The following is a 70,973-nucleotide window of genomic DNA, read 5'->3' as shown; positions in this document are numbered from 1 at the left end:
TGTCTAGATCAGCCTGATTCATCTCCAATACTAACACATTTCATTGCTGTTCACTGTTAACTTCTTGTGTTGCACCTCCTTTTCACAGTCATGCCCTAGTTTTGTGCAGACCATTTTTATTTTGTATGAAAGTGTCTGCATGCCCTCTGTGTTCACAGTGGGCCTGTGGTATTTCACCATCTCATTCACTTGCAGACTGAGTCATTCCCTGATTTCCTCCAGATGTGCAGTAGTTTACGTTTCCTGACTGCCTAGGATTGTGACATTTCTGTCCTTGCACTGCAGTTATTTTGCTGACAAATATGAATTCAGACTTGTGTGCCTTAATGTTATTCTGTGTGGTGATAATAGTGGGTGTCCTATAAAGCTGTGGATTTACTTGCCATCTTTCATAATTTTGTTGGTTGTTAAAATGTAATCCTTTAACTTAAATCTGCTCTGAACAGCTGACATTTCACCATTTTTATTAGTCTTTCCAGGACTCTGACACCACTGTAGTTCCCACACAACTGTTTATATGTAGGATTATGTCTTGTTTGTTTCCACCTTTTGAAGAGTTTAAAAGAAATCAGATGGAAACCAAACATATGCCTGTAGTCTTAACTGCACCACTGCATGAAACTCAGCTTTTTATTGCTTTACAGCTGTACAGTAGTTGTAGTGATGTAGATACGGCTCTGGTGTTCATAGAGAAGCTGTTGGCACAAAGTTAGAATACACTCACTGACCCAAACGTCAGCATCTGTTATCTCATCCTGAACAGCTATCATTTCCTTTATGAATAAAACAAATTACACCCTTTACTGATTTAATGATAAACAATAACACCAGACCAGAATGGGTGATTAAATGTCCGTCTGGGCTTTACTTTAGACAAGAACACTCACAATTAGTACTATTACACAGCTGGATTCAGGTTTGTGTCCTTTACACACCTGTCTAGACCCTGATTCTAAATCATCATAATGGTAAGCATTGTTTTGGTGAATGAGCCTGAAGATAACTGATCTTTCTGAAGGCTCAAACTTCCGTTTGTAATTGCTTAGCTGGACATCACGAGATCCTCTGCTTCGCTAGCGTAAGATTAACTGCAGGTAATTGCTCAACCTTTGCCCACTTCCAACCTTTGCTCTATCCTCCGGTACTCACAGCCTCTTTACACAACCTATTCAGCCAGTGTAGCCTCTGGAGCTGGTCCTAAAGGTATGTCCAACTCATAGCTGGTGTTGTATAGCTCTGTGGAACAGGTCTCCTGTATGTGTTTGTATGTGTATACAGTGGCGGAAAAAATTATTAGACCATCAAAAGTCATCAGAAATAATGGATATGCAATCAAGTACTAACTCCTGTGTGCATCATGTGACTAAAACAGACAGAAAAGAAACACGGAATGCCTAAAAGCATTGTTTTGGGCAGTACAATGCCATAGCTATTGATGTAAGAACTTAAATGATTTTGGTTATTATCAAGAAAACCATGGGAAATGGCTAAATATCAGCTCTTAAATTAAACTCTTAAGAGCTATTTTTGTTGTTATCATTATATTTGTCCAAACAAATGTACCTTTAGTTGTACCAGGCATTAAAATGAACAAGAAATTGAAGAAAACAAGAGGTGGTCTACTAATTTTTTCCACAACTGCATGTATCATAATTATTGAATGATGTTTTATTTGTTACAACCTGTCACTGATGTGGTGCCATCTATTCTCTATTGTTGCATCATGTTCAGTTGTCTGCATTTTTATTTTTTACTGGTTCTTTCCTCTTCAGTGATGCTCTTTACATTGACAGAGATTGTGATGATGTACAACCTAGCTCAGGTCTCAGATTTAGCATAATTGGTGGTCACATGATATGACAGAGTTACATAATAGTTTCTTCTCGCTTGCATGGACAGATATGTTCCACATCGATTTATATAAAAAGTCTCCATAAAATGTAGATTTAATGGCAAGAGAATAATGCATTTGTTGAAAAGTTAGCATATTTAGGATAAGTCCTTCCTAAATGTTTTGAAGACCCTGTCATGTGTGAAACGGGGTTAAAGTGTGTGTTTCTGTGCTCTGTGAGGACACAGGATTTTATGAGTCATATGGATTCCTGTGCTTCTCTGAAGTGTGTTTCTGAGGTTGTAAATGTTTACTGTGGACTCTTAAAAGAAAATTATTGCTGATGTGCACAAAACCTTCCAAAATGTACTTACAATAGTCATCACAATGTGTTTTAATTGTTTCATTTTACAACCCGGTCTTGTTTTTTGATTCTCACATCAGAGTCAACCTTTTTTACGTTGTCTCTTTACACTGATCGTTCTACTTCTCCTTTTCCTGCTCCAGAAAAACAACAAGGAAAGCATGTGTGGGTGTTGAGAGTCATCTGCTCTGTTGACCTCGCTGACCCCAGAACACAGAGCTGCTGTCTTTTTGACCCCAGACTGTCCACTTGTCCAGTTGAGGCTCACTCCGCACCATGTCCGCAGAGGTGGAGAACAGCGCGCCCGTCCACGCTGATCCCAGTGTCGCCTCGCCGTCTGCAGCCTCGTCCTGCGACTCCCCTCCAAACTCACCTGCGACAACCCCATCCAAGGCCGCGTTCAAGAAAGAGAAAAAGAGATGTGAGCGCTGGAAGATGGGATGATGCGAACTGACCCTGTAAAGATGTTTTTGAGCTTAAATTTCGTTTTGTTTTCTTGAAATATTCATAGTTCCTGAAAAGACAGATGAGTACCTGCTGGCCAGGTTTAAAGGAGATGGTGTGAGGTACAAGGCCAAGCTAATCGGCATTGACGACGTCCCAGAGGCCAGAGGAGACAAGATGTGCCAGGACTCTATGATGAAACTGAAGGTAAGAATTAGAATGACTGAAATGCATTCAGGATCAGGATATATTTTAATGTCCCATACGTGAAATTGGTTTTGGACAACAGTGCTACACATTCACATTTGGACACATACAGATGCGAAAAAAATTATTAGACCACCCCTTGTTTGCTCCAATTTCTTGTTTATTTTATGCCTGGTATAACTACAGGTACATTTGTTTGGACAAATATAATGATAGCAACAAAAATAGCTCATAAGATTTTTTTTTTTTAATTTCAGAGCTGATATCTATCCATTTTCCATGCTTTCTTGATAATAACCAACATCACTTCAGTTCTTGCATTAATCTCTACGGCATTGTACTGCCAAAAACAGTGCTTTTAGACATTCTATGTTTTCTTTTCTGTCTGTTTTAGTCACATGATACACACAGGAGTTAGTACTTGATTGCATAAACATTGTTTTTGATGACTTTTGATCATCTAGTAATTTTTTCCGCGACTGTATTGTAACAAAACATACTCGGTCACAGGATTTTGGAGTCGGCATAATCATAATTTTGTATTACACTGCAAAAATCAAAATCTTACCAAATGTATTTTTCTCATTTCTAGTCAAAATATCTCATCACACTTAAAATAAGACATAATCACCTAAAGAGTAACTTTTCAGTGAGATATAAGAACTTATTTTTAGACAATACATCTTGAAAATCTTTTTTGCTTAATTCAATGTTTTGGTTTGTTTTTTTTTAACCTAACTCAAGCAAAAAAAAAAAAATCTGCCAATGAAACAAGTGAAAATAATCTTGGTAAGATTTCTTGACATAAGATTTTCAAGAGCTATTGTCTAAAAGTGACTTCTTATGTCTCACTGAAAACTTACTCTTTAGGTGATTATGTCTTATTTTAAGTGTGATGAGATATTTTGACTAGAAATGAGAAAAATACACTTGGTAAGATTTAGATTTTTGCAGTGTACATCTAATCTATATATTGCACCTTCCCCTCCTAGGTGAAAGTAAATAGAATAAATACAATTAATTAATGCAGCAAATTGATTAAAAATGATGGGAGTAGTTCCATTCCTTAAAAACACACCGTCATTTTCAGTGCCAAGGATTAAAAAAAAAAGATTATTAAAGGAATTGGACTTGTAAGCTGCAACAGGAAAAGCTTGTCAGTCACTTTGCTTCTCAAGAGTTGAATCTTCTGCAGCTTTCATCACTGTGGTGTTTGCTATGGCTGTGTCCTCAGTGCAGATAACAACAGTCTGCAGAAACTTTACAGTCCTTCACTCTAAGTGTAACCTCTTCCCCCGCTCTAACTCCAGCAATTACCTGATTCTGGAAAGTGCTATGTGTCAGAAAGAGGCTGAGAGGGGGGTGAGGATTAGCTGAGGACTGGCAATTCTAAAACAATTGCACAGAAATATAGGAGGATTCTTATTCTGGGTTTGAAATTGTTCTTCCTCTGTAATTGAAAAACACAAACACACACATTTTAAAGTTGTGCTGTATTTAGAAGATTTCCACCACTTCAGCTTTCTATCAGACAGCTCTTTCAGATGGGGAACTGAAGCCCTAAAGTGTCCTCTAACCAACTAGACTCAAATATTCAGCAGCTGTTGTATGATTTTGGTGTTTAAGATAGCATTTTGTGGCAAGACTGCCCGAAAACACACCTCTGATCAGAAAGGGCCTCTATTGATTTTATACATTTCCTTATGTAGATTGATTCCCAAAGAGCTGACAAGCTAGAGGGAAGACCATTTTATAACAGGAAGTGACACTTTACGTCATATAATTTATTTTACATTTCAAAGCAGGTTTTAATGCGCACTGCTGTATTTCATTTCATGCTTTGTATTTTGTCCAATACAGTCATTCTCACATGAAATATATATTCATCTGTAAGTTTTAATTACCTTGTGCACTATAATTATTCTGTAAATATTCAACCATCCTGTGCAATTTATTTTCTCAATTTTTATCCTTTTATCTTCATATTTGTATATAGAGCTAGCAGCACTGTCTTGGACTTTATCGTGTATATATTTTGCACCTTATATTTCATCTATAATGATCTGTTTACACTGAAAAAGGAGAAGCTCTCCAATCTTGTTGTACATTGAGTATAATGACTATAAAGGCTATTCTATTCTATTCTATTCTATTCTATTCTATTCTATTCTATTCTATTCTATTCTATTCTATTCACTGGAAAAAATCTAAATCTTACCACGTGTATTTTCCTCATTCCTTGTCAAAATATCTCATCACACTTAAAATAAGACATAATCACCAAAAGAGTAACTTTTCAGTGAGCTATAAGAACTTATTTTAAGACAATAGATCTTGAAAACCTTCTTTCAAGAAATCTTACCAAGAGAATTTTCACTTGTTCCATTGGCTGATTTTTTTTTTTCTTAATTCAATTCAATTTTGCTTAATTCAAGCAACAAAAAAAATCAGCCAATGGAACAAGTGAAAATTCTCTTGGTAAGATTACTTGAAATAAGATTTTCAAGATCTATAGTCTAAAAATAAGTTCTTATATCTCACTGAAAAGTTACTCTTTAGGTGATTATGTCTTATTTTAAATTTGATGAGATATTTTGACCAGTAATAAGAAAAATACACTTGTAAGATTTTGATTATTTTTCCAGTGTTCTATTCATTTTAAAATGCAAACTACATCAAACCACATCTGTTGTCTCTGTCCTCAGGGCATGGCAGTTGCCGCTCGGTCTCAAGGTAAACATAAACAGAGGATCTGGGTCAACATTTCCATGTCGGGCATTAAGATCATTGATGAAAAATCCGGGGTGAGTTTTTTTTTTTTTCAATTTTCCTCTTTATTATTGTTGAAAGACTACAAAACTGAAGCTCATCGGTACAACAGGTTATAGACATTTCACTGGTTAAAACTTTAAATTCTATTATTTGTCTTGTCATCCAGGTGATCGAGCATGAACATGTGGTGAATAAGATCTCCTTCATTGCAAGAGATGTGACGGATAACAGGGCATTTGGATATGTTTGTGGAGCAGAAGGACAGCATCAGTTCTTTGCCATAAAGACTGCACAACAGGTAGAGTTTCAGAGGGGGGACACACACTCACCCTCTACCACACACAAACATAATGTAAATACAGTAATCCGCAAAGACAACACCAGGACGTTTACAATAGTTTCTTTGTGTTTGCCTCCCCACACAGGCAGAGCCCCTGGTCATTGACCTGAAAGATCTCTTCCAGGTCATCTTTAACATGAGGAAGAAAGACTCACAGGCCTCGCAGAAAGAAACAAAAGTAAGAGAAAAATTGGCATGGGGTTGATATGTTTTTCTTTTCTCCGTTTAGGTTCTAGTGTGAGAACATTTTCATTAAGTGTGTCCATCTGGCACAGTCGACAGGGTACACTGTATGTACCTCCTGAACGTCAACACTGCCTCTCTGTGTTCCCTCAATGAATCACATCTTCAGACATTCCATTGAAATGATGTGAAATAACACATAAGTATAATCATTAACAGTCTGCATCTGTTCGCAGGGTGAAAATGGCAGTACGGTAGTTGAGGTAAGCGCTTATAAGAGCTCCTTTTCCTCAAATACTTTCTCAGACTCCTATAACCATGTTTTTCTTTTCTTTTTTTTCTCTCTTTTCAGAATGGAGGTGACGCCTTGCTAAGTATGGATGATGCAAAAACTGCCCAAGTAGGACTTACTACTTCTTTTGTTTTTTTAACTTAATGTTAAATTAAAAACCACGGTATTAGGATAAATACAGTATGTTTTTGTTTCTTTTGACATCCAGCCAGTGGAGCAGCTTGACCTTTTTGGAAACATTACGACCCCCCCAGACATCCAGGCTCCAAATGTAAGTGTGGTGCCATGGTGTAAAATGTTCCCTTTATGTGAGCCACATAGAGGAATTATACTCCCTGGGACGTAGTCAGCATTTATTTAGTTTTACTGTTAGCCTAATGTTACAATGTGCACTGTAGTTTTGTCACATGCAGAAATATTACCTCTTGGCAGTTGCTTTTGGCTTCAGATAATGTTAATAATTTTAAATTTTTTATTATAACTTTATTAAAATAACCTCAGCACTTGTCCTATCAATCAATGTATGTGAAGTCAATTCTATAAGGACCGCTGTTTCTTGTAAACTGTAGAATAATTATGGACTGGAGTCAAAAAAAAAAAGTCTTTAAAGAATTGACTTTGTGCTTCATGTTAATCTCTGTTTGTCATCAAACATTTAAAGCTGCTACAAGTAGAATAGGTAAGTTTTGTTGACTTTGGTGACATCTGGTGTATTGTATTGGTAGTGATTTACACCACTGTTTCTGGGTCAACATACCATCATTGGCGTTTCAATACAAGAAGCAAACATTAGCATATTAAGCACTCTTTTTTCTTTTTTTTGTTACATTCTACAACTAGCAGCTTTAAAAGTCATTTCATACCATGTGATTCATATTTCATTATGTTCACAAATGTTTCTTTTCCACTGCAGAACTGATTCATGAATCTGTCTTTTCTCTCCCCCACTGTCCTCCTCATGTTAACCAGGACGCTAATGATATTCTCTTGCTGGACTTTTCTGCTGAAGTTGACAGTAATCAGAACTTTATAAAGGGAAATTCCTTTGTTACTTCCTGTGCCCCTAACCAAAGGGCATCTCTCCAGACAGAGAATCCCTTTTCTACAACATTTGGCTATTTTCCAACTCCAGACAGTGACCCGTTTAGAGATGACCCCCTTTCCAAGTCACCCACTCAGTCCATCCATAATTCTTCACAGATGTCCTTTAACACTACCAATCACCTAAACAACGCTGCTGCTGACAACATTAATAATACAATTATTAACAGTGTTTTAAACGTAGACTCTGATCATCTCAGTCAGCAAATAAATGGTTTAACCAGTAAGACAATGATCCACGCTCTCAATAATGGCCACTGGCCGTTAGGAGGCAAGATACCTCAAAACAACACAATTACCATGATGGATGGAAATGATTCTGGACCGGCTCTCTCAACCAGAAACCCATTTTTTGGCACATCTTTGAAAACGTCCTCTGTCGCTAATGGCATATCTCATGACCCGCAACCCCCAGTGACTCATAGCAAGGATTCAGTTGTCCTAAACCCACCTCCGCAGAGCTCTAAGGCTGGACGAGGTCGAAGGAGCACAAAGGTGAAATTTCGTAGATAGATGAAGAATAGTGATGTTGCATGTGTTACGCCTAAAGTGGGTTTTTACACACATTTGTAGGATTGTAGTTGGTGGGCTAACATCTCCTTTACAGGGCGTTTGGGTTGTTCTCTGGTGTCTGATGTCTACATACCATAAGATGCACTGGGTTTAGATGAGGCTGGTTATTTACATTTGCAGGCTTGTTGTGTGTTTGGGTTTGTGCATGCACTGGTGAACACATGCTTCTCTAACTGGCTTCAATAAAGGACACCTGATTGTGCTGCTGAACCATTAACTATAACCTTTGTCATCTCTGCTCACAATCTATTCTCTAACATTCATGCCTCAGGGAATAAAGCACTGGTAAGTTGGGATGCATCCATGCATGTTCACAAGTATTTAGTTCTGACACACATAATAGTAGTATAATGCAGTAAATTATACGGTGTTGTTGATGCATGTTTTTTCTTTAAATTTTGGCTGCAAAATTAAACCATATTATTGTTTTATTTCTTGACTAGTCTACAGCAAGTGACCTATTTGGAGCAGACCTGTTTGCTGCTCCAGCTCAGTCTGAAGGGTCATCTGTTCCAGGTGACCTTTTCAACAGTACACCTGCTAACTCCACTCCATCCTCCATAGCTGCTCTGGGTAAATACAAAAGAGATGAACTTTGTAACATATGCAAACACAGATTTGATCAGTAGGTTGTTCATTTCTTCCCTGTCATGTCCCATTTTTATATCCAGGAAATCTACAGTTAGGCCCTCCAGCTCCAGCTCCCTGCACCACCAGTGTCCATGCTACAGGCATGTGGGGAGCACCCACTGTTGCCCCATCCATGTTCACCATGCCAGGAATGATGCCTCCAGGTCCAAGGCCTGCCTACCCTCAGCCATCTGCCTTTGGTGGTCTACCCATACCACCCACAGCATGGGGCCAGCAAATCCCAGTTCCGTTTAACCCTCCTCTTTCCCCACCCCACCTAGACTGGGGTCAGCCTCCACCAGGTGGTGCGCCTGGTGCTCCAGGTTGGGGTCAGCCCTCCACTAATCCTTTCCACGCTGGCCCTTTCGCTGCAATGGGGGACCAGCAAGGTCCATCACGCCCTGCTCCTAGACCTCCTGCTAAGGAGGCTCCTCCAAAGGTGCAAAACAGTGCCTTCACAGCTTTGGACCCCCTTGGAGATAAAGAGAAGAAGACTGGAAAGGATATGTTCAAGGACTTCCAGCTGGCCAAGCCCCCCGCCATCCCAGCGAGGAAAGGGGAACAAGTTTCCAACTCTGCTCCTGCACCCAGCAGCAACGAAGGGGGTGCGTTTGATCAGTACTTTTCCAGTAAAGTGGGGGTGGCTCAGGATGCTGCAGATCATGATGACTTTGATATCAGTCAGATTTCATCAACTGCTAATGGTAAACCAGCCGTTTAATAGAAAAGTTTGTGGGATAATGTGTATGTGTTTAATTGTTGCCACTGATAATGACCGTTGTCTCACATACCTGTTTAGATGCTCCCAAACCAACACCTGTTCCGGCTGCAGCCCCAGCTCCAAGCCTTAACCCAGGCCTTCTGGAAGCTGCCTTCTCTCCAGCTCCCACAGCAAACAATTCAGCACCAGCCCAGGGGCAAGGCGTCAGTCAGGACATGTTTGATGAAGCATTTGGAGCTCCAAATTCAAGTCCATTTGGACCACCGCCTGTTGCTGTGGTACAGAAAGTCACACATAAACTCATCATTCAGAGCATACAAAGCAGGTCACAGTAACAATGTGTAATTCTGTGGTTGTTTTTTCCTCCTCGTCTTTCAACAGAGCGCTCCAGTTGGTCAGAGCTCTGGTTCAACAGCTGCCTTTGGGGATCCTTTTGGAAACCCTTTTGCTTGACCATAAACTTGTACAAGTAAGTGTTCTATTCATGTATGCATTCCTAACTGGTATAACACTAAGGAATGAACATTAATTTCACACCTTTTCCTCTTGTTCACAGTTGACATTGAGTAAATGAAGATATTCACATGGAACACCATCTTTAGGACAAGTTGCTGCAAAGTGCTCAAGTTGCTGCAAAGTGCTCAAGACAATCCCAATAATGAACTCTTTTTCATAATTGTCCTACACTTTTCTACTTCCACTCCTGATGTCTTTGTTTTTGCATCTAATCAGTAGTTTCGTATTGCTGAAGACCACTGATCTAGAAGATGAAGTCATGATCTGCTGAAGGAAAGAACATGTGTGATAGAAGGAATGTCCAAGGAAGTTAACTGCTGATGCTGTCTGTACTAAAGAAATAAAATAATTAAATCACATCTCTGGCACGTGTTGTTCACATTATATTTAGATCTGTTCTCTGTTTGTAAATGCAGTCCACCTTGGGTTTTGACAGTACAGCAGGTTTACAATTCATGAGGTAAAAGTTAGACCAGTCATAAGTTGTTTGAAGGAATATACACCTATATTAAAATTAGTGCATAAATAGTGTATTTAGAATTAGGTATAATAAATATCCTTGTTGTGACCCATTGTGCTAATAGTGAAAACACATAACCTAGAAAACATAAAATGAAATTAAGCAGTAATTTTGAATTACAATACTCTGCTGAAGTCTTGGACCACCCATAATTGTGTGGTTTTTATACAGTTGTAATGAGCAAAACACCTACTCTCTTTATTAAAATACAATTTTAAAAATAGAAGGAAATATTATGTACAACATTACAAACTCGCAAGATAATATAAACTACATAGACTGTACAGGAAACAGTCAATATTTTATGTGATCTCTGTTACATGACAAAAAGTAACCATTGGACATGCGGTGAATGAATACTGGTCTAAAACAGTAGATTAGTCTCTGCAATTATTGTTTTTAATACTCTTCTATATTTCAGTTGTATCCTATTAAAGGGACTGAGAAATGTATGTTGTAATATATCATACTATTCTAGCTAAAAATAACAAACCTACTTGTGGCCTAAAACTTTTGCACATCACTGTACATCAATGGGAAAAACACTGTGAATGTATCTTAATTTGTGCAGTAACTGTGACTCATTACTCAAGTGGGGACTACAGATGAAAATTAGCACTGACGCTAACTCCGGTATATTTACATGTTTATACTGAAATGGAATGAATAAATGTGTTCATTAATGTGCACTGTCCCACCTAAATAAAGATACATACATACTTTATGAATTAAAACTAAATGGAATACACTAAGTCACTAAAAAATGTATTCAACATATAAATAGAAAAGTATTATACAGTTACTTTAAAAAAAAAAAAAAAAAAAGTACAAGCAAAACAGCATGCCATGCATTTATAAGTCTTAAAGCAGTGGTTCCCAACCTTTTTTGGCTCATGACCCCATTTTAACATCATAAATTTCTGGTGACCCCAGACATTCAAAACAGACACATTTTTTTGCTAAAATTAATTTGTTTTTGATCATGTAATAGTTTGCTATACTATGTTGGAAATAAACGTTAATTTTGACATTTACTATGACATTTAGTCTACATAATATATATTATTCTGGACGGAGGCAGAAAAGCCAGGTGTAGATGACTGCACAAAGTGAGAATTTTATTTTCCTTGGTCAGGATATGTACAGTCAGTCCACCTTGGATTTACAAGGCTGACAATCAAAACTGAACAAACAAGAACTCAAACTATGAATTATGAAAGAGCTGCAGCATCTGAAACCAACTATAATGAACATTTGTTCAAAGTGTTTTTATTACATATTGTGTCATTCAGAAAAGCATAATACAGTCATTGTTTTTTGTTTTTTATACCCAAACCCATGAACATTCCCACCCTGTTGCACCAGAAAAAAAGATAATGAATGAATGAATGAATGAATGAATGAATAAGAACACAGATAATACCACAATGAACATTTGACAGATAAACAGTACCACAGTGCTTCAGTTTCAGCTTCACAGTTTGTTATGTCTTTTATGAATTGTGATTGTCTCTGTCAACTCACCATATACTTTTTTATTACTAAATTTTTATTTTTATTTTTATCAATTACTAGAAATTTCAGGCGACCCCATTTGAATTCCAAGCGACCCCACGTAGGGTCCCGACCCCAAGGTTAAAAAATACTGTCTTGAGGAGTCGTAATTACTCGAGGAGGCCACTCTTGCCTCATCCAACGCAGACTGCACTACATTTCCCACAAGGCATTGCGTGGACAAAAATATTACGTCAAGAAAAACATGGCGGAATAACGTGTAGATGTGGATCAGCTTCTTGCTACTCGTCGTCGAGAATTGAAAGCTTTTTTTCACTTAACGTCTGACAGATTCGTTAACAGGTATATTGGTACGAAAATAGAAAAGTGTTTAAAACCTATACTTGTTGAAATGTAGGCGTCCCGGCGTCTATAAAACAGCACACGTCTGTCCAGTTCAGTGAGTCTACTACTAGTCTTGTCATATGAGTTTAAGCTCTGTGCACTTTTCCATCTAATCCTAACTGTTACTGACACATTATATGTTGTATTCCGGTCTCTCGATCGTTTATACAAATGTTATTTAAGGTGTTGTTAACTTAAGAAAGCCTTATTTGTAATTTGGTGAGGTTTCTGTCATGGTAAGTCCTCTACTCCTACCTGGTCCTATCTGTCGTAGGAAACAGGTTAGCACAACATCAGTAACCTGTGACAAAATCATGTTAAAACCACAATAACAATCGTTGGCTAGTCCAGTTATTAAAGTTTGGCTTTATACATAATGGAATTGTGTATTAAAGAAAAGATGTACAGCGATTTTGAAGCCCTGGAATGCACTCTTCATTGGCACTTTACTGCTGTGCACTTTAGAAAATAATAATCTTAGTTATTTATGGGTAGCTTTTTAAAGGGGGGGGGGGTACTTTTTATTGATTTATTTATTTTTATCAGTATTTTAGTATTTTTATCAGTATTTTATAGTCTATATACAATTGGGACCTGAGTACAGTGTTTCGTTTCTGTGTATTTTATATGCTGAAATGACAAATAAATCTGAATCTGAATTTATATTGTATATTCTTGTGGCAGTGTCTATAATCTGCATTCAAAAAGCCAGAGTATATTGTTGTTCATACAATCTGAAAAGTCATATGATTGCATTATACAAGGATCAGTGCAGTTATATGTGTGATGTTTTAGATTGGTTTTATTGTTGGAATACTAATGTGGATTTCTACATGTTCACAGGTTAAAATGTTTCGTCGATCAAGACTAAGTATTCGGCCTAATGTAGGCACAACAGGAAGAGCAGCATCAACACCTCAAGAAGCCCCGCCATCGAATCAGGAGTCTGCTGAACCCCCCAAAGACAACAGTGAGAGCAACATTGCCACTGCTGGGACAGACAACAAGTCTGCTGTGGTCCAATCAGAACAAACTCCACCTGCCCGGTGAGTAAGCATCGCTGACTGTGGATTTTATTATTATAGACAAACAATATTGTAACAAAAATATCTGTTGCTTCTGCTTTGTAGGGATAGTAACGACCAAAATGTGGAAAGCACCACCTCCTCAGCTGCTCTCCAGAGAAGGAAGAGGTTTTCCATCAAGCCCAAAGTGGTTCCGGGCCGACCTGCCACCCTTCCTCGTACACTCAAGTCTCCTATCAAACCAGTCTTGCAGTCTCACATTGAAGTACCTAATTCAGATCTTGACAAACCAACATCAAGCCAAGTTAGCACCACAGCACCTCCAACAGTACTCCTATCCCCAAGGCACCGCAGGGCCTCAGAAGAGAGCAGACAGGCCAAAACACATCCGAAACCTACACTCCCCTCCAGCGGCAGTTCAGAAACTTTATCTGTTCCACCAGCTGAGGACTCGGTTGAACAAATCCATCTGCGACCAGATGGCGGCAAGAAAGAGAGCAGTTCAGCCGGTCAAGTAAAAGAAGTGTCTCTGAGACAACCGGATAAAGTCCCTCCCTCTCTACCAGATAAAGAAGCCATTGAAATGTCAGAGAAAGCCAAGACTCTGGTGTCCTCTAAGAGTGTGATTTCAACGTCATCGTCAAAATTCTCCTTAAGTAGACTCCTGAATGACCCGTCTGATTTACAGAGACTGGAAAAGGCCCAGAAGCTCAGAGAGTTGCTTAGAGAAGAGATAAACAAAGAAAAGGTGAGTTCAGAAGAATACATAATCCTCTGCTTTGTCACTTTGTACACCCTGTTGTTTACCCTGACTGGTCTCTTATAATAATGATAATAATAATAAGAAGAAGAAGAAGAAGAAGAAGAATGATGATGATGATGATGATAATAATAATAATATTATTATAATTGATTGGATTTCTGTAGCACTTTTCTAGGCACACAAAGCACTTTACATTATTGACCCATTATTCATTCGCTCTCTCATCCCCCCTCTTATGTCGTGATTGATTGAAGTAAAAGGCATTTTCTCCTACTTTCTCTTCCCCAGCTACAGAAACTCAAAAAAGCTAAAGCCCGTGTTAAGGAATATAATTTAGATCCTGCAAAAATGACCATGAGGGACCTTATCCATTATCTGCCTCTGTCAAACCCTATGACGTAAGTGCATCACCTGCAGTTTTGTCAAGCTTGTGTAACATTTAATAGAAATATTTATCTTTTTGCTGTGGTTCTTTATCTTTATTAATTTTTTTTTCCAGCTCTAGTTTGCAAGAGTCAGCGCAGGAAAAGGAGACTGTGGTTCCACAGTCCCCAATAAGAGAAAAGTAAGTTTATCATGTCTTTTATTTCTTTATTCTCCTTTCTTTTGTAATAATTTCTCTATTCTGGCTAAAAAGATGATGTATGTTTTTTTTAATACAGACTTTCATTTTTAGTATATAATACAGATAAATATGTTTGCTGGAAGAAATGAAAGTTATCTGTTATGTTCTTCAAATTAGATCTATGAAGGCCATTTCATACTAAGCAGTAATGCACCCAAATACTACAATAATCATAAATCCATTAACTGGCTGCTTAGAAAATAGTGTCCTCTGATGTGAAACCTATTCCCAATAGATCACCAGAGAGAGCACAGGAACCACAAGCACAACTAAAAATGATGAGCCCAAGGCAGCAAAGGGCAGAAGAAGAGGAGGAGGAGGAGGAGGAGGCAGCGGCAGACGATGAGCAGGACGAAGCCCTCATGGTTCCTCAGGTCAAAGTGGCAGAGGATGGCTCACTTATTATTGATGAAGAAAGGTCAGTGGTCCATGATTAGATGATGTCATTACTTTTTGTCTATAAATATCAGGATATGCCACAAGAAAACAAGCCAGGCCTCTTGTTTCAACTTTGTTCCACTTGTGTTGTAGCTTGACAGTGGAGGTCCAGAGAACGAAAGGACCAAACACGGTTCAGGATCGAGACCCCATCTTTGAGCGAGGTTCCACAACCACTTACGCAAGCTTCAGGAAAGGGAACTATTCCAAACCCTGGTCCAGTGAAGGTTAAATTGAAATCAATACTATATTTTTGCCTTCGGTGATGTTTCTTATCTAGAAAACTCACAATGTCATGACTTGTCAATGTTTTTCATCAGAGACCGACATGTTCTTCTTGGCCATCAGCATGGTGGGAACGGACTTCACTATGATTTGTCAACTGTTTCCTCACAGAGGTCGATCAGAGATAAAGGTCTGTAACATGTACAGATACATGTATGTTTATTCATCGTACATTAAAGATTAAGCAGCCATTTACTGTTTTCATACATGTCCAAAAACATCTAAAAACCCTTGAATTTTCAGAACAAATTCAAAAAAGAGGAACGGGGTAATGCTTGGAGGATCGACAAAGCTTTCAGTAAGTGTTCAGCTCCTCCCAAATATTATATGTCCTTTAGATTTCAGTATATTTAGATGCAGCATTTTTGTGCAGGAGAGAAACGCAGATTGGACATAGAGTATTTTTCTAAGCTGCTGGAGAAGATTCTGGAAGTCCAGAAAAATAAGAAGAAACTAAAGTCACTCTCTGTGAAGAATAAGACCCCAAAGAAGTGTATCAGAAAGCCAAAAGGTATTTGTCTGATTTTACTGTTTTCATTATTTATGCGGTATTAATTGTATTTGTGGTTCATGGAATTTAGTATTATTCTGCCCTTACTGATTTGGTTTTGTTGTCATTTCCTTTATAGGCAAAAAAGCAGCAAGGAAGCTGAGCGATGTAGAGGAGGAAAATGAGGTCGATGAGGAAGAAGAGGGAGAGAAAGAGAATGAAGAACTCTGTAATGAGGGAGGATCCCCTGTTTCTAAGCCTACGAGGAAACGCAAAAGAAAAAATTATAAAGGGGACGCTTCACCAGAGCAACCAGACAGCAAGATAAACAAGAGGGGTGAAAAGAAAAAGAAGCAAGGTATGCCAATATTCAGCACAAAGCTCAGTTTCACACAACCCAATATTTTGGCATAAAAAATAAATTTTTTTAAAACAAAAGCCTTTGGAAAGCAGTATTTGAAAGTCAAAACTTTCCTCAATAGAATTTTATTCATTCATTCATTCATTCATTCATTCATTTTCTGAACCGCTTAATCCTCGAGAGGGTCGCAGGGGTGCTGGAGCCTATCCCAGCTATGTTTCAGGCGAAGGTGGGGTACACCCTGGATGTGTCGCCAGTTCATCACAGGGCTGACATATATTATGATGTTTATTTATTTGACGTTGCTTCTGCACCATAGTCACAGATTGAGGAACAAAATCTCATTCTCTTGTGTAAGTGCACAGTGAAAATGACAATAAAATCCTAGAATATAGAGTCAAACAACCAATCACACTCACATTCAAAGCTATGGGTTATTTAGATTTACCAATTAACTTATTACTGCATGTCTTTGGAGGGTGGGAGGAAGCCGGAGTACCCAGAAAGAACCCACACAAGCACAGGGAGAACATACCACACTGAACAGTCCCCCCTTCAGCTGGTGTTGGAATCAAACCCAGGACCTTCATGCTAACCACTGCACCACCATGCCACCCTTGACTAGGGCTGGGTATCATGGCCAATTTCCTTAATCAATTTGATTTCGATTCATAAGGTTCTGAATCGATTAATTGCGATTAGATTTGATTCAGTATTGATTGATTCAGATTCATTTAGTGATACCAAAGTACAATTTTGAGTTGTAACTTGATTATTTCACTACTGTAGCCATGCAACACAGAATCAATATTGATATTAGAAAGGAAATAAATATGACATTTCAGCAGTAAATAGATGAATCTGCTCTTAAATAATGAACAGGACAGAAACATTGGCATGTTTCTGCAGTGGCTCAGATCGGACTTCTGTCTCATCTTTATTCTGTTTTATGGCTGGTGCTTCTAGCCTTAAGGCACATTACTATCATCCTGGGGCACTGCAACCTATTTGGCCCCCCTGAAACAGAATCATGTTGGGCCCTTGGTACAAGAAACTCACTGGAGGGGGAGGAAGGGTGAGTGGAGTTTCGTGATTTCCGCTGTACTATTCCTCTAACTCCGCACTCAGCCACAGGTGATCGAAGTTAATAGTTCTAGAACGACTGGCTTCTGCGACCCGCCTCCGCCGACCAGTTCCTCCGCACTGTGGGTTGGAGTTTGAGGCTGGGAGGACCTCCAGTGGAGGGGTTTTCCTCACCCTTCCTCCGCGTTCCTCCTGCACCAGAACCGTCGCGAGCACGACAAGGCAAGGGGCTCACAAGACGAAGCCAGCTACGCTTCCATGTCGGTGGTTTCCGGGTCATTTACTCGCGGTTCTGCTCTGAAAAATCGATCTCATCCACCATTAATCAATTACACAAAATTAAAGAGAAATCGATCTAAAATCGATTAAATCGATTTTTTTACCCAGCCCTACCCTTGACAAAGCTTAGCTGTGTCTCTTGCACATGTTTATAACTGCTGTGTGTTTCTTTTTACATCCAGATGAGGCCAGTGTACCCACGGATACTGAAGCAGCTCTTCCTGAAGACCACACAACTTCAACAACTTCAGACCAGTAATTCAGTTATTAACTTTTAAAGTAAACATCTTTTTGTGCCTTTTGACTTGTGGTGAAAATCTCATAATTTGTTGTCATATTCAGGTGTGATGCTCCTAAAGACATCGCAGAGATTAAGCCTGCAAAGCTTTCACGGGGAAGAGCGCCAAAACTCCCACTTCCAGTGGGTCTGAAGAGGAATAAAAAACCTGCCCCGTCATCCACAAAGTCCAAAGAGAACACGTCAGATAAAGAAGGAGAGAACATGAGTGAAGAAGCCTCAACAGAGCAGGTTATTGAAGAGTTTTCATTATGGACTCATTAGATTGTTGTCTTGTTTCCTTGTTTTACTGATAATTATGTCATCCTTTTAGGTTAGCAAAGATGCTTCACCATCAAGACAAACAAGTGAGAGAGAGTCAGCTGATGAAAACGTCGAATCAGATGAAGAGTGTTCTGTTAAGCCTCCAAGACCAACTAGGTATTTTTTGGCATCCTGAGACGTTCCCATTATTGGAAAAACTGTTCCTTAGAAATCAGTTATTCATCAGTGTTGGTTGTATTTTCCAGGTATGGGCGTGTGCCGAAACTCACTCGGCACTTGAATTACCCTGCCAAGAAGGAAACGCACTCCCCTGCATCTGAAACCACTCCTGCCTCGCCAGCAGGGCACGCTGCTTCTGCTGCCAAGGCTAAACCTAAAGGCACAGCCAAGAGGGGGAGATCAGCAAGGCAACAGCCAGCCAAAGAGTCCAAAAAGCCCAAACTAATCACCCTCAGGGCATCCCAGTCAGAAGACAGCGATGACGAGGATGACGAGCCAAGTGCGGCAGAAGCGATCATGGGTTGTGCTGTGTCGTGCTCCGGTATCGATGGCGGTGCAGCTGTGTTTGTGCCTGCCAGCCTGTGCTCACCTCATCCTTTGGTTACAGAGGTGGAAGAAACCATGGAGGAGGTATGAGAATCTCTTTCATAGCGCACCATTCACAGATACACCATCCATACACTTTGAATCTTTTCCTGCATCATAGCACTTTTATTTAATACAGTTCTTCTACCAATCATTGTATGGTTTGCATCTGTTTTTCTTTGTGCATGGTTCTACATACCAACATTTACACCCTTCACTTTGGCTCCCCTCATCCCATACTTAGCTTGATATCTTGGCCAATATGCCTGATGTGTTGGGCATCTCCCAAGATGCACTGTGCCCTGAAGCCTCATGCGAGCAAGCACAAAATGAGGCAGGCACAGCTGAACCCTGTGAACATCAATTGGACCTGCTAGTAGTAAGTTTTTCAAGCATGTAATGTAGTGAAGTCATCATTTCAGATACAGTATGAAAACACCAGATATTCTTTTGCCTTGTTTTTAACCTTTTTTTGCTTTTCACTTTTGTTCATATGTTTGCTTTTTCTTTAAATTCATGTATTCTTAATGCGACTTGGCACCATTCACAACTTAATTTCATTACATTGTGTGAAGAGTAGCTACAAAATGACTAAGTTAGAGTAGATAAAGTAATAAAGTGACATGGTGTTACAGTGTATTTCTTGTCTTTCAGGATGTCATAGACTTCCTGTCATCAGAGCACACAGAAGGTACGTAAAATAGGAATTCTGAGTGGCTCTGAATGTCATGCGTGTGTTGGATTCTTTTCAACACTTTTGTGGTTTTTGTTTCAGTGTCTGAGGACGAGAGCTACAATGAGGCTGCTCAAACCCTGTTGACCATCGGAAATGTGGCTCATCTTTCCCACCCATCACAGAATCAAGCATCTATGGAAGATCTCCCAAGTGAAAACATAGAATTATTTATACTATATTGACATATGCTGACTTATATCCAATATAAAATGCAATACTTTCTTTATTTACAGGTATATCAGTCATTGCAAATGAAAGCAGCCACCAGGAAGAGAGTCAATCAGTGCCTGATCTACAACAGGAAATAAGCACCTGTCCTATATCAGTAGTTTCTGCACATGAAATCACAGAAGCATCAGAGACTGTTGGAACCATGGAACCAGAAAGCAACACAACAGAAGAGCGGCCACCATCTCAGATTGCTGGCACGTCCGTGATGAATCGCAGTGAAGAAATGTATTGTGAGCAGAAGACCAATGCAGTTTCTGATCCTCAATTACAGTCGAACCCAGAGAGCTCAAAGAAAACCTCTGTGCAGACCAAGAAAGGACGCTTTTCCAAAATAAAACCTAAACCTAACATTGCCCGAGCCTCCAGGACTACACAGTCAAATTCACAAACAAATAACAACAAATTATCTTTAAAGACAGCTGAGGACGGTCACTCTAGTGCTTCTGACATTTTTCAGGTCAGCCACTCACAACAGGTTCCTGAAAATATTTCTGAATTGCAAAACTCTGGTCCAACCGTAACAGGAGAAATTTCCTGTAGTGACGTCAGACTTACAGAGGAGCCGTCTGGTCGTCAGGAAGCAGGACGCTCTGTAATCGCTGATCAGAGTACATCAGAGAACCAGAACAGCTGCATTCCTGAGACTCAGCTTGAATCCAGTAGAGAGAACCAGCTGACAACTGGGCCCGCAGATGACAGGACAGGTGACATTAGTTATAGCAATTCATTGACATCCATCACAGTCACAGGTTCAGCCTCAGTCTATGAGGGCACTGACCTTGTTTGTGTCTCACTTATAAATCAGAAAGAAGAGACAGAAGTTACAAATACTTTGGAGACAAGGAGGGGACGACTCCATGAAGTAAAATCTACAGACAGTCAACTGCAGGCATCAGAAACAGAACAACCTGAAACTCAAACCACACAAGACCCTGTCACACACTTGGAGCTTGTAGACAAACCCTCCATCCAAACTGCAAACCTCCAACCCACAGAGAAACCAGCAAAAAAGATGGAAACAGAACCAACTGGCAATGCCACCCTTCTGAAACTCCAAGTCAAAGCACTGGACCCGATTCGGTTTTTGTATCATCGGTGAATATGGACTCTACTCATGAAACAGCACAGAAACTGTCTATAACTGAGGAGAAAAAAACAGATGTTGAATTCGCCAGTCAGGCAGATTCGTGTTCAGAAAGCTCCGAACAAAATGTGCCTCAAAGAAGGCGCCGCTTTCCTAAAGTGAAACCCAAACCAAATTTGGGATCATCCCCCAGATCCACCCAGCCAAGAGCTCAGCTAAAATGCCTCAGCAAATCCTCTAACCAGCTCTGTAAAGATAGTTCTTCAAATGCAACCTCAGAACAACAACAATCTGTCGAACAGAACAGTGCAAAAACTCAAGTAGAATCTGCAGAGACAGACTCCCAGCACCTGACACCATCACATTCTTCTTTAAATATAGAGCTCAGTTCAGCAAACGCTGGAAATGCAGAGTCTGAGAAATCCTTAGGCAGCACAAATGAGAAGGATGCACAGTCTGACAGCATTGTCATGGCAACATCTTGGGTTGCTGAGAGTGAGACAATGTTCACAGACTCAGTTTCTGAAAATAAAACTAATACGAGGCCTCCGGTGGAAGAATCCACAGGTGGCTGTATCTCAAACCAGGACAAAGTGGAGACACTGGACACTGAAGCAGCTTCACTATGTAACACTGAGCAAGAGATAAACAGTAGGACCGCAGGGTCAAACACACAACCAGTAGGAGATCCAAGCACAGTCTCCATTGTGCAGCATTCACATGATGTCTCTGCACTGACAACTAAAGCAGAGTCCATACCAGAAAACATCCAGCAGTCACAGTCAGAAATTCATTCTGACATACGAAGTCAAGATGCAGCACAACATCGCTCTGAAACAAATGAAACAAAACAAGCAAACCAAGACAAATGTCCTCCCCATGAAAGGTAAGACAAAGTAATATTTAAGTAGCAAATATCCATTTTAAAAAGGTGTTAGATATTAAAAATGCAGTTTTATTTACAGAACTGAGTTTAAAAGGTATCCCTTATAGGTGTTTTTCTTGTAACATTATCTTTTTTCCCACATAAAGCTTCAGTGAAACTCAGGATGTACCAGCTGACTCCTCCAAGACCTCAAGAAAGCCTCAAACTCAGAGGGGCCGCTTTATTAAACCGAAACCCAACCTGGGACGCAGCAGTCGACCTCAACGACCCCAAAGCAAAACTGAAAACATGACAGGTCTGGCCTTCTTTACTGACGCTTTAATTAGTGCCTGCAGCAGTTTTCGTTCTCCATCAATATTTCTTCTTCCCACAGACTCTGCTGTTTGCTCAGACAATGCAGATGCTTCCGATTCCCAGAAAGCTGTCTCTGAACTTCGCTCTGATGTTCAGGTGACACTAGAGGCAGCTAAAGAACAAGTTGGAGGTCTACATGTTCCTCCCAATGATGCAGGGTCCACTTTGGGTGACTTGACCCAAGTACATGACAGTTCAGCCCAGGTGAGATAATACACCTGAATATACAGTAATATACAAACTGCACAGGCTGTCATCCATGAAAACTATCATTTATAACAATGTTAACCAAAGATGGGCAGGATTATGTGTCGATCTCCAGCCAAACACCAGGTTAAGAATTAAATTGTCTAGAAAAAATTCCATCGCTTCTTGGTTTCTTTTTCAGGATTCCCGCAGGGTCTTAAAAAGTCTTAAAAGCCTTGAATTTACAAATCTGCATTTAATACCTTAAAAATCTTTAAAAGGTATTAAATTTGATATGGTCGGTCTTAAGTTATGTTGCCATAAACTTGTTCACTATATTGTGTTTAAATATCTCTGTTAAATGTCCAAGCTGCAAAGAAAGTAATGTTATTCTACTCAGTTCCACCCGTTCTAACCCGGCAATTGATATTGAAATGTTAACTTTGTAGCCCCCAGTGAGAAATGACTCAGAACAGTGGGAATCACGGCATTGGAGTAAATAAATACATTTTCCTAAATTCTCGGAGTCACAAATTATTGCCAGTATGGCTGTGAAATGTGAAATGAGCATTAAATTCTGTTCTAAGTAGTCTTAAAAAGGTCTTAAATTTAACTTGTAGGAAACCGTAGGAACCCTGTTTTAACAAATAATTTTTGCTAATTCTTAGTCTTTCCAGGATGCAACCACATCAAGCACCATGGAGACCCTAAATTACCAAAGTCTGTCCATATTTCAAGAGAGTAAGTTAATAATGCTCTTCACTCAGCTTATGATGTGCTGTGTGTGTATTTTGTGTGTGTATTTTTACACCTTTGCTTTCTATTTCTTTGTTACTCCCAGTCCTAACAGAGCAGGTTCCCTCAGATCCAGATGAGCCATTTTTTGTCCTCTCTCTGACTGCGATCCCAGTCTGCCCATCAGGGGAGGTGCTAGACACTGTGTCTGAGCCTTATCGTCCTGTAACAGATGTGCTAGCACAACAAGAGAGGTTAGTGCCTGCTTTTTATCAGCCTGCCAACCAGACAGGCATGGTACTGCGTTTTTTTTTTTTTTGTCTGGTTCTATGGGAAAAAGAAAACAAAACTTTCTTCACCCCACAGCAGTGGTCCTGGAGAGACCGTCACAGCAGGGAGTGATGGGTCTTTCGCCAACATTCATGTACCGACATCTACAGAGGCAAGCAATGAAACAGACCTCATCAGTGGGAAAGAAACTGGGCCAGATCCAGCTGTGAGTGAAGTAAGTGAAGTTTAAAGGAATGATGACCGCCTACAGGGTCATGAAATTACTTTATCACTCATTTTGTTTCTCTTACGCAGCAGAACTTACTCATGGAAAGGCCAGAGAATCCACAAGGTAGAGTGATAACATCTCCTGCTCCTGCTTTTTTTTTTGTAAGCAGTTGCCAGTATTTTGCTAACTTTAACTTTGATTGTCTAATTAAACAGATGGTAGTTCAGCCCAACCACCAAACTTACCGGACGCCACAGAGAATACCCAGGAGTCTGACAACCCTCTGACAAAACGGAGACAAACTGGAAGAAGAGGTAAGCAGAATGTACACTCACACTTATTCATGGCATGCACAGCACCCCCCATTCTCATCCTGCTCTTCTTGAAACCAGCCAAACTCCAGGTTAAGCCCAAAACTGCAAGAAACAGGCAAGTCAGAAACAAAGAAAGCCTCACTGTCGAGGAAGCTAATAAACCTCTGCAAACAAACACCACCCAAGATGCAGAGATTCCTAGACCCTCTGTGCAGCCAGAAGCAACTGATTCAACAGCGAAAACATGGATTGAGATTATTAGTGATTCAGAGGAAGAAAGTGGAGATCGTCTAGTCACTGAAAAGAGTGGAAAGGCTGTTGAAGATCGTAGTTCTGGAGCACAAAGCAAGACTGCAGAGTCCAGAGGGAAAAGGCAGACTAGGTAAGGAAAACTATCAGTGGGATATTTGTCCTTGATTAATGCATTAATGCAGGGGTGTCGAACTCATTTTAGCTTAGGGGCCACATACAGCCTAAAATGATCTCAAGTGGTCCGGACCAGTAAAATACTAATAATAAGATAAGAACTTATAAATAATGTCAACACCGAAGTTTTAGAGTGGAAAAAGTAAAATTCCAGTAAGAAAATGTTTAAACAGACTTTATTTGAACATTACATGAGTAAATATGAACAACCTGAAAATTTTTAAGAAAACTAAATGCCAGTTTAAGAATATTCAGCCACAGTTTATCATTTATACATATGCATTACAGCTTACAGATCACAGTGGATTTACAAATACACAAAACATTTAGTAACAGGCAGAATATTATAATATTTTATTCATGTTTTGGTTTGTAAATGTAAAAACTTCCATGTGATTTTACTTTTCTTTACTAAAACAAGACCCACTTGAGATCCAGTTGATGTGTACATGGTCCCTGAAGTAAAATGATTTTGAAACTCTTGATTGTTAGTATCTTCATTGTAATCTTTGCATTTCACAAATTCATCCCACGGGCCAGATTGGACCCGTCGACGGCCGGTTTTGGCCCGTGGGTCGTATGTTTGACACCTGTGCATTAAGGCATTGAAGATATAGGAATACAATGCTCATTTTTATTCTTCTATGTTTGGCAGAAAATCCAAAAACGTCCTTCCTGTTATTTCTGAGACAAACAGCACTAAACAACCAAGTGATCCTCCACAAGCTAAAGCATCCACTCGTAGTAAAGTCAAAGCTCCACGTGCTGCAAGAAGAAGGACAACTCCACCTGCTGTAGCTTCAACATCACATGATGTGGCTTACTCAACCGTTCCAGAGGAAACCCACTCACCAGTCTCTGCCACACCACCATCACAAATACAAATGGATGTCCAGCAGAGTGAAGATCACAGCCAGCCACTCTCAGACACAGCTCCCAGTACTTCTGAGTGCACAGCCGAGGTACGGAATGTTCAGGGTTTTATGGAATTTTTAACACTCCTTCATGAATTTGATGGTTGATCGTTGATCTGTCATCCCTGTTTATAGGTTTCATCCACCCAGCAAAGTGACTGGATGGAGAGCAGCCAAGTGGATGACGAGCCCACCAGTGTTTCTCAGTATTTCTTAAGTGACATTTTTACAGATGTGGAAGATGAATAAAAGCCACGTAGAGATGGGAGCGAGAAGAGGAACCTGCCAGGGACCTGCCTTTAACAGAATTTGTTTCTTTAAACTCGAACTGTATAGGTTAATTTATAACAAAATGAGTATTTTTTGGTATGTCCTTTGGAATCAAGTGAAGTTAAATTCACTTTGAGAAACACATAATTCCAGTAGCACGTTGTTTATGTTCAGTACTTACAAATGCATTGTTGCATCCATTAGCTCATATTCAAAACCAAAACAGACAAATCACATGTTCGACTGAAAGAGGCAGCAGTTTTGTGTAAAATGTGGAAGTTTTTCTTTCTTTTTTAAAAATGATTATTATTATTATTATTATTATTATTATTATTATTATTATTATTATTTCATATATACATAGGAAAATGTAAATATTGTACAATAAACTACCCCCATGCTATATGCTTTGAATACAGACCACACCATTGGTCTCAGGAATATACCATACACACATGTACAGTTGTACAGTTGATTTAATGCCTTTGTTTTAATGCCATTTTTATTTTTTTGTGCAACTTTTCTCACAACAGTATAATCTAAAGCATTTTTCTAAAATGTTTTCTTTTAAACCTCAGAGACGTCAGGAGCAGACATTTGTATTTGGTTAGAATAGGTTCTGGTACATGTCTATCAGCAGTAAAAGAGGAAGATGTTTTATTGTACTGAATATAGGATGTTGAAAAGGTTGTAGATATTGGAGTATCTAAGAAGCCTCTGAAGTCTCAAAGTGTGACATATTCTGTGCACACATGATTTAAAAAAAAATCATTTGGGACTTCAGGGCCAATTTTGCTTTCAGTTTATTGCATTTGATACTTGAAATAAAACCACATCAGTTGTGTAGCAACAATAAAATATCCATTTCTGTCAGATAATAAAAGAAAATTTCATCCAACGCTGTGCATGTCAGACTTGTTGAGGTTTCCATTAAGTCAAAATCAGTACTTGTTAATTTCCTATGTATTTATTTAAGGACATTCTTGGTCCATTGCTAAGGACAGTAGCTTAGTTTTGGTGCTTTTTAGTCCAACGGCCCAAAAGGTCCAATGGACTATTGGTATCGTTGTCCTTCGTCCATCCATGAACAATTTTTCAAGAAACTTCTCCAAAACAGTCAGCCAGATTCAACTGAAATTCATAGTATTACTTGGAGCAAGGTCTACCAAGTTTGTTCAAAGAATTGCAAAATATCGATTTTTAAATTTTGTATGAATTTTTGATATTTAAAAAAAATCCCCAGTGGTTCATAATGGGACACATTTCAAAGTGCTATAACTTGAAAACAGTTGTAGAAATTGATATTCAGATTCAGAAAACTTTAATGCTCCCAGAGGGCAATTCATATGCTGCATTTCTCAAGGCAATTTTCACACATACAGTGTCAGCCCATTACAGTTCGCAGGTAGAACTCATCTAGTTTACCCGACTGACGATACAAAACAATGTATTTGTATCAAATACTTCAGAATACACCATCAACTGAATTTAACAATTTAATAGCAGAGGGCACAAAAGGCTTGGAAAATTGTTTGTTTTCCATACCGGCACATAAAAACGACACCCTGAAGGCATCATGACAAACTCTGGGGTCAGAGGGTGGTGGGGCTGACCCAGGACACCTGTGGCTTCCTTCAGCACTTGCTCCTCCCACAAAGACTGTGGGTCTGAGTTTGGCAGCTGTGACTGTAGAGCAGGTTTTAACAATGCTCTGCAGTTTGTTTTTAGCCTTCAAAAACAGGTTATAAAACCAGCAAATAAAAGAAAAAGAAGGCTTTCAATAAAAGAACAGTAAAAGTTGTTGAGAATCGTTTTGTTTACGTTAAGAGTTCAATTTCCTCAACAGGTATATTCTTTTCTTTTTTTTTTTTTTTGGCACAAAGCAAATTTATAGAACAAGAATGTGATAAACATTAAAAAAGAGAAATATAGAAATACATTTGAGACATGGTGGAATGATTAAACACAACTATTACAACTATCAGAAACAAAAAATAATAATTTTTAGACATTTGAAGTGTAATGAAAATATTGAAGCAGAAAGAAAAATAAATCAGACTGGACAACAGAGCACAAAGGACTAGGCAAGATATAATTAAAACAGTGAGGATTTAGATAAACTAAAATAAAGTCTTCTGGCTTTTCTTTGACATATTTTCAATATACTTAAGAGATTTGTAATACTTAATAAAATCATATAAAAACAAGTTAAAGGAAGGGTTCGTATTTTTCCACATACAAGAATGAATATGATATTTACCCAAAATAATAATAAGGTTAACTATATCTTTGACATTAACGTCTAATGAATCCATAAAATAAATAATATCACTTAAAGAAAAAGATGGAATATTTTCAATTTTTAAGGACAACCAATCGTGAATATCAGCCCAGAAAGAAATGCTGTGTGAACAATTAAAAAGCAAATGATCAATGGTTTCGGCTTCAGATGAACAGAAAATACAATCCACTTCAAAATTAAATCTTTTATGCAAAAGTCATTAACAGGGTAAATTGAACATGCAATTTTGAAATGAGTTTCTTTAACTTTGGGAGCAACAACGACACCAAAGATAAAAAGAAAAATGTTTTTTCCTCAGGGTGGTTTCTACATTTCGTAGAGTAACAGTGTTAAAGTCCCCAAAGTTTTTATGTTTAAAAGCTAGACAGATAATTTTATTGTTGCATCTTTTATCTAATAAATCAATATCATTAACTTTCAAACAAGGTAAAAAGGGAACATATAAGGGGCAGGGCATACCACCTTGGATTATTTTAAGTAATTGTGCTGGGATCGCTTTGCATATTTTAACATATTCTTTTCTTGAGCTATTTATATTGTATTTTTTAGAGAATTCTTCATATGATAACAAATGCCTATCTGTGTTCAATAAATCAAAAACAAATGATAAACCATTATGAAACCAATCAGCTTTAAAAATTGACTATTTATAGTAATGAATCTGTTGTTCCATAAAATAGTGTTGTGTGGGGAGAAGTTATGGGTAAATATCATTTTGCTAAAATTCAATGCTTGTTTGTGGAAATTCGATAACTTAATAGGAATTTTATTCACTTCAAAGAAGTGGTTCAGAGGTGGTTCTATGTGATTCAGGTTTGAGAGCAATACAAACCCACAGGCTCTGTTCCAAATGTGGGTTTTGGACTGAGAGTTCCGGTCAGTGCAGAGTTTCAGCAGAGTTTGGATAGCGTTTATATAGTTTGGAGATAGTTTAAAGAGTTTAGAGAGAGAGATCATTTGAAGATTTAGGAGAGGGAGAAGAGAAGGATGAGTAAGAGGATGGAGCCAGTGAAGAAGAGGAGGATTTCCCCTGTGTGGGACCATTTGGGTTTGATAACTCCTAATAAGGTCAACTAAATCTAACATTATTTCAGACACATAAGGTTTGCTTATCTGGAGTACTGGGAGAGACAATAAATTACTGTACCCCAATTTATATAATCTTGTTCTTATGTATTTGTGCATCTTCTGTACCATGTGAAAGGGTGATCTCAAAGGCTGGAGAGGTTGTGTCAAAAAAAAAAAAAAGAACACTAAAGAAAAAGAGATCACTTCAAACCAAAAACTGTTGAGAAACTGTTATTTCTGAATAAAAATGAATAAAATCTCCCCTGTCCTGTACATCATTGTCCAAGTTACACAAGTAAGTAAGTAAAGCTTTATTTATATAGCACTTTTTAAAACAACATTTTACAAAGTGCTTCACATAAAGGGGAGATAAATCAAATCAAATCAAATTTTAAGCCAATTTACAGAAACTCAACAGAATCCTCCAGGAGCAAACACTTACGACTGGTGACAGTGGCGAGGAAAAACTTCCCTTTAACAGCAGAAACCTCGATCAGACCCAGACTCCTGAAGGATGGCCGTCTGCCTTGGCCAGTTGGGGTTAGAGCGAGAAAGTAAAGGAGGAGAAAAGAGAGAGTGATAGAGATAGAGAGAGACTGGGGGAGAGGGTGGAGGTAGGTGGAGACACATGCACAGATAACCGAACTAGAACATGTATAAAACAGTATAATAAACACTATCGTAACTATATGGATAAGTGAATGATGACAATAAAGGTGGAGAGAGGCATGACGCAAGCATGTTCAGTGCCCTCTTCCTTGTTCCACAAGTACTTTCACTGTCTTCTACCTGTCTAAGTCATGACATTTTCCTAAAGTGGCAAAAAAAAAAAAAAAAACATTATACAACCTCCCACATATGATACTACCATTTGGGAGAAATTTACACACACACAATACATTCAAAAATATTTTATTATACTCATATGTGACAATTTATGTAGAGAAATTATTTGGTCATACATTTTTTGTTATTCATAGTCATTTCCAAGAGCCATAACAGACCCAACTAGAAGCACTCGGAGAGCGCAGACCTCCGCCAAGGCTGATCAGTGCCCCCCCCCCCCCCCCGTGGGCCCCCCCACCCCTGATCACCACCAAAATTTAAAAATTTCTTCCTTATCCCATTTCCAACAAACCCTGAAAATTTCATCCAAATCTGTCCATAACTTTTTGAGTTATGTTGCACACTAACGGACAGACAAACAAACAAACAGACAAACAAACAAACCCTGGCAAAAACATAACCTCCTTGGCGGAGATAAAAATTCAATGCATCACACTTTCTGTGGTTCAGATACAGCTGCCTGTGATTATACACATGGCCAATAGGTGGTTTTGTGTGCACATGAAGCCTCGAGAAATGAACCCTTTCTGGAACCAGTTGGCTCAAGTGGTTTGATGCCTCATGAGGCTTCATCTCACCATCACTACTGCTATGACCTTTGACCTTTAGTGACCTTGAAAGGTCAAACAAATGTCAATTAATGTCTTTAAATATGCTCTTGGACTACAGGACCCTTGTTCCTATTTTTTCTACTGTCAGCTGCCAGATTTGGATAGATTTTTTTTTCTCTCCCACGAATATCTACTTTCGATTAATAACCACATATTTTGTTCTTCCCACATGTGCCACAAATTACTACTACTGACACACATCACATTCAGGTGTTACAAAATATAATGTCTGAATTTTTACCTGCTAAGTGAAAGACCTGTGCTATCAAATTACTCTTTTACTTTGAGATTCAACAGTATTTAGCAGGAGTTGAGACTGGAATACATTCTTAACCAGAGACAGGCAACCTTACTTTCTCAGAAATCACCACAGTCAACTCTCTAATTCTGTCACTAACCAAAAGATCTTGGCTACCAGACAAGTTGTACAAAGCCGAATAAGCCTGATAAGTTATTCTGAAGCAAACATGTTTGTAATCATAGTTTGATCTCAACAGTAAAGTATTAGTGCAGCATTGGAATGAATTAGGTATTCACTGGTCCATGTGATGGAGGAGCTGTTGCCTGTTGTGCGGATTAGGACCAATTTGATCTGTGTTGAGTAACTGTTCTGCCTGCAGGTCGACTCTAACCTCCTTTAGACAGCTGTAAAATCAGTCAGTTCACCCGCTACTGCTGGCAGGCTGACACCAAACCAGACGAAGAGCACTGAAAATATCACCATGAATCATCACAACCAAGTAAGTGAAATAAAAGCCTTTATTTTTACCTACAGAACTGATTACAGATGATCACATACACTGTGGGATTAATCTTATGATTTTCTTGATGACATGTCAAGATGTGTTGTTTAGTCAGTGGAGATTTCTGGTGATCAAAAGGTTTAAGTATTTTAAGACTCCATGTAAGATGAATTAATAATTAACCAGGAACATCAAATACATTTTTAGATGCACTAGCTGTATCCTTAGCTGTATCACTGCAATATAGAACAAAAGCTTTGGCTGAATCATGTAGTTATGTAATTATGTGGGACCTAGTGGGAACAAAATCACAACATACCAACAGGGCTTAGATACAGAAAATATGACTCAATTATGCAAGAGCCTTCTGATCCCTAAAGCATGGAGAACTTCAAAGACCCTGGTAAGAAGCAGCAGATAATATGTTTACGACGCAGGTTGAACTTTTCTACAAAAGCAGTTATGATCAAGTAAAGATTTTAAATTGAACCAACAGATAAAGCTTTATTTAGGAGACTGTGGTGCATTCAAGTGCATGTTTCTGTGTATGACATTTCTAAAAAAAAAATCACAAATAATATATTCTACAAATATTATTTAGACAAAAGTTTCGTATTTATGTCATATATCATATTTTTACAGTTTACTCATTGTGTGAAAAGACAAGGCATTACTCACCACTTCCAGACATTAGACATTAGACAGACTGCTGGACTAAAAAATACTGTAGTCCTAACTCAAAAAAGCTCATTGACGACCTTCTTATGTGTAGTGGTTGGAATTTAATAACATTCAGCATCAATAATCCACTTCATTATTTGTAAAACAATTAGTTAATGGCCTATTGCCAAGGTACACATCTTTTAAATCTTCAGACAAATGAGCTGTATCCAAGGTTTAGTGTGATTCATCAATTTAACTCATGGTACTAATGTCACCCAATGGTTCCTGGGCTCTTACATAACAGGTCTGGGTGGCTGTACTTGAACACTGCCATGAGGATCAACAGGGTGTCTGAAGTTAATAGTGACTGCCACATGACATCCTGCAAGCCTGGTTTAGAACTGTATTTGACCCTGGACCGGAAAACAGAATTAGTCATCACACTTGGTCACATTATGATGCATCAAGTAAAAATGTTGTTTATTTCATGTCTGACGCTTTGATTCCTGGAAGGCAAATCATGCTCAGTAGTACCACCCTCCAGGAGACAACATGTTGTAATATATTCATAGATTTTCTTTTTCACTAACCTCTGAAAGGATGAAGAGGTGCTACAGCAGATTGAAAGGGAAGTGCGAATGCGGGACGGGGCCAGTAAACTACTAGCAGCTTGTTCCCAGAGAGAACAGGCTCTGGAGGCCTCCAAGAACCTGCTAACCTGCAATGCCCGTATTTTGGCCCTGCTCAGCCAACTCCAGAAGATGAGGAAGGCACAGATCCTGCAAAGAGTAGGAAACAGGTCAGGGCATGTGCTTATTTATTTTACTCACATCAGTGTTTTTCAACCTTGGGGTCAGGACCCCACATGGGGTCACCTGGAATTCATATGGGGTCGCCTGAAATTTCTAGTAACTGATAAAAAAAAATGCAAATAAATTACTAATAAAAATATTTTTTAATGATTCAATATATATTTCATTATAATTAAAAAACCACACATTTTTCCTAATAAAAATCAAGTTCAAATAAAATGCAGAATATAACATCTGAGAGGGCATATCCTGATTGACCCGATCACGTAACCACATGTGTTACTACACTTGAACCTGACAGTTGAAACCGGATCAAACAGAAAATGGAAATATTTCTTCACCCGCCTGGCCCCCCTAAGACATCTCCAAGAGAAAAATGTCTCTAATTTGAATGTCTGGGGTCGCCAGAAATTTGTGATGTTAAAATGGGGTCACGAGCCAAAAAAGGTTGGGAACCACTGATTTAGATGGTCATTTGTTTTCATTTGTCTGGGAATAATTAACATAATCAGTCAGATACATCCACTGAACACATATGGGTAGAAACACTATACTTGTGTGGGAAGACGTGTCCATGCCTCCAAATAACCACCAGGGTTCAGACAGACTTTCTGGATCACAGGAGGGTCCGATCAAGCAGTAACACATGGACACATTTCCTGTTCAGCAGTCTCTGTCATGTAAGGAGAGTAACTTATATGCATGTATTATACATATTTGAGTAGGTATTTATGACATTATGTTTAACAAAATTTGGGGAGATAACATTTTTAGGTGAGAAATGTCAAATTTCTGCTCGGTAATGTGGATTTGAAACAGACATCAATTTTTTAAGCTTTATACAAACATTCAAAACATGCTGTTCTCGACAGAAATTGATATCAAGTCATACAAAACCTTTTTGATATTATGTTCAACTATGCTGAAAATAAATTTTTGAGTAAAATATTGAAAAGTTTCTGTTTTATTGACATGAGAATGTGGTAACACATGGACAGGCTGTGGTAACACGTGGACGACTCTTTACCACTGTATGCATCACCTAAAATGCATCAAAAGATCATTAGTTTCTGAAAGTTTCACTCAAATATCTGAATTATTTTCATTTAATTTTATTTATTCATTCCAATCTAAACTAGAAAAGCACTTGGAGAGGGCAGACCTCCACCAAGGCAGATCAGTCCCCTCCCCCGATCACCACCAAAATTTATTCATTTGTTCCTTGTGCCAGTATCAACATTTCCTGAAATTTTCATCTAAATCCGTCCATAACTTTTTGAGTTATCTTGCTAACAAACAAACAAACAAACAAACAAACAAACAAACACACAAAGCAAAGTGATCACAATACCTCCTGGCAGAGGCAATGATTGGAAAGGAGCAGGTTGAAGAAAACTTATAATACCTGCCCCTTTCTCGAAACATCTACTTACATCAGATAAGTTGCTGTTACAGCTATTACAGTAAACAGTTTACATGACAGTAACTTGAAAAATAAAAAGTGGTATTTTTGTGGTAACACGTGGACAGGGCCTTTTAAGCAACTCACAAATGTTCAAACTCACAAATATCAATAATATTCACAAAATAATGAAAATCTAATACTTGAAACTTAATCATCTATATAATCAACAGATTGAATACATTTTCAAATTTTTTAGATATAATTTTTAGCATATAACATAGTGAAAATACTCCACGACAAGTACAAGATATGCAATCAAACCCTTCCATACAAGCTAAAATATTAAGATACTATCAACATTCATTGTGCAGTGAAATGGTCCCCGTCAGTGATATTAGTCATATTATCCTCCTGAGACCCAGGAAAGAAAAAAAAATTGGGAAATGAGGAAATAAGAAAATGAGGGAAAAGTTACATTTTCAGCAAAAATATCCTTGACTTAACATAAAAACATGTGTCTCCATCCACTGTCATTGATCCAACTCCATGGGTTTTACTGGTGAATCAATGCTGTAGAAGATGATGGTGTTTCCACGTTCACTATGGAGCCTCTGTATGTCCAAATGGGTCATATCTGATGACCATGAAAAGATGACAAACTGCATTTTACACCAATTATTTACATGTATTGATAGGATTAATGGATCAACAAGTATTAAACAGTTTAGATCAGTAGGTGGTTTGTGTCATCGGTAGGTGTTTGGGTCTTTATGGGTTAACAGTGCATTTACATATACGCCAGAAGTATAACTTGTTTTGGGTCTTTAAGGGTTAAAGTGTCCATTTAAATTCTCATGTGACTGTTCACTCTGAGGTCACATTGCAAAAGACCAGATCTGTATCTGATTCAGGACCACATATGGGTCAAAATAGATCATTTTGCAGATTGAACATGATTTGTGAGGTTCAGTCTGTCAAGAAAAGATGAGTCATTTTTAACCAAATAGTTGCCTGATTAGAAGTTGATATGACTGTGTACTGTTGATGTACAACACATATACTGATACTGTATACTGACCTGTGTTTTTAATTCCAGGCCAGCTGAGAAAATAGTGACATGCACAGGAAAATTAGCCTTTTCGGGTTAGTGTTAACAACTCTTTTCACACATTTACAACAGCATCTGAGGTTTCATGGATTATAACTGTCCAGTTTTCACTTTGTAGATCTGCGAATCCCACTTATGTGGAAAGACTCAGAGTACTTCAAAAACAAAGGAGGTGAGTTACAATTATCAGTATAGTGATCATGTAATGAAGAGGATGGGGTTATTGCCATTGTCTACATTTTTGCTCACCTGAATCATCTATGTTCAAATAATTAAAAAGAAAAAAATAATAGAAAATGATATAGCAAGGTTTTTCTGTTGTCTTGACCTGCAGAGCTGCATCGCTGTGCAGTCTTCTGCCTGCTTCAGTGTGGTTCAGAGATCTATGACACTGATCTGCAGATGGTGGATAGGACTCTGACAGACATATGTTTTGAAGACACCATAGTATTGTAAGTCACCTTCACTGACAGCTACAGATTAAAGCCTCTGGAAAATCTGTCAAATAAAATAATAAAAATGCAGGTAAAAGTTGTTGGTAAGCAAAAAAATGTAATGAAAAATATTCTGTGCCATGGAGCTTATCGTGTTAGCAAAATGTTAAATGTGAGGTAAACCTAAAATATAATCTAACTAGAAGCACTCGGAGAGCGCAGACCTCCGCCAAGGCTGATCAGTGGGCCCTCCTGTGGGCCCCCCCACCCCCGATCACCACCAAAACTTAATCATTTCTTCCTTATCCCATTTCCAACAAACCCTGAAAATTTCATCCAAATCTGTCCATAACTTTTTGAGTTATGTTGCACACTAACGGACAGACAAACAAACAAACAGACAGACAAACAAACCCTGGCAAAAACATAACCTCCTTGGCGGAGTTAAAAATATGCTAATAAGTCACACTGCAATAAATATCTACTTAAGTGGATTCCTGTTGTGTGCTGGCAAGGCCTTCTCTGAGAGCTAACAAATTAGAATCACTGGCCTACATTTACACCCGGTATTTTTATTTTTGTTCTGTGAAGATGTATTATCCACAAGATTGTCTTTATTTCATCGCTTTTCTTTCAGTCACTCTGCCTTTGGTAGTGTATGTGCAGGTTAGAGCCTTTGTCCAATCATATTTCACCGATCATGTGTTGCCGGGTAAAAGAAATGTACCTTGAGGCTCTGACTCAACAGTGGCAGGATCTGGAGCTTCAAATAAATGACAATGAGCCTGTTATTTTAATCAGATCAGGTTCCATTTGGATTAGATGGTCATCTTTAGTGACTTGCATGAGCTAAAATATGTTGGTTTAATTTTAACAGCTGTTTTCCTATCTCATAATGGCTGAAAAAAGAGAAGATAAGAAACTGATTTGGTAACAATTTTGGTGAATATAATTTCATTTTATTTTAACATTATTGAACATTTTTATATTATATTATTATTTATATCATATTTTATCGTTTATTCAACATTAACATTTAAACATTTTATTAATATTTGTATGTTTTTGTCCTTTTATCGGTGACTCTTGAGATGGTGTACATGGTCCCACTATGGCTGTAATGAAAGGATAGGAAAGGAAATACTTATCTGTGATGCAACGCCCTGTTATATTACATTTTTTGAATAGTGCTAATGGTATAGTATTGATATTAAAAGGTGGATTAAGTCAGGTAGAACATCACTGAGGGCCGAGGTGTGAAATACACAGCCTGCCACTGGTGAATACATAGCAAGATATATAGTTAGCTAGCCAATAGTAGCTAACAGTTAGCTCGTAGCTTGGTTAGCTTGGCAGTTAGCTCAGTGCAAATATGGACTGGGATCTTTTTTATAAGTGGTTTGAATAATTACCCATGTAATAATTATTAAGAAAATAATAAATAATAACAAAATAAAATACATAACATATAAAATAGTAAAAGAAATAACTAATTAATTGTATGATTAATCTCCAGTGTAACCATACCAAATTCCCCAAAAATATCACTTTTACAAAAACATAAATTACAACATTTTTTATTCTTATCAAAACTAATTTTTAATGCTTTTTTTATGTCTGGTGTTATGCATACAGACAAGTTTACATTACATAGAAGGCGTTTGTGTATTTAGGTTTCCAGAGGCTTATAGGGTCTATTTTTTGCCACTTTCATGCATTTTCAGTTTGTGCTCATTTTTACCCATATGTGTGTGTTTGTAAGCAGCAACGATGTAGGTCCAGAGTTTCAGCTTCGTGTTGAGCTGTACAGTAGTTGTGCAGCCGAGGATTTCTTCCCAGGGGCTGCAGGACCCAGGAGAGGGAGCCACTCTGGAGGTTCAGCAATGGGGAGCTTCACAGGGAAAAAGATCCGTGCTGTGTTTGAGTCAGCTGCTGTGTGTGGATCCATGTCCAGTGGAGGAGATGCAGGACCTGGAAGTGCATCTCCATCATTATGCCCGGACCTGTCCGCACTGTGAGGATGACATGATGTTTATATAATCTTCTCTTATAGCACATATCAGAGTATCACAGAAATCATGAGGTAATTTTGTCTCTTGTTTTTTTTTGTTTTTGTTTTTGTTTTATTATTAAAGGGGGCCTAAATTTAACCTTTTGGCTCACACTACATTGACACTCAGTCATGTCCAGGAACGTTTTAAGACACACGACTTGTCACTATTAGCAGCAGGTGAGTGACAGTTCTTCCTTTCATTCCCCCTTCTTTCTTTACAGTCATGGAAAAAATTATTAGACCATCAAAAGTCATCAGAAACAACGGTTATGTAATCAAGTACTAACTCCTGTGTGTATCATGTGACTAAAACAGACAGAGAAGAAAACATGGATTGCCTAAAAGCGCTGTTTTTGTCAGTCCAATGCCATAGCTATTGATGTAAGAATTTTAGTAATTTTGGTTATTATCAAGAAAACATGGAAAATGGATAGATATCAGCTCTTAAATTAAACTCTTGTGAGCCATTTTTGTTGTTATCATCATTATATTTGTCCAAGCAAATGTACCTTTAGTTGTACCAGGCATTAAAATGAACAAAAAATTGAAGAAAACAAGGATGGTCTAATAAATTTTTCCATGGCTGTATGTATCATAATTATTGAATGATATTTTATATGTTACAAACTGTCACTAATGTGGTATCCTCTATTCTCTATTGTTGCATCATGTTCAATCGTCTGCATTTTTAATTTTTACTGCTTCTTTCCTCTTCAATGATGCTCTTTATATTGACAGAGAAAAGATTGTGATGATGCACAACCTAGCTCAGGTCTCAGATTTAGCATAATTGGTATTTGCATTAAAATGAACACAAAATTGAAGAAAACAAGGGTGGTCTAATAATCTTTTCCATGACTGCACAAGTGCAAATGATTCCTTCTCTTTTTCAGAGGAGAGTCCTTTCTGGTTGCCTTTGTATGGAAACATGTGCTGTCGTTTAGTGGCTCAGCCCCTGTGCATGTTACAGGCTGGTATAAGTGGCCAACTCCAGATTAAGGTAACTAGGTTTTTTATACTCCTACTACCTTGAGGCATTTGTCAATCACATCATCGTTTACACTATTACTTCACTCTCTGCTTTGGTTCAGCTCGGAGAGGACCTCAGTTGTTGGAAAAATGTATATGGCATCCTCAAGGGGAAAAGTCTCCTCTGTTATCGGAGTGAAGAAGACCAGGAGATTGAGGAGGATCCGGTACTTGTAATCCCCATCAAAAAGGTTGGTGCTTAGTAAACTCAACTACATTTACAGTCTGTGTTGATGACAATAACATGCTGAGGCCACCAGAGTGCACTAGTGAACTAATATCAGTTCCTAGAAGGGTAAACCCAATATAGTGAGGTACTAAATAGAGTCAATGCAACCCCAGGTCAGGACATGTTGAGAGGGGGATATGGATTATGCAACTCAAAATGGAAAGTAGTGACATCACAATGGGCTTGTATTTCATTGTATTTCATGTTTTGTCTACTCATTTTCATCCAATAGGGAAATATATTGTGCATTCCTTCATCACACTTAGGCTGCGACACATTCAAGAACAAAGGTGAATTTTAAGGCTAATATTGGAATAGATTAATGCAATAACAATGTGATTTGAAGAAGATGACTCATATTGATTTCCTACAAAAAAAAATAAACCTCTGGGATAATCTAGTGCTTTAGGAGCAAAAATAATGCTCCCCAAAGAAAGATAGGAAGGGATTTGAATATTACTGCATTGTAGAGCAGACTATTTCAGTGAAGGACAACGATTCAAACCTAAACTGAACACTATGACCTTTGATCCAGCAGACAACACTGTATTATTCATATCGGACAGAGCCACATTGGTGTCAGGATTACTGTGGAGAACCTTTGTCAAGCTCTGCAGTACGCAGTTAGATCTTCAAATGTCAGTTCAAACTTCACTGAGCCCATTGCCCAAAAGCATTCGTCGAATTCTCCGGCCTCAGAGGAATGAAATGGAGCAGACCATCACTCTGTGGAGATGTGGCTTGTGCTCAGGCTGATTAGTATTCCAGTATTTTTGGAAGATGTGGGTGCTGTGTGCTCTGAACCAAAGCTGAAAAGGTCCAGCCAGACTGTTACCAGTAACTAGTCCAGGGGTCAGGGTCTGTCATGGTCTGGTTGTGTGTCAATGTCCTTGGCAAAGGTTAAGGTTATTTGCACTTTGCTAATGTACCTTACTGTTGAAAACTACATTGAGATTTTAGAGTAACTCTGCTGCCTTCAGTAGTCGCTTTTCCATTGGACATCTGCGCAAAACTTTACAGATATTTACTAAATGTTGAAAAAACAGAAGTGTGTAATGTCGGTTTTTCCATTAAGTCACAAATATGATGATTTGTGTACTTATTATCGCGAGATGACACAAGAAGTCATTCCATAATCATGGTGACGAACGTAAATATGGTGTTGGTTTACAGATATATTCATTATTATTATATATTACCCCTCTATCTCGTACTAAATTAAAAAATGATTGGGTTTTCTGGTGTGTCCACACATACCACGAAACATTTCTTCTTCATCTTCGCTTGTTGTAGCGTACGTCAACATCCATTTTTTTTAATTCACCTGACTCTAGTTGCAAAAAAAAAAAAAAGGTCTTTCCATTGCAGTTTTGCATGATCTACCATTTGCAATACACCCGAACAACTACTTCTTGCCAGCGCATAAACTTAAAAACTTAATCAAAAAATGAGACTGTAGTAGTGTGCTCTGACACACCGCTACTGTGGTGCTTGACTCCCAGGAATGACCTGGCTGACGCGCTAATAAGATCTCACCATATGTCCGTGGTTTTAATGAAGAGTCTTCAGGCTCGTCTCAGTTGTGATGCATATTAAAAAACAAACAATTTATTTTCTTGTCCACAACGAATACATAATCCCAACTTTTCATTTAAGAAACAGTAACTTATTCCATTGTCTTCTAGCCGCCATAGTGGTCAAAAACCATAAGCCCTTCCGGGGTCAAAACACACAACGACCAGGTGAAGTGACCTGCCTAAATACCTGTGCTCTTGGTGACAGGACAGCGACACCCAATGACCCGACACAGTAAATACACCCCATGTGACAAGAATAATTTGTGACTGAACTTTATGAATATGGCTCTTACAGAGTCTTTTGGAGAAAACTGTCATTTTTCCATTTGGTAAATTTTTATGTGCAAGTTATATTTGTGCAATTTGAGGATCAATGGAAGAGTGACTAGTGATAATAACTTTTCTAGGGAGGCCCACGCATACTTCAACAAGACAGTGCAAAAACCACATTCTGCGCACATAGCATGAACATAGCTGAGTGAGAAGATTCTGCAGGTGTTAGATTGGTTCTCCTGTACATAGAAAACAACAGCGCAAACATAGATTTACAGTGCTTTGTTTATAATATAATATAGTAAAATAGGCTATTAGCTTGGTACGTGAACTTACCTATGGCTAATTGCAATGTCTTTGGTATGCATTCTAAGAAGGTACTATTGGTACCTTGGCACTAAGTCTGTAAGGTCTTGAGTTTGTAGAATCTAAGACGTAAACAGAATGTTTTTGTGTTTCTTTTGTCAGGATACCCGCATCTGTGTGTCAGAGAGAGCCCCTGCCCATCTCCAGAGTATAAACATCAGTACACAAAGTCAAGGAGAAGAAGTAACCTACACACTGACCACACACACAACAGACAACACACAGCTCTGGGCTGAAGCTCTCTGGCAGCACGTCTATAACATGAGTAAGACCCTGATAGCAAAACGTTCATTTTTACCCTGAGAGAACTTCCATAATCATGTTTCTAAGACCAACTACCACCAATGATATTCAAACTCTGTCAAAAACATGTAACATTTCTCAAAAAAGACTGAACTCTGGTAATGTTGTCCACAAATGAGGTTTTGTTCTCACTCTTTTGGGGGGAAATCAAACACAGCCTTTACCGAAATCACGCGTAACTTTTTGGCCATGAGCCGAGGAAGTATCTTGCTTTGATAATGTGTGATGCGTCTCTATTAATTAAATAATGTGGTGCGACAGGGTGCGGTCACAACACAAGCAACACCTCTCTAATAGTAAACAGTGCATTTTTCCTCTCAGGCTGCTCAATCTTCTAAACATGTTTTAGCCAAATTTTCATTTGATGTGACTCATTAGTGGGCTTGAGAATCAATAGGAACATTTTTTTTTTTTTTTTATTTAAACACAACTTCCTCTCTGTTTTATCTCCTGACTGTTAAAGAGCCCTGCCAAAAAATATGACTGTGCTACAGTAAAATGAGTAACAAAAACAAAACAAAAAACAATCAAATCAATTTAAGGCCTTTATGTAATGAGTTTGCCTGTTCTCTACACAGTGGAGGTTTCCCTACCCATTAAGAAATAGGTGTATATATAAGTTAATTCTCCCGTCAGCGCCTGTGACCAAGATGCTAATGAAGATATGGAGTTGGATCCTGAGGAGATCACTGTTCCTATGATGCTATGCTGTGTTAGGTGTTTTGTATATTAAGATGAGGAGCATAAACAGACCAAATTTCCATATGAAAAATTCAGATAACCATGAGATTTTGATGAAGACTCAGATGATTTATGATGCACAGACAAAGTTTTGACACTATAGCTAAGCTGGAGAGCACAAATATCAACATTTAAAGCTTATTTTTATTGATTGATTCATTGACTGACTTTCAAAATCAAAGAGTTTAGGAGGTGAAAAATTGCTCATCAGAGAGTGACTTCCTGTTTCAGTGTCACATGGGTTTCTCCACTGCCCCGCCCCTTTAAGAGACCAGCAGTAAATTCTATTCCAGTTATTCCAATGGGACAGGTTTACATGATTTGCAGATTTCAATAGATAATTTCACTCCAAATGTAACCCGGGCAAATGTTTCCGCCATTTTCCACAAGCCACATTTCTTGTAATAGTAAAAGGACATTTTTAATAAATACAAGTTAGGACAAAATGAGTTTTGTTTGATGCCTGTCTTTATCTCAGTAGAAATTCTTACAAGATCTCACAATAAATAGTAAAAATAAAGCAAGAAATGCAAAGTAAAAGTAGAGACAGTTATGATAAAATAGAGTTATTGGAAGATATGATATTGGTTTATTATTATTCTATTTAGACCTTATTAATCTTTAATGTCTTTCATCTACACAACATTTCTTCCTTCCACATAGGACATAGGAAATGAACTGTTTCATGTCACTGGTGAAGCTTACGCTGCAACATCTTTGTAAATAGAGGATCTTTGTCAAATGACTTCATCCCTCAGCCACACCTTCTGCCTTGCCAGGAAGTAACCCCCTACCAATCACACCCACTAACTCAAACATAAAGAAACAAAGAATTAAGATAAATTAACGAATTATTATGACAAATTATTCCCATACAGTGATGATAAGGATGCTCCATATAAACAGTGTTTGGTTAGAATAAATATGCTGTTGCACATAAAGTTGTAATAATTTTGTTTCTAGACACATTCCTTTTTTTATTCCTATTTATACACGTATCAAGAATAAATCACATTACTACAATCATTTTTTGAGAAGAGGTAAAAATATTTGTTTCCAATTTTATGGACTACTCAAGTAAATAGTTATAGTAAATGCCTATGTGTTTTTGTCAGAACTAAAATGAACACGTGCAGGTACCCAACTGATAACGTGACTGCAAATGCGATAACCTTTTATATGTGAGGCATGTCATTGTGTTTCCTAATATATACAATACATGCTGTATTTTGCAATGGTAAAACCCAGACAGAGCAAGAATGTAAGATGTAACTAGAGAAAAGAAACTGCATTTGAAACCCTTATTTTGACGTAAATCAGGCGCCTTTTTTCCCATTTAATGGTAAGAGGTGAAGTTTATTGGGTTTTGTCTTTGTAAATTAGCAGGCACGAAATACACCTCCTGATTCCTGTAAGACTCCATTCTTCAGTGTCAGTGAAACTGACATGCCAGTTTGAGAATAGCTTGTCACTGAGAAAAAATGCATCTGGTGTCTCAGTAAGATCATATCATGTTTTATGTGCTTCATCTCATTATCCAATAGATGTATCCTAAAATGGGTGATTTAGTGTGCAAAAATTTGACAAATTACTGACAAAATAAGTGATGTGTTGTAGATTAATAAAAGTTTCATCTCACTTTAACACAGTAGGAGACGTCTGCTTGGTAGTCATTACTTACAAAACAAGTTATAACTAGGTGAGCTGGTGTCTCACCTTTTATAAACTGCTCAGCAGTTTGATCCTTCATTACAGTTCTAACATATTCAGACGAAAAACCACATGTGGATTTTGAAGGGAATACATGAGCTTGAGCAGATTAAAGTCATGGCAAGAATTTCAGTTGAATTGTTCAACAAAATAAAATATGAATGCATACTCCCCTGTGACTGTTGTATGAATATTAGGAGCAGTTTTGTGGCAGGACACATTAATTCTGAATTTATATTTATTGTTTAGCTTTTCAGCAGAAGGAGATGTGCCAATTTTTAATTCATAATTACAATAGCAAATGTGCATGCCTGTTCATAAATGTAGTTAAAGCTGCAGCGCTTGATAGTTTCTCAGAATCAGAAGGGGAAAAAAATCCACAGTAACCTTTCAACATATTATAATGCAACTAGTCTGAGAGGACTTCTGCATCCACTCTTTGTGTGTGTTTGTTAAGGCTGTAGAAAATGTTTGCAGCGACAGATTTTTTGCAAATCATAGGAATATTCAGACAGGTAGGGTGTTAAATATTGAATGAAATGATGTCTGGTCCAAGAGGTAAAAGTTTCAGAAGAAAGGTGTGTGTTGTTGAATTTTACCTTTTTTTAACCCTTATTTTGACCTCTGCAGCTTTAAGTCCTCCACAAACTTCAAGCCTAACTTGTAACTTAGTATCTGTTTATTCTTTATGTTAAACAGAGTGCTATGTGACTGCATTGGTAACACATTCCACATCGTCCTACACAAACACTCTCTTTGTCTGTTGGACTCTCATTGAGCTGAACCTATGCTGATGTATACCACACCTGTACATTCTCTAATTCATATTTTATAGATGCTTGAAGTCATTGACAGGGGTAGTTATGTCTGGAATGTCTGATCCAATCTTCTCTACAATGTTGTCTTCCATGTGATCTAGCATGTGAAATACTCAAGCTGTAGGCGATACATTTGGAGAATTTAATGCACTGACTGGCACGCACACACAAAAAAAGTATTCTAAATGCAGGTGGATCCGGAAAACATGGCAGGTGGGGGTTCAAGACAATTGTGTGGTCCAGGGTCGGAGCCCTGGTGGGGGTTTAAGGGGGTGAAGTGAATTAAAATTAGCACTATAAATGCTTCAAATTACATAAAACTGTATTTTTTTGTAATTATCATGCACTAATAAAATGAATACAATTTAACCTCAATAATGTGACCACTTTTGGAACCAAAGTGAGAGTTCTTTTGAATAAGGTTGGCTTCAGTTATGACATTGAATTCCATTGTATTTCATATAATTTAAAATTAGAAACAACAGGATACAGTAGCGGTATAGACCTATGTTTGACAACTTTGAGTGATTCACTCAATCACTGGCTGTGTTCAGCAGCAACTCAAAGGTATTTAATATCCAGTCCATGCAGTTCTATTGTTCTGATTGTTTGTTTTTCATGCAGATCCAAATACTGTTTGAATAGACAGTTGTCTCTTCATGACTAGACTTTAGTCTAGTTTAGATTTAATTAACTCCCTTTTCCATATAGACTCTCATCATAAATGGTGTGTGCCCTTAGCCTGGGGGTGCATAAATTTGGATGGATAGCTCAGTAAGTAATGCTACAATCTATGATGTGGGACACAGAGGTTTGAATCCCAGCATGAGCAGTTATGTTATTTTCTACATTGTACAAGTTCAAATATAGTGGTGGTGGTGGTGGGGGGGGGGGAGCACAACGACGCCAGTAGGTAAATCCGCCAAAACATTTGATGAAAAAGTGGGAAATCTGTGCCCAAGACAACTCCCCAGAGAAAAATGTGACATACAGGAAGAATAATTATTTCAGTTAAAGGAGTGATATTTTTCTTTTTTTAAATGGAATTATGCATTTTCAGACATTTCCCTGTGGTCTACATAAATTGTAAATGCTATGCATGGGTCTGAATTCTTCATTAATTCAACTCAACAGGTCCATCTTCAACCCTATTTCTGAGTAATGACACCAGAAAGGTCATTTTGAGCGCTGGCCCTTTAAATGCACATGAGCCACTTCACGCCCCACCCCCTCCAGGTTGTTGGCTGTGCTGCTATGTCCCACTCAGCCAACAACTGAACATTTTAGGTAATCGGCTCGAAGTATGGACATATTTTCAGTATGGACTACAACCACTGCTGCTGACAAACAATTATGTCGTACTCTGAGAAATGTTCGTCGGAAGTCTTGACCTTATATGTGCAAATGTCATGATGTAACTAGTTATAGACATGACAAATTAAGCAGGGATTAAAACAGGTTGTAGAAATTCACTTGCTTTTGCCAAAATTAATATAAAGATAGCTTTGTAGCACCTGGAGGGTTTAAATTCAAACTTTTTGAACTGTTAGGGTCTAAATACACAAATAAATGAACCAAAGAGTAATAAAAGTGGGTTTAGCAAAGTGTGACCCCTATAACACCCCATAATATATCACACACGGGTGTTGCCTATATTTTACATATATTTTGTTTTATGTTTTCAGTTAATCCCAGTTTTAGTTGAACTGTTTTGTCTCATCTTCATTTTTTAAATTATATCACCACGTGGCTCTAAACATAACGTCTTAATGTTCAGTATCATTTTAACAGCAGTCAAATACAGTGATGCAGATTGTATTAGTCACAACACAGAGGCATGTTTCATCCTGCAACAACGTGCCATGAATAGCTTTTTGGTTTCATGGTTGGTTCATGGAATGGTTTCGTATGACATCAGCTTATTTCCAAGTTAAATTTTAGCCTTATGAATTAGCATAAAACTATGATAAGTAGAGGATCATGATAGATAAAATGTGATCAGAACAAAATAGGTAGGCCATCTGGGAATCTGGGAATAACAAATTTTATTGTAAAAGCTAACATAAAATAAGTCTGTGAATGGAAGCGAGCCAACATTTATCATTTACACTTGAGCTGTTTAAGTAATGTAAATCAGCACATTAAAATATGAAATCTGTTTTTTTGACTGGCTGTGATTGTAGTGTAATGATTCTTTTGTGTGCCTGCATTGCACTAAACATGTTTATTTAGTAAATTAATGTAAACTAATTTTGATTAGACCTCTGCAATGATACATAATTTCTTTATAATAGCATCAGTCTGCATAACTTTATGTCTGAATGTTTCGTATCTTTGGAAGTCAAAGACACCACTCAGACTCTATAACTGTAACGTCCATACCTAATGCAGGCATGTGGTACAACAGGTATACAATCTATCTGTGTAAAATATTAACAGCTAAGCTCAGACTGACAGAACACATAACATACTATCACTTACTTTAAACAACATGTTAGATTAGTTGCAGACACAAAAGCTGACAGAGCTGAATAGCTGATTTATGGCTGACAAGTTCTTTTACACCCGTGTTTTAAAAATCTGTGCTACTTTGCGGCAGGCCAGTGGCAGCAGTGTTGCAATGAGCTCATGAAGATTGAACTCCGGCGCCCCAGAAAATCCATCACAGTGAAGCAAGGATCGCTATTCCATGAAATAGGTAACAGAAGCAGAGATACACTTGCATCAGGTGTCCACATTACAACTTTATAGGCCAAAGATGTAAGTCATCTGAAACTTCATTGGGATTTAATCAAAAGTTTTGCTGATTTTTTTCCTGTATTTTCACCTACTTTGTATCACTTACAGCACCATTTTGCAAAAAAAAAAAAAAAAAACAGAAAAAAGTGAGATGCAGTCTAAAACTGAAAATGAACGCAGTTGAACCTGAGTGTAGCTGAAGTCTCAGTATGTCGCATTTGTCTGATAATTGCAAAGGATTTTTCGGTGGTGCAATTATAGGAAAACTGTGTCAAAATTGCATAGAAACATGTGAAGTCATGCAGTTGAAAATCATTTGTATTTAAGGGCTTACATGTAACTCTACTAAAATCTTTATTAGTCCTTAGATATATCACATTGTACCGGCCTGGTGACTCTAAAAGCAAAGTTTAAGGTCAGGCATTCTTACAAAATAATGAGAGATTAAATCTTGCCCCTTATGGAAATGTTGTCTGTCACGCTTGCCTTAGAAGTAGATATACCTGTTTCAGTAAATAGCAGTCAAGATCTCAAAGAGATAAATAGCAACAATGACCAAGCACAAAAAGCTAGACAGTGTCTGTGTGAAAGGAAGTATTATATCCAACACCTGTTGACAAAAACATCAGTCACCAAAGAGAGAAAATTAGTATCCAAAAGATGGGTGTGTTGTTAGAATAACACAGTGTACTTCTCACAAGCATTCCTGTTATGAAGAGACTCTAGATGACATAGTAAGACAAAAATTTACAAAAGGAAGACAAGACAAAAATAAGATGAATAAGGAGAAAAAAAAACCTTTCTGAAATTCCCCATCATCATCATCATCATCATCACCACCATCATAGCTGTTTTATCAATGCTCTATAGTTTGACATTTTTTACATTTTTGTTGTCAGCTTTGATATCTTGTGCACAGTAAACTGACATTGCTGTTTCTGGGACTGATTTTGTCTTTTTGTCTTCTTCGTCCATCTTCTCACTCAGTGACACCGTCCACTCCCAGGGATGGTGTTGCAGTTCCAGATTTGTCTGCTGAGATACGCAATTTGCTTTCTTCCTACTATAAGGAAAGGTAATATGCTGTAAATCATTCCCCTTTTGTATGTTTACCCATCTCCTCCTCTAATAAACCCAATGTGTTACAATGGTTCACCCCCAGCTCCTGCTTTACCTTCCCTAACCCCTCTTTGCCTCTCTCTCAGCTCCATTTCCACTAATTCAGTAATCTGCTTAACCTGCATCTCATTCTCCTGCCTGAATCTCCTCCTTTCAATATCTGTGTTAAAACCCAGAGCATCAGCCTCCTTCCATCAGTTCTCCCAGCTGTGAACCCAGCACATGTTTTTTTGTTTGTTTTTTTTTTGTTTTTTTTGTGCTCTGAAATTAACTCCCCTGTTTTCAATCATCTGATCCCTGTGGACTGGTTGATTTACTTACTAACCTAACTTTTCATTATACTATTCACAATTATCACAAAAACAGTAACTTAGACAGGGCTGAAATGCCATACCAACATAGTAATTTGTAGGCTAAATTTGTGTTTTGTAGGCTTTTTTAATGTCTGAAATCATCTTGTGAAACCAGTAGTATGTGAATTTTAAACTTTTTGAGGGGTAAATGTTACAGCCAGCAAAAATATCCCATAATGCAATGCAGATATGGCACCCATGAACTGTGATAGAAGGCGAATAGAGCACCATAGCAGGTAGGCAGTAGTATAACACACATGACATTATAACCTGTAGTATTACACATATCCTGGTGTAGTTTGTATAAATATGCAGATGCTGATAGAGGGGATATTGTCCAATATACAGTCTTATACAGTGGGCCTTCATTACCATGGCATGGTCATATCTAGACCTCTAGATATCTAGATCTCTAGATATGACCATGCCATGGTAATAAAGACATTTTAATGTTTAAAGAGAGTGCCTTGGAATTTTTCTTCCAGTTTGGTATCTACTATATGAATCCCTTTTTCCAAAGAGCACCTCGAACAAACTCTTTTTTGGTCCTAGAAGCATTCCTTCCCATGAATTTTTGTATTTTGACATTTTTTGAATAAAAGAAATGTCAATATTCTGGACATATCACAAACTTCATTTATAAGCTATCATAAATGGTTTTAGACCCAAAAATGACCCCTCTGGGACTCTATATTTAACCATCTTTAACAGTGGGTCGTTGCCAGCAAAGGATATATTCTTTTTTCTGTTATCAAAATAACTTTTCAGTCATTTATAAATCAACCCTAATTCCATTAGTTATAATTTTGATATTAACATTTAGTGGTGTTTTGGATCAAAAGCATTTTTGAAGAAATTAAAAATCCATTAAATAAATTGTTTCTCTCTATTTGCTTGTCAGCATGATTATGTAAAAACTACTCTTGTTTTCATGAAACTTGTATCACCACAGTGTAACTTAAAACCTTGGATGGTAACAAATAATGATAAAATATATAACCACCAAATAATGAACCTTTGTTATGACCTGTGTTACCACGGTGACAGTCAAATACACCTAAGATCAGTGGTGCCGATGAAAAGGGAGAAAACATAAGTGATAATTTATGATTTCTCAGTGGTTTCATAATATTGTATTAAGAGTAGAAGAGTAGATTGCACTTTCTGATTACTGTTCTAGTTTTTCATTGTTTGCATTTGGATCTCTTTTTGGTTCTCTTAATTTTAACCCTGGCACTCCTGGTGCTCACCATGATATAACACCATGTCAGTAGAAGCCTAACAAAGCTTGTATTGTGAAACCAAATAGCACATACTTCTAACTCTGAGCCAAATAGGTGTGTGAAGATGAACAAACATATGGTACCTGTCTTACTTTGACCTGCACTGAAAAGGTTCATTCTCACATCTCACATATTCATAATGAACCGTATATACAGTATTTTGCTCTCAGTGATTTTTTCAGTTAACATTATAGTGAGTGATTAAAGGTGACAATGCCTTTCGTAGACATTTCATGACAGCTTCTTTAAACTGTGTGCATTAAACTTCAAATGCTTCTGTCACAGCTGCAATTATTTACTCTAAACTTGTTCAGGCTCACTAACACATCCAATCCAATCGAACTTTATCTGTAAAGCACTTTAAAACAACTGCAGTGGACCAAAGTGCTGTACGGTAGAATAAATAAAACCAAAATAAAAGAATAAAATGCAAGAATAGATTAAAAGACATAAAACTGTACAAAAAGAAAACAGTGCTGTACAGAAGAATAAATAAAACCAAAATAAAAGAATAAAATAAAAGAATAGATTAAAAGATGTAGAACTGTACAGAAAGGAAGCAATGCTGTACAGAAGAATAACTACCATCTAAATAAAAGAATAAAATACAAGAATAGATTAAAAGACATAGAACTGTACAAAAATAAAACAGTGCTGTGCAGAAGAATAAATAAAACCTAGATAAAGGAATAAAATACAAAAATAGATTTAAAAAAAAAAGATAAAAAAAAAACTGTACAGTTTAAAAACAACAAAAAATAAGAACAATAAACCACATATTAAATTATACAACATGTTCTGTCATTTTTTTTTTTAAAGAAATAATGAACAAAAGCTAAAAGTCAGAAACAGTTCATCCATATATCACAATCAGCCATGACATGACTTGTCAGCTCCCATTACAGCTAAGCAAGATTAATACGTCTGTGACTCCACATAATGGTTACCTTATACTATGTAGGCCATGTTACTAAATGTGGTTGTTTTCAGGGTTGTTTGACTTGTTAAAAGAGCAAATACTCAAAGTTACAAGTTGGGACATAATGCATACCTGGGCGTCAAATGAATCATATATGTGTTGTACCGATGCATGGTGGTTTACATGGAGAGGTCACAGACGATCTTGCTGAACAGGTTGGTCCAGGGATTCTGATAAGTGATATATGAAGAAACCAGCCAAAAGCATAACTGAGTACTTAAGTAAGTTTCACAGGTAGATGCTCATGGAATTCCAGGCTTCCGCCTTTACTGCTGAGTCAATAATCTGCAGAGTCTGACTTCATATATAATTTTAACTCACTGCAACTCAAATAATTGTGATGTGATACATTTCAACATTACCTTTGAGAAAGTGTCGCACCAAATTGAAGTTACCTGCACGCAAACGGCTTATTTAAATGTATAAAAAAAGGAAACGTTATTATGCAATGCTTTGTGTTTTGAATAATTAAGGCATTAGTCTATTGTTTTGACACTGTGGGAAGAAAAAAAATAAAAGATTTCCTGCTACTTGAATATGGCCTGCCAGTTTTTCCACATTGCTCGTTATCACTCATGATGTGGCAAAGACTGTTGGACATGTTCTGGTAAGTAAAAGGGCCACATCCTCATACCAACCCTTGCCTTGATAAGAAATTGGCAGACTTACAGCTTGACTGAGGTTTAAAAACATTCCTATGTCAATAGTTTCAACAGACGTTTTTCCATGCTGGTATATTAATAACATAATCTCATGAGAGCAAGTTTTGCCAAGGGGAACTTCGTAAACTATATGAGGCCACCCTTGATATTCTACTGTCTTTATTATGAGTTATGTTGAGTCACATTTTGATGCCGGACCTGACATGAAGGAACAGGGGGAAGGAGAAGAAAGTGGGAGAAGGGAAGGAAAGAACGAAGGGGGGAGAAAAAAAAGAAAAAGAAGGCGGTGAAGACGCTCACAAGAAAATTTCAACAATAATAAACAATAACAACCATGGTGATATTTATAATGGTAACAATAACTAGAACAAGAACTGAGTAAACTGAGCAAAAAAAAATCACAATCAAATAATATAGAATAAATAAGACCTACTAATGAAACGTATAAGAAAAGAAAACATGAAGCTACAAACTCTGAGTACGTTTTCTAACGTCTACAATATGGTACATGTGTCTTTTCAATAATTTCCCCCTGGGATTATTAAAGTATTCTGATTCTGATTAAATTTACCGTAGATAAATGAAACATAAACAGTTCAGTCAGACAACTCATGACTGAAGTGTTTCATTACAGCACCTGAGACAGAGGCAGATAGAGTGGATGCAACAGTGCAGCTCAAGTTACTGGCTCACAGGCATCACCTCATTCATGCTTATTTCATATTCTTTTTCATTTAAAAAAAAAAAAGCAGCATCTATTGTATTAACCTGTCAATATAGTTTTATCTCCTTTATGTCTTACAGTTACTGATGACACTGATGATGCCAGTAGAGTTTCACCAGAGGAGTGAGAGGCAGTTCTTCTGTGGTTACCATGTCTGGACCATGAAACAGAGACAGACAGGAAAAGTATGTGTGGAGTATCACCTGTGTTTGTGAACCAGTGGTTGAAGGAAAAAGATACAAAAGTGATAATGAGTTTGCAATTCCCAGGACTAATCTCACTATAGTATGTATATATATATATATATATATATATATATATATATATATATATATATATATATATATATAGATAGATAGATAGATAGATAGATAGATAGATAGATAGATAGATAGATAGATAGATAGATAGATAGATTTTTTTGTTTTTTTTTTGGCTGTGGCACTTTCCTTCCCTGGGGTCTGCTCCTTCCCTGGGGTCTGCTCCTCCCTGGTGGGTGGGGGTCCCGCAGTGGCGGTTTTGGTCCTCTCTCACTGGTCAGGATGCGGCTCTGTGTCAGTGACACCGTGTTGCCGGGGTCGGTGGCTGCCCCCTGCTGCAGATGGCTCCCTGAGGCAGTGCCTCCTCTTTTACTTTCTGGTTCTCCCATGCTCAGTCAGTCTTTCTGTGTTCTATTATTTGGACAAATCAGCACTGGTAATATGGGTAGTGTGTGTGTGTGTGTGTGTGTGTGTGTGTGTGTGTGTGTGTGTGTGTGTGTGTGTGTGTGTGTGTGCGTGCGTGTGTGTGTGTGTGTGTGTAGGTGTGTGTGTGTGTGTGTGTGCGTGTGCGTGTGTGTGTGTGTGTGTGTGTGTGTAGGTGTGTGTGCGTGTGTGTGTGTGTGTGTGTGTGTGTAGGTGTGTGTGTGTGTGTGTGTGTGTGTGTGTGTGGGTGGGTGGGGGGGACTGATTTTTAAATTTAAATGTAAAGCACTTTGTGCTACATCTTCATTGTATGAAGAGTGATATATAAATAAAGATCGATTGATTGACTGATTGATTGATATACCAATGTCCAACACTAACCCATACTGACCAGCGAAACCAATGTTAGTTTTTTTTTTTTAAACTAAAATATCACATTTAGAAATGACCATTAAGGAGTCACATGAGTTGTACCAGCGACACCAGTGTGTATGTGTATATGTGTGAGTATTTGTATGTGTGTGTATGTGTATGTGTGACAATGTGTATGAGTATGTATGTGTGTGAGTTAGGCACATGTATGGAGTATTTTGCGCACAGGTGCAATGTCGAAAGCCAATTGGGAGTGCCGTTTTTGAGAGTGTAGAGATTATAAAAGCAAATCATAAAATAGTAATTGGGTAATGCTTCCAACTCACCACACCTGATAAAAAAGTATTTGAAAATGAGCCACTGGCATACTGGCTTTTCAGTTAACACAATGCACCCCATCATTAATATTAAACGTTTGGTATTCAGTTATTACCTATTTGAGGAGAAGATGTATGAGGTGGCAAATGAAATTTTGACCACCCATTTTTGTGTACACGTAATTTCATTTTCTTGGTATTGATCGCTAAGACACTAACACGTCTTTCACATGGATTGACAGTACACTCTCTCTGACAAACTCATAAAGATGCTGAGATAGAGACCTGAATGTTCAGGTGTGGGTGTGACAGGAGTAGTTCAGGGACATCTGTACAACAGAGACTCACACGACACATATTCAGAGCCATGTAAGGCTCTGAAAGGGTTCGCTTCAGTTTTATCTACTTGCATACACACTATATGAGGAATGACTTTACTACTTTTTGTCACCCTCACGCCCTACAGTCCTTTCCTACAAGGAGCTGCATCCCTGAAGTGCTCTGAAAACTTTAACCCGAGACATTATTTCAATGAAAAAGACTTTGTTCAGTGGTTTTACTTTACTGTGTGTTTTTAGGGTTAGGTAGGTAATTGAAGTTTGACAGATTTTTACTAAATAAGGCCCTCAGAATGCACATCAATCAGAGATTTAGGATGTTGAACATGAAATGAAACACACTGAGCAGCAACACATTTGAATTTTTACCCAGTAGTTTTTTTTGGGGGGCTCTTTTTTTTCTAAATCAGTCCAGCTGCTTTTTGACACCTGACTGAACTCCAACAAGCAATTATAAAACTCGGTAAAATCACAGTAAAAAAATTAAGAAAAATCATCACAACACTGTAAACAACAGTAAAACAAAAAAAACACAAGGAAAATGGTGTAAAAAAGCCCAAACGTCTATTTTTTTAGTGAGTCGGTCTCACTCACTGCTCTGTGTTTTGAGCAAACAGTTGGATTTTTATGAATATTTAAAACAACTCATGCCTTCAAAATGCTCACCAAAGACACGTAAGGGGTTAAAGGGTTAAACTAGGGGGACCAAATGTCCTCTTTTCACATCCTGTCTGGAGTGTCCGGGTGGTTTTTATAAATTAGCGAAAATGTCCAGTTTTCATTGTTTTTCACAGGAAAAACTCTTTAAATGCATATATGTCAGCACCAGTGCAATTTAAGTGTCCGTCACTGTCATTGTTTGTGCAATCAGAAAAGTTTCAGATCCCACTGGAAGAAAAGACTTCAGTCTCTCCAGTGAAATATGGGACATTATGGCAGTGAAAGGCACTGATCCACACCAGCCTGTAAATGTGGGGATGGACAGACCTGTTCACAGAGGCACTATAGCAGAGGTGCAAACCTGTGGCCCACGGGCCAAAACTGACCCACCAAAGGTTCCTTAGTATGAATTTACAAAGTGCAAAAATTAGAATGAAGTTATTAATGCTGCTTTCCAGGCTAATTTTTGAGCCCGTAAGTCACGACTTCAAACCACGACTCACAACTTTCTAACGTTCCAGGAAAGTCACACCAAACTGCCTGAGTGCAAGGAGTTGTGGTAGCTAGATGTAAACAAACCAGCATGATGGACTGTACATTATGCTCATTTACAATCATTTTTATCGCCAAAGGTGTTTGCTCTTTACTTATTTGAGGGAAACAGAGGAGGAAAACGGTGCATAAGGCAAGAGAAGGTGTTATACCTTTTATGTTTTGTTATTTGTATATTTGGATATGTATTTGGTGTTAACCCTTTCATGCATAGGCTACTACAGTGGACAGTTCTTCTCCAGCTGTTTTCTTGTATATTCCTGGGTTTTGATGTTTTAGTTCCATATCAGCCAACACAGTGAACACTTATGCACCATCCCATACACTGACATTCAGACCATTACTGTAACTTTGCTGTTCTTGATAAACCTGATCTGCACTAATATGTTTAAGTGTAAATCAATTGTTATTTGTTAGACAAGAAGGTTTTTTTTGCATATTATCTCCATGAAGTGAGTAATTACTAGCATGACAATATGTTAAAATGTGAGAAGACATCAGATTAGCAGCATTAAAAATGTTTTTGTTTCATTGTTTTCAAATCACTTTCTGATATTGGGTTTTAAACACATGTTTCTTTGCTTCAAAAATTAAATGCATGGATATTTTTGTAACTCGATAGGAAAAAAAAACTCGATCGCATTGTTTTTTTCATGCCTAAGGAGGAATAAAAACACTGAAGAAAAAAATCTTGACTAAGGTTCTCACAATTCATGCATGAAAGGGTTAATTATTACCTCCGCCAAGGAGGTTATGTTTTTGCCAGGGTTTGTTTGTCTGTCTGTCTGTCTGTCTGTTTGTTTGTTTGTTTGTTTGTTTTTTTGTTTGTTTGTTTATCTGTCCGTTAGTGTGCAACATAACTCAAAAAGTTAGACCTCCGCCAAGGCTGATCAGTGCCCCCCCACCACCCCCCCCCCGTGGGCCCCCCCACCCCCGATCACCACCAAAATTTAATCATTTCTTCCTTATCCCATTTCCAACAAACCCTGAAAATTTCATCCAAATCTGTCCTTAACTTTTTGAGTTATGTTGCACACTAACGGACAGACAAACAAACAGACAGACAGACAAACAAACAAACAAACCCTGGCAAAAACATAACCTCCTTGGCGCAGGTAATAAATAATGTCAGAGCAATACCTTGTTTTAATAAACAATCTGCATAAACACTGCATCCATGGGGGCTGCCATTGCTACGTGACGTCAGAACTCGGAACTGGGAGTACATGGATCTAGTATGAGTTCAGGGGTGGGAAGTCACAGGTTTGACTGTCATTCCAGTGCATTTTCACCGATAGAAGGTTGGAAAAACACGTATTACGGGTTGCCTGGAACACAGCTTAAGAGTCAAAGGTGTCAAACTTGTTTTAGTTCAGGGGCCACATAACAGACCAATTGTAATCTCAAATAAAATAACAATATAATAACCTATAAATAATAACTCCAAATTTTCTTCGTGGTTTGATGTGAAAAACAAAATCTATATATTATGCCTATAAATAATAAAGAAAACATTCAATTATGAAAATATTTAAATTAACAAACTCTCATTTAAAAATAAAATGTGAATAACCTGAACAAATATGAACTGAAAAAAGTACACAAGCACATACACACAGCAGCTTTTATGACACATCTACAGCTAGAATAATCAAATAATTCCAAGCAACCTGTTCCACTGAATATTTTCTCTGGGGTTATGGATGCTTGCGTAGAATAGTATGGTATTTACATTGCGTGTGATCAAGTATCTCAAGGCGGAGCCTAGTGTCCTCTTTTTGTGGAAATCAAAATATGGTCACCCTAGTTAAACGCTCCAGAGTTCAACAACAAAAAGTGTAGTTCTGCAGCTTGTTCTGCTGCGTCACTGTGGTGTTGTAATACATAATTTTAGATTAAAGGAAACTTATTAATCGATCAAGGCAGCCATTTTATGAGGCAGTTTTTTTAGTGTTTAGTTTGACTTTGAATCCAACCTCAAACACAAAACAACATTCAACAGAATCCACTGTCATTAGGTTTTTAACAAAACCAGACAAGACAAAATGGAAAAGCAATGCGTGTAAAAAAATAAGTACACCCTATGGATCAGCAGCTTGTACAACCAACCACCTATAGCAGCAACAATTTGAAGCAATCACTGTCATCAGTCTCTCACATCATTAGGGTGGAATTTGAGCCCACGCTTCTTTACATTGTTATTTCAGTTCTTTGAGTTCCATTTTAAAAGACAGCTCTTTTATACTGCACTGTTGGAATTCCAATAGCCTTCAGAACTGTATGTCACAGATGCAGAGGTGGGAGGTAACTAAGTACAAGGACTTCATTACTGTACTTAAGTAGATTTTTTAGGTATCTGTACTTTACTTGAGCATTTATTTTTCTGGCAACTTTTTTATTTTTACTCCCTACATTTTTGCATAAATATCAGTACTTTATACTCCGTGCATTCTCAGAATAGGCTCGTTACTTTTTCAAACTAAATGGATGTGACAGTACATAAAATACTTCAGAGGGAAAATCAGTGTGGAGGAGAGAAGGAGCACAGGCTGTGATCAGGGTTAGTACCAGAGTCCTGCACGAGTCCACTTTTTCCAAACTTTTAAATAAATAAATAGAGTTTTTATTTATTAGTTCAGATCTGCACTGTTTCTTTTAAGCTTCAAGTTTTTGTCTGTTTTATTTGTTTTATCCATTTAGGTGTTTGTTTGTTTTTTCTCATGCCTATACTTTTTATTGCTTGCCTGCTGTAATACTTTTAATGTTTTATGTAAAGCACTTTGAGTTGTCTTGTAAATGATATGTGCTATATAAATAAACCTGCCTTGCCTTTTCTGCTCATACCCGCAAAGCTGAGTCCCGCGACCCGACCCGTGATTAAACGCATCATCTACACAGTAACCCACTTTTAAGGCCTTTATTTTTGGGTACCCGACCCAGTGCGGGACTCTGGTCAGTATCATTCACTGCTGAATTAAAAAATGGAAACTTTAATGATTTTGCCTGGTTAAATAAGTATTATTTCATTCATGGAAAAAAATACAGTGTTACTTTTTACTTTTGCTATTTATTACAATTGAGAAGTTGTCCTTTTTTACTTTTAAAGGAGTGGAATCAGTACTTCTAATTTTATGAGAGTATTTTTCACACAAGTAGCTGTACTTCTACTTAAGTACAGAATGTGAGTACTTTTGCCACCTCTGCACAGATGTTTGTAATCCAAATGCGTCACTATATTTCTAATGTAATAATTAGATAAAATTATTACATTACAAAACATCCCTTTTGTTTCAATTAACATCAGAACACCTATTCACATTCACAGCCAGGCTCTTTAAAGATGAAGACACACAAGCGGTTCAGCACACCTTCACTTGACTCATGCAAAAAATATTTTACTGTCAGTCAAATCATAAGACAAATAGAGCCAGAGGACACCCATTCTTCAGCGTGACAACACCAGTTGCAGTTGCGTTCAACAACGAGGATTTTTTTTTTTTCCACTGTGACTGAGTCTAATACAGTCATTCTTGATTGTTTTATCTGGTATACCTGTCACATTTCAATCTGAAGCAACATTTATGATGATTATTCTATATGCTGTATGTTAGATGGTGCTCAAAGTATTGTTATGTTGTAATCTCAGGTCATTAAATCCAGTGAAACAGAAAACTTTGTAGTCTCATACTGATACTTTGTATAGATATAATTCTATCTGACGGTGTTTCCAAAATTAACACTTTTCTCTTTTATTTTAAATTTCCCCAAGGTATTTGAGATACTGTAAATGTGAAAGCTTGGAAATTGTACGGCAAGACACCTGTTTAAACACGTTGGCACTGGATTTCTTAAACTGTGTTTTATCTCTTTTCAACATCACTGATGTGTGCAATGATATGAACAGGTGAACAGGTAGAACAAAAACAGTTTAAGACGTGTAATGCCAAATTCAATATGAGTCCCATTCCTGTGAATGCGTCCAGTCATTTTTAGGCCAACAACTTATTCTGAACAGTGCATTCTCGTTCATGATCAAAGGACCATTTAATATATTAACACGTAATTTGCACGCCATTATTATTTAAATAACAAAAGAGGAGTGTTTGTTGCATCACAATGTTGTTGTCACACCTTTACATTCCATGCATTGTGTACTAAATGATAATAAAGAATAACAACTGTAATAACAATAACATAGCAGGACACTGCGTAACTCAGCTCTAATTATATTCTACAACCTTTTGAATGCAGACAAAACAATATGAAAACATCCTGCAGCAGCAGCTCAGTCTTGTCTTTTTGCTTTCTTTGTTTTGAGATTTCCTGTGTGAAAGAAATACAGACACCCGAAATAGATAATACTGGATTCAAGTTAGCTATGGTGACGTGTGTCCCTGATATTACTTAATATTAAACAAAGCACAAACAGCCCATAAATTCTGAAACTTACAGCTTCTGGTGGGAGTATAGTTACAACAGCTTTCCTTTTTCAAAGTGGCTACTGACACAGTTCTGTGGCACGAAATATCAGTTTGTCTATCACCACAGAGCCAATCAGCGCCCTCGTTACATCATGTCTAGATGGGTACTGAAAAGTACCACAGTACAAGACTGGAAATAGGCCAAGGTCAGGCATAGCAACAGTGGAGATTCAACTCACTTGATAACTTATGGGACTGTAATGTGGAAGACTCAGGCTCAATTCCTGGTCAAAGTAGCATTTTTTTTTTTTTTTTTTTTTTTTTTAAGATTTCCAGATGGGGGTGGGATGGGGGGCACAGTGCCAAGGATGCCGGTAGGTAAATCCGACATTGATATAAATCAGCCACCGTGACAACGTTCAGAGTGCAGAATTTGGAGCACAGCACTCAATACACTGAACTGAGAAGTCACACGGCACACAGCTGCATCTAACATGTAGCCCCGCCCACCTCCTCCAGCCTTACTAACTGCAAAGAGCAAAGAACACCATAAAACAACATATAGAGTATTTAGAAGAATAATTCCTATTATATACTATATACTATCACTAATTTGTCGTCTCCTCCATCAATTGCCATAGTACTATGGCAGCAAAATGCCCAAAAGAATGCCCTGAAGTATACGCCATATATGACCACAGTACTGTGGCAACAAGAGGTAATGAGTTCATGGAACAGTATCTATGATTGGCTCTAGTACAAATGCTAACAGTTGATTGGCTCTGTGGCAATAGACAAACCCATATTTTTTTGCCACAGCACTGTGGCAGTAGCCATTACCTTATTTTTAGAGGAGAGAAAGTTAGGAATGATGTGCATTCAATCAGAAAATTGGTCATTAAACTTTATTTATTATCATTTACATTATAATTGGATTAAAAATACAATATTATACAAGTAATAAGTATGTACCAGAAAAATATTCATAAAATGTTTTCACATCATCTCTGTTCCTAATGGTAATTATTAATGGAATTGTATGATATTATTTTGGGTTACTAAAATTGTGTACTGTAATTATGTACAGTGTTAAAAGGTACCTATACACAGTGCACTTCATATAAAAGTAAATATACAGTATTTACAATTCATGCATTTAAAGATAATATAACATGGATCAGCTTTAATGTGGTGTTGGAGTACAACTGTCCTCACAATGTACTGGAGATGATTTTCTTTAGCTTCATCACCTCTTCAGTGGTGAGATGTAACAGAGAAGTAGAGTTGGGATTCAGCATTAGTACTGCCGGGGGGCCCATGTCTGGCCTCTCCTTCCTGCCCTGATCTGCGACTTCATTATAGGATTTAGATGCTGCAAAGTCTGGCTGAGCTGTGAGGGGACTGGAGTCAATCTTGGCTTGGACTGGGAGCGCCTGGATCCCTCCGTCATAGGCTTCCCAGCTGTTTGTGGGTTTGGGGCTGTACGGTGCGGTATTATCCCACTGATCCAACAGATAAACATCACGGCTGGCTGCATTTTTCTGAATGCCACCTGAAGGCAAAGACCTGTAGCTGGTGAAATTACACTGACTTGAAGCGTGGTGATCATTGGTTGGCTGGGTGGGTGGTGTGGGGTTTGGTATATTCCTCTGACTTAACCTTAGATCCTTAGCTACTGATTGCACATTTGCTTCTCTGGGATTCATCTGACATGTCAGGTTGGTGGGGAAGACTTCGGGTTTGGAGCTGTTTCTTTGTCCAGGTTGTTCATCCTGGCTAAGCAGATGCCGAGACCTGTGCACAGTGGCCCGGGGCCCACACAACCTGAGCCACTGATCCAACATAGACAGGGGTATCTCAATTTCCATCCTGCCTCCATTTCCTCCAGGTATCTCCTTGACTTCAGGACTGCCGTCTCTTTCTTCAGCAGACCAGTAGACGTCTGTTATTGGGGAGCTGTTTTTGTGGACCACATCAGCGGTGACTTCATTGTTTGTGAGCGGGAATGTGGAGTTCCCGGTGTTTCTTGGGGCAGGGGCGGAGTCATATAAAGGGGGGTCCTCTGGCGCTGTGGTCTTAAGATTGACGGCGCATCCCTCTTTGCCTTTCAGAGCGTCTGGAAGGGGTGTGGCTTCTAAACCTGCGCCACCATCTTCCGTCTCACAAACCGCATTTCTCTCCACTGTTGGGTGTTGCACAGTGTACAGAGGGGACGGTTTGTTCAGAAACTTGGGGTTCTTGCTAGATGAAGGCGGGGAGAATGATGATGCAGGGTTACTGTTGATGTTCCTGCTTGATGTGGCTTTGACACTGAGGTTCAGGGGCTCTGTCAATCCGCTCGAAGTCTCATACTGTTTTGCCAAGAAGCGCAACTGCTCCAGTGGGTCTGTGATTCTGTCTGACAGGCTCATGGGAGCCGGTGGACAAGGAAGGAAGGGCTGGGGTGCAGGGGGACGGTGTGGAGTAAGCATGGAGGGGGGGATAGGGCCGTAGGGGGCTGGGACTGGGTAGGGTGGGTAGAACAGTTTGTGGTAGGACGGATTCAGAGAGAAGGAACTCAGATGTTGGTCTGACTGGGGATTTGGAGGGCTCTGTTAGAAAGACAAGTGGTTTGGGCAGCGGTTAATGTAGCGCAGAAGGCATTCTTAAAAGTTACTAAATGAAAATGAAAGGAGTGTTTGGATTAGATTGGAGTTTTTGTACTTGTGACATAATAATCTGAACATCCATTTTTAAGATAAGATAAGATGAGATAAGATACAGCCATGGAAAACATTATTAGACCATCAAAAGTCCTCAAAAACAGCGGTTATGCAATCAAGTACTTACTCCTGTGTGTATCATGTGACTTGCGGAATCAGTGACGTCTTTTAAATCACTTCTTAAAACACATTTTTATAGACTTGCCTTTATGTGATGTCTGTCCCTTTTTAATTTTAATTTTAATTGTTCAAATTTGAATTTTATCCTGTTTGGTTATTAATTTATATTTTCATACGTGATGTTGTTTTATCTCACTCCTTCATTTTTACATTGATTTGATAGCATCATGTTATCCCTGCCCTCTTTACTCCGATTCACTTCATTTATTCGAAGTGTCATGTTTTTGCATTTGCTGTCCATATCGCTTTTATTGTGTTGCTTCTGTTTTAGTGTCTTTACTTGCATCTTGTATCCTGCTGTTGTGCCCTCTGTTTTGTCTCTCAAAGCACTTTGCAAACTTCGTTTTTAAAGGTGCTACATAAATAAAGCTATTATTATTATTATTATTATTATTATTATTATTATTATTATTATTATTATTATTATTATTATTATTATTATTATTATTATCATTATTATTATTATCATTATTATTATTATTATTATTATTATTATTATTGTTGTTGTTGTTGTTACTAAAACAGACAGAAAAGAAATAATGGAATGCCTAAAAGCACCGTTTTTGGCAGCACAATGTCATAGCTACTGATGTAAGAACTGATTTTAGTTATTATCAAGAAAACCATAGAAAATGGATCAATATCAGCTCTGAAATTAAACTCTTATGAGCTATTTTTGTTGTTATCATTATATTTATCCAAATAAATGTGCCTTTAGTTGTACCAGGCGTTAAAATGAACAAGAAATTGAAGAAAATAAGGGTGGTCTAATAATTTTTTCCACGACTGTAAGATAAGAGAAGATAAGATAAGATAAGATAAGGTAAGATAAGATAAGATAAGATAAGATAAGATAAGATAAGATAAGATAAGATAAGATAAGACTTTATTTATCCCACTGTGGGAAATTTCACAGTGAACAATAGCAATATACAACAATCAAATGCAGAGAAAAGACAGGTGGAGAAAAAACACAAATGAGTGAAAAATTAAATGTGTGGGGAAAAATAAGAAATTTGGAATTTACATACATATTCCTATAAAGATAGAATAAAAATTAAATACTATTTACATATCAGCATTGTGGTTGCACATGCTCATTGTGTGATACTGGGGAGGGTTACTGTGAATTGCTAACTTTATAACAGGTTACAACCACATATCTAGAAAACAAAATATAAGTAACTTCATTTAGTCACAGTTTATACAGGTGGTGATAGGAAGGCAGTTACGTACCTCAAATCAGTGGGATTATTTTTTCTATTGTACATTAATCACTCTAAAATCTACAAGTTTTTAATAAGCTACTGATTTAAAAGAAAAGTACAAAAGCATATATGCACTGAATTAAAGGCATTCATGCTGTCACTCCAGTGTAATATTAGTAAATTAGTAAGTAATAATTAATAAGTAAAGATCTCAACACTGCTTACTACTCATTCAAAAGTAGAGCATATATCGTCTGTGTGTATGCAGAGACGAGCAGGACAAAATAGCTGAGCGTCATTTCTGTGTATGTGAAATAACACTCACCTGGTGCAGTGGTAATGGTAATGGTTTGCGTTTTGCAGGTCTCTGGCCATCATCTTCTTTTCTGAAGTTTATATATTGGATGTGCTTGGGCTGTGGCGGTAGACTGATTAACAGGCCTTTGATGTGGCATTCGTATGGCAGTAACAGTCTGTTAAAACGAAATATGTGTTATATGAGTCTGTTAATAAAACAAGGTCTACTTATTTATATAGCACATTTAAACAACCCAAAGTTCTGTACAAAGTTGTAGATAAAAATACAAGATATGATAAAACTAGTAAAAATTTGAATATATATAAGATATACTAAAACTGATCAAAACAGATACACAACAAAAGGATAAAAATGATCATACAAAACATACCGGTAGCTTTTAATGTGGCAAAATGCACGTTCATTGTTTAACTCACTTCTCATAGTGTCTGCGGGTGCATGTGGCTGCGCTTGTGCTGCGAGGGTTTCCTCCGAGTGTGTTGTAAACTTGTTTCCAGAGCTGCTGAGATGTCACCTGTAAGGGCAAAATGTACAGAAAAGTATCAGTCAATCCATAAGATCCTGGACATGTGACTAGTTATGAAGTTAGGTAAGAACATTATTATCAAAGATCATTGTTTTAATTCCTACAACAATAGTTTAATCCTATTATGATCCATTCTAACTAATGCGTACGTTTGTAATACTCAGATGTTATTGTTAATAGTATTACCTGGTGGTAGCCGCCCAAGTCCTTGACTGTGTTGAACATCACAAACAAATCAACTGAAAAAAGGAAATAAAAACATTATCAAAACACATGTCATCATCATAAACTATTGATCTTTTTCATTCTTAATACAATAAATACAATAGTACTACTGAATAGTGGTGTCTCATTGAACAGAGTAAATATATATGTTTATCATTTATTACGTTGTTTGAAGCCCAGATGAGGGATTCTCTCTATTGGTGTGTCTCTTTTCTTCATGAAAAGGTAGAGATCTTTGAGGAACTGTTCTTCTGTATTCTCGTCCATTGGCTTGTCTGCTCTGTCCTCTTGGATCTCTCCGTGTGCCATCTCCATGTGTGTCTGTGAGCACAATTAACGGAACAAACCACATTTGAACATAGTGGATTTGATGACAATATGCTGAGTCTGCTGCAGGACAGATACTATTATTATAACACTACTTTTTTGACAGATCCATAATGTACTTGTAGCACTTGTTGTCTAAACACACTATTGTCACCAAGGCTTATAGGATGACAGTGAGTCACTGTTTCAAGATCCCTTCATTTTTTTTGACTGATGACCATCAAACACATCCAGAGTTTTGAACGTATATCATGATTAATCACGTTTGCACTTGACTCAATGCAGTCAGACTATGAAGACAATGGACCATTGATAGAAGACACACAAATGATACATGTCTTTGTTTCTTTCACAAGTTGAGGATATGTTTCGTGTTATTCATTGTTAAACTTGCATACACTGTCATATAAATATCAATACTTTTCACAATATGACAGTTATTCAGAAACGATAACGAGAACTCCTCCCATTCGATCTCAGGATGATTGTTATTAAATTTAGGTATTATAAATCTTATCTACAATAAAATATCATTCATTTACTATTATGACGTTACGTACCTACTGTTACTCTTGTACTGTGTGTCTGTTAATGGGTTTGGGAGTTTTTCTTGTCCTTTCGAATTGGAAGCCCCTTTAAGTTGAATCTGATTTATGATATAATAGTCTTTCTAAATAAATGTGAATTGGACTGATACTGAATCAGCTGTCAGGAAATGTTCATATACTGTATATCAGTACTGTGCCCCAGTTACAGTAGGCAATCAAACGACCTCATCAAGTCAATCAATATGACTTAAAACAGAGACACACTCAAAATAAAAATATGTAGAACAGTAAATGATAAAATACGAGACATAAGAATTTATACATTACATAAAGTATATTCTGGGCTCTCACCTGCATTTCCATTGAGAGAATAACCATCGACCTTATTATCTCATTACCCTGATGATCAGAGAACTCTGTATCGCTGTGTGCAGATATCCTGTTTCTTTCTGTGACAATACTAACCCTTACAAGAAATGCAGACAGTTTTTTTTTTTTTTTTTTCCATGTCACGTCATCTTTGTCACGTCAGTCACACACCTGTCCTAGGTGTGGGTGGGTAACTGACAGAGGGGGGTGTTTACTCTAACGTCTGCCTGCCTGCTGAGATTTTTATCGTCAGACCAGTTGGGCCTGTTCCGACTCAGGCTTAAAAACAGTACTTTGCAATCACCAGTACGAATTGGCAGAATAATAAGGAAGACGGTGGAAATTTGTGTCTCATTACATTTAGATCTCAGATTTAGTGTAACTGAAATAAAGTTCAGTAGTTTCAGTATGTTTAGACTGGAAGTGTAGTGTGTAACATATAAAACACCAGGTGCTGCAGACGCTTAAAGAAACAGCCTTGAGTTTACACTAATAACTCTGCAGCAATTAACACCTTTCCTGGAGACATATTACGATAGGCTGCTTTGTATCCTCTAATATTGTGATTGTACAGACATAAAACATCTAATTGCAAGACAATGCAGTGACTAATTGAACTGCTGAGCGTCATTATTATAAGGGTGACAGAGGTATGAGATCTTAAGTATTATGGAGGACATAAGATTTTATCAAGGATGCACCCTTTTCTAATAGACTTGTTTTTTCAAAGCATGAACACACCCCTAAAAATAACAACATCCAAAGGTAAAAATGCTTTTTTTTTTTGTAGATGTGCAAGGATTTGTACTCTAAAGAAAAAAAAATCATGATAATATTAGAAAATAACAATAATTGCTTTCATAACAACTAACAAACTAATATCAGTGAAAGAAACAATTGTTGTTTTTGCTTGTAACAATGAATTCTTTTAATTTCTGTCAATGGAGCATGCCATTCGTTGATTCAAAATCAGGTGGTATGAATTCTTTGGGTGTGTCGGGCTGTGTGTGTTTCCCTGAACACAAACCTGACATGAGTATTTGTAGACAGACAAATGGCTGAAAGCTATGTTAATCCTTTAAACTCTAAGTGACTGATGCTTCTTAGCTGTAATGCTACTGTAATGCAGGAAACTTTCATTGATGTCATTATCTTAATTCTGATAACAAACAATATACAAATTGAATTAACATAGCAGCACAGTGCAACTGAAATCAATACCTGCTAAGAGTTGGTGTAAAAAGTAAAAATACAGGATTAGATGCAGCCATAAGTCAGCTGATTGCAGGTGGTTTTTCTTCCTCATATTACCTGTGCTTCACTGGTAGCAAAACAAAAACTCCAGTTCCTTATGCTCTTTAATCACAGAGTTATACTTTTGGAATATTTGGTTTTATAGATCAGAGATGAACTCCTGATGACATAGAACAGGGGTGTCAAACTCATTTTAGTTCAGGGGCCACAGCCTAATATGATATAAAGTGGGCCGGACCACTAAAATAAGATAAATAATTGGATAAGAACTTTTTAGTGAAAAAAGTAAAATTCCGTAATGAAAATGTTTACGTCTACGAATTGTACTCGAACATAACATGAACAAATATGAACAACCTGTAAATTCTTAAGAAAAATAAGTGCAATGTTAACAATATTATGCCTTAGTTTATCATTTATACATGTGAATCACAACTTAGAGATCACAGTGGATCTACAAATACACAAAAACAACAGGCAGAATATTATGAAAATTCTACATACTTCTCTTAAGAGATTTCAGGTTATTCACGTTTTTTTTGTAAAAGGCTAGTCTATAAATATTCTTGTGTAATTTTACTTTTTTTACACTAAAACAAAGAGGAAAAAAAATTACAGTTTTCATTATATATAGGTTATTATGATAGTATTTTACTGGTCTGCTCCACTTTAGATTGAACTGACCTAAAATGATTTTAACATTCTTGATTGTCAATATCTTCAGTGTCATTTTTGCATTTCACAAATTAATCCCACGGGCCGGATTGAACCCTTTGGCGGGCCGGATATGGCCCCTGGGCCACATGTTTGACACCTGAGACATAGAACTTTTTATGTTTGTCATGTGTTATCACTGTGTCATCATGAATATGTAGAATGTAATGGGGGTCGGCTTAACACACACTGGGAAAAAAATAGCTTTGGATTCCGTTTTTAGATGATATCAGTGGTTAAAAGAAATAAGTTTCAGTCCCAGATGTAAATCTGTTACAGAGGATGATTGGATTTGTTGGAGTAGAAATACAGGCTTAGATGCGGCTATAAGTCAACTGAATGCAGTTTTTGCCAGAAGAAACAAGCTTCAACACACGTGAAGAAGTAAACGACAAAATGTTCATATCTGAAGACAAACAGTCTATGTAGACAGAAAAATGATGTGAAATCATGGAAAAATAGAACTGGGCCAAACTCCAGCTAGAACTGACTGTCTCCTCATATTTTCTAAAAAGAACATATTTATAGTGCATTCATAGATTCTCTGGCATGAAAGTTATGAAATTATTTTGGGGATTAAACGTGTAAATCATTTGAGATATAGAAATGCTTTAGACTTTTTTGAATACAAAAAATATGTGTTTGTCCAAGAGGAATACACACCCAGTATAAAACATAGACTCTGGGTTTAGATTAAGATCAGGTGCAATAAAATATACGGGGCACTTCTTTCACAGAATGTGAGACAATAAGGCTGAGTTGGATCAGGTGATTTTTTTGTGTTTAGTATTAATGATAAAAGCACAACAACAACAACATGACAAACAGGACAAGCAGAGATTACATTACAGATCGTGTCCACAACAGTGAATAATCTCACCATGTCTTCATCACACTAAAAACAATATTTCTATGTTCTTTCCACAGTTAAAATGCAGTCATTTGTCCTATGTAATTTGTGCCCCTGTAGAAAGTAAGAAAATTTTATTTATAGAGCACTTTTCACAGACAGGGAGTCACAAAGTGCTTTACAGTGCAAAACAATTAAAGTACAATTTAAAATACAATTCAAAATGCAATTAAAATACAGTTAAAATATGATAAATAGGAGATGGATTCATATGTTTCGAAGTTTTTCATGCAAATGTGTTAAAATGGCAATGGTTTATTTAATCCAAAACTGAATTATTAAAGGGAAGATCCTTCACATTAGTTATAAATTATTAGCTATAATACCTGATAGAATGCACTTAGTGGAGAGATCTCAATATGTCAGCCCTGTGATGAACTGGTGACATGGCCAGGGTGTACCCCGCCTTCACCCATAAGTAGCTGGGATAGGCTCCAGCGACCCCCTTGACCCTAGTGAGGATAAAGCAGGTTCAGAAAATGAATGAATGAATCTTCATATGTATTCTGCTCCTGAATCACACATACAGTTAAAACCAATCTGAGATGACAACTGTTTGTTCCTTTCTGAGCCGAGAGATGCCCATCAAACCACATCATAAGTGCTATACGGTAATATTTTACCAGTAATAAGTAGAAAATCAACAAAATATACGAGACTAGGAATCTTCCACACCAGCTGGAAATTGCTCATGTGGCCTATATGTTGTCTTTTTTCAGAGTAACAACTGCATTCATTTGGGGAAAAAAATGCATTGACGTTAAAAAAGCACCCTTTTACAAAGATTGAAGTATCCTTTATAAAATATCCAGAATCCAGATCCAAGTTGAGAATGTGTTCAATGAGGTCAGAGATATGGCAGAGACCTCCCTTATCGAATATTTTTATGACAAAATTAGCTGTAGTTTTTGAATTATGAATGCAGACAGATAGAAAGACGAAACTGCAATGCCTTCACTGTGACAAGGTTAAAAGAATAACAGACTGTTATATAAGCAAAAGTTTCCTCATCTGGCACAGAGTCTGTTTACACACCTATCTAGCGTAGTGGGAGGAGAACCATGGCAAACAGTCAATAAAAGTATGTGTATTTGGCATCATAAATTTGGGTTGAGCTTGATTTTAGGTGTTTCTTTTTTGTTTTCCGCTCCAGATACAAACCTATTTTGCTGTATAGATATTTAATCAACATTTTTGCTAAAATATTAGTCATTTGGTCTTGTACATTTTGTCAGATTTCTACTAAATACTGGACAAATGTTACTGTTTAACATTTAAAATTAAAGTGAACATTAACACAAATGAGCCGTGTTGAAATAAATCAACATTTACAACACTTTTAAGCCTCTTTTTGTTCATTGTGTTGTTTTTCAAGTGGAACTGAAGGAAGTTTTTCTTGTCTTTTTTTTTATCTGGATCAAATCCATGGAGGTGGAGCTAACCTTACATGGCATCTGGATACATAAATAGTCTCATATGATCCCTTATTGCTTACATCAGATAAAACAAGTTAAATCAATAGGTATGGTTTATTTTGCTTGCGTTTTAGGCTGTGATTGTTTTTGTCCTGGATTTTTGTGTCGCCCCCATGGTAGCAGAGGTTTGTAATGGGTTTGGATGGCATTGGCAAATGAAAGGACAAGCAAAGAACAACACAGTTTGTTGTTTTATCTGGAGGACTTATTGATCTAAGAGACAGGGGCTGAAATAACTCAGACACCCAGACCACAAAATTACAGAGATGGAATACAGTAATAGCATGTTCCAGTATCACATTCCATACCTTTAGCAGGAACAAAGCACAAAGAAAAATATGTAGTCATTTCCTCAGTCAGATGAAGTATGACAAAATATCTCTGGCAGATTTTAACAAA

General features: G+C 37.6%; 5 protein-coding genes across 17 annotated transcripts in view; 4 read left to right on the top strand and 1 right to left on the bottom strand.

Moving 5' to 3' along the window:
• The window catches only part of dab2 (DAB adaptor protein 2), a 10,859-nt gene extending 526 nt beyond the window's left edge, over nt 1-10,333 (top strand). Inside the window, exons 2-16 of one of the 5 annotated variants that reach the window (XM_030150579.1) lie at nt 1,152-1,203; nt 2,339-2,616; nt 2,707-2,846; nt 5,552-5,650; nt 5,785-5,916; nt 6,044-6,136; nt 6,378-6,404; nt 6,494-6,541; nt 6,642-6,704; nt 7,403-8,029; nt 8,551-8,680; nt 8,779-9,441; nt 9,537-9,736; nt 9,840-9,927; nt 10,015-10,333. In XM_030150579.1, coding sequence (XP_030006439.1) covers nt 2,472-2,616; nt 2,707-2,846; nt 5,552-5,650; nt 5,785-5,916; nt 6,044-6,136; nt 6,378-6,404; nt 6,494-6,541; nt 6,642-6,704; nt 7,403-8,029; nt 8,551-8,680; nt 8,779-9,441; nt 9,537-9,736; nt 9,840-9,911 — 2,439 coding nt within the window. In that variant the 5' untranslated portion in view covers nt 1,152-1,203; nt 2,339-2,471 and the 3' untranslated portion in view covers nt 9,912-9,927; nt 10,015-10,333. The remainder of the gene's footprint in view (nt 1-1,151; nt 1,204-2,338; nt 2,617-2,706; nt 2,847-5,551; nt 5,651-5,784; nt 5,917-6,043; nt 6,137-6,377; nt 6,405-6,493; nt 6,542-6,641; nt 6,705-7,402; nt 8,030-8,550; nt 8,681-8,778; nt 9,442-9,536; nt 9,737-9,839; nt 9,928-10,014) is intronic. The other 4 variants (XM_030150581.1, XM_030150580.1, XM_030150578.1 and 1 more) reach the window with 4 other exon arrangements.
• Nucleotides 10,334-12,246: 1,913 nt separating this feature from the next.
• LOC115429636 (transcription factor TFIIIB component B'' homolog) lies at nt 12,247-20,984 on the top strand. Of its 3 annotated transcripts, none has more exons than XM_030149254.1 (19): nt 12,247-12,351; nt 13,237-13,439; nt 13,524-14,166; nt 14,476-14,579; nt 14,681-14,746; nt 15,042-15,224; nt 15,338-15,471; nt 15,565-15,659; nt 15,773-15,827; nt 15,903-16,040; nt 16,159-16,377; nt 17,925-17,997; nt 18,085-18,271; nt 18,354-18,460; nt 18,550-18,934; nt 19,134-19,268; nt 19,544-19,580; nt 19,665-19,775; nt 19,859-20,984. In XM_030149254.1, exons 2-19 carry the CDS (start codon nt 13,243-13,245, stop codon nt 20,953-20,955), a joined length of 3,966 nt encoding a protein of 1,321 aa, XP_030005114.1. In that variant the 5' UTR covers nt 12,247-12,351; nt 13,237-13,242; the 3' UTR covers nt 20,956-20,984. The 3 variants fall into 3 exon arrangements, with proteins under 3 accessions (XP_030005114.1, XP_030005113.1, XP_030005115.1); XM_030149253.1 differs by having other exon boundaries at nt 14,470-14,579; XM_030149255.1 differs by lacking the exon at nt 19,134-19,268 and having other exon boundaries at nt 14,470-14,579.
• On the top strand, nt 20,929-26,402 carry LOC115429638 (PHD finger protein rhinoceros-like). Of its 7 annotated transcripts, none has more exons than XM_030149262.1 (11): nt 20,929-21,826; nt 21,973-22,121; nt 22,200-22,384; nt 23,044-23,107; nt 23,208-23,355; nt 23,468-23,606; nt 23,687-23,723; nt 23,816-23,914; nt 23,993-24,296; nt 24,996-25,302; nt 25,390-26,402. In XM_030149262.1, exons 1-11 carry the CDS (start codon nt 20,958-20,960, stop codon nt 25,501-25,503), a joined length of 2,415 nt encoding a protein of 804 aa, XP_030005122.1. In that variant the 5' UTR covers nt 20,929-20,957; the 3' UTR covers nt 25,504-26,402. The 7 variants fall into 7 exon arrangements, with proteins under 7 accessions (XP_030005122.1, XP_030005118.1, XP_030005123.1 ...); XM_030149258.1 differs by having other exon boundaries at nt 23,035-23,107; nt 23,471-23,606; XM_030149263.1 differs by having other exon boundaries at nt 23,035-23,107; nt 23,468-23,597; nt 23,690-23,723.
• A 4,554-nt stretch (nt 26,403-30,956) lies between these two features.
• On the top strand, nt 30,957-52,756 carry LOC115429639 (rhotekin-like). Its single transcript, XM_030149264.1, has 13 exons — nt 30,957-31,091; nt 32,357-32,556; nt 35,071-35,117; nt 35,201-35,254; nt 35,417-35,534; nt 37,282-37,530; nt 37,652-37,746; nt 38,463-38,569; nt 38,661-38,789; nt 41,146-41,308; nt 47,215-47,313; nt 48,342-48,429; nt 52,555-52,756. The coding sequence occupies exons 1-13, from the start codon at nt 31,074-31,076 to the stop codon at nt 52,559-52,561; spliced, it is 1,374 nt and encodes a 457-aa protein (XP_030005124.1). The 5' UTR covers nt 30,957-31,073; the 3' UTR covers nt 52,562-52,756.
• A 7,934-nt stretch (nt 52,757-60,690) lies between these two features.
• arid6 (AT-rich interaction domain 6) lies at nt 60,691-66,324 on the bottom strand. The gene is made up of 6 exons (XM_030148276.1): nt 66,204-66,324; nt 65,142-65,298; nt 64,939-64,991; nt 64,643-64,740; nt 64,233-64,380; nt 60,691-62,408 (listed from the first exon to the last, which is right to left on the bottom strand). The coding sequence occupies exons 1-6, from the start codon at nt 66,228-66,230 to the stop codon at nt 61,029-61,031; spliced, it is 1,863 nt and encodes a 620-aa protein (XP_030004136.1). The 5' UTR covers nt 66,231-66,324; the 3' UTR covers nt 60,691-61,028.
• Nucleotides 66,325-70,973: the final 4,649 nt, after the last annotated feature.

This window comes from Sphaeramia orbicularis, chromosome 12 (genome assembly GCF_902148855.1).
Source record: "Sphaeramia orbicularis chromosome 12, fSphaOr1.1, whole genome shotgun sequence".
NCBI classification, from domain to species: Eukaryota; Metazoa; Chordata; class Actinopteri; order Kurtiformes; family Apogonidae; genus Sphaeramia; species Sphaeramia orbicularis.
Note: the sequence above shows the minus strand (reverse complement) of the source record. Positions and strands in the feature narration are given on the sequence as shown.

Excerpts from the sequence above, each read along its gene's own strand:
- LOC115429636 (XM_030149253.1), top strand. The coding sequence starts at position 13,243 with ATGTTTCGTCGATCAAGACTAAGTATTCGGCCTAATGTAGGCACAACA. Across the intron at positions 13,440-13,523 it reads GAACAAACTCCACCTGCCCG|GGATAGTAACGACCAAAATG; the intron begins GTGAGTAAGCAT and ends TCTGCTTTGTAG. Across the intron at positions 15,225-15,337 it reads CTTATTATTGATGAAGAAAG|CTTGACAGTGGAGGTCCAGA; the intron begins GTCAGTGGTCCA and ends CTTGTGTTGTAG.
- arid6 (XM_030148276.1), bottom strand. The coding sequence starts at position 66,230 with ATGGTTATTCTCTCAATGGAAATGCAG. Across the intron at positions 65,299-66,203 it reads TTCTCTCAATGGAAATGCAG|ACACACATGGAGATGGCACA; the intron begins GTGAGAGCCCAG and ends TTGTGCTCACAG. Across the intron at positions 64,381-64,642 it reads ACCCGCAGACACTATGAGAA|ACTGTTACTGCCATACGAAT; the intron begins GTGAGTTAAACA and ends TCGTTTTAACAG.
- LOC115429639 (XM_030149264.1), top strand. Across the intron at positions 35,535-37,281 it reads TTTGAAGACACCATAGTATT|CAACGATGTAGGTCCAGAGT; the intron begins GTAAGTCACCTT and ends GTTTGTAAGCAG. Across the intron at positions 41,309-47,214 it reads GCAGCACGTCTATAACATGA|GCCAGTGGCAGCAGTGTTGC; the intron begins GTAAGACCCTGA and ends ACTTTGCGGCAG.
- LOC115429638 (XM_030149256.1), top strand. The coding sequence starts at position 20,958 with ATGGACTCTACTCATGAAACAGCACAGAAACTGTCTATAACTGAGGAG. Across the intron at positions 23,356-23,467 it reads GTGCTAGCACAACAAGAGAG|CAGTGGTCCTGGAGAGACCG; the intron begins GTTAGTGCCTGC and ends TTCACCCCACAG. Across the intron at positions 25,303-25,389 it reads CTTCTGAGTGCACAGCCGAG|GTTTCATCCACCCAGCAAAG; the intron begins GTACGGAATGTT and ends CCCTGTTTATAG.